Source organism: Castor canadensis, chromosome 13 (assembly GCF_047511655.1).
Source record: "Castor canadensis chromosome 13, mCasCan1.hap1v2, whole genome shotgun sequence".
Lineage (NCBI taxonomy): Eukaryota > Metazoa > Chordata > Mammalia > Rodentia > Castoridae > Castor > Castor canadensis.
The window spans coordinates 123,673,187-123,745,275 of record NC_133398.1 but is presented as its reverse complement, the minus strand read 5'-3'; the positions used below and the strand labels follow the sequence as shown (position 1 = coordinate 123,745,275).

Sequence of the window (72,089 nt, the reverse complement as noted above, 5' to 3'; positions counted from 1 at the left end):
TGAACTATAGAGCAATAGCAAGATACACAGCATGGTACTGGCACAAACAACAAACACAAAGATCAATGGAGAATAAGACCCAAACATAAATCCACACACCTACTGCAAACTGAGATTTGCAGTAGCCAGAAAGATCTGATGGAGAAAAGACATCTTCAAAAAATACTGCTGCATGTAGAAGACTGAAACTTGATCTCTGTCTTTCACCCTGCACTAATGTCAATTTGAAGTGATCAAAGATGTTGATGTAAGGAACATATAAGAACAGGCAATAATTTTCTAAATAGAATTCCAATGAAACAATTAAGAGAAAAGATTGTCAAATGGGAATACATGAAATTAAAAGGCTTCTGCACAGCAAAGGAAACAGTTACCAGACTGAAAAGACAGCAGATCAGAGAATGGGTAGAAATCTTTGCCAGGGAAATAATAATAGAATTTATCTGGATCTCAAAAAACTAAACTTCCAAAGAATACATGACCCAATGAAGAAATGGGAAAATGAACAGAACAGAAAATTTTCAAATAAGTACAAATGGCAAAAAATTACATGAACCAATAGGCAACATCCATGTAAGAAAATTGAAGCTACAGTTAGATTCTACCTCATTCCCATTTTAATGGCTCATAGAAGTCCCATGGAATGAGGTACAGTGTGGTCTGTATCAGAACAAAGAAGTTACCTGGATCACATAGTGGCAGTGGAGGCTGGCATTTGTGGTGGCTATGGCAGCCACAGCTATGGCCACAGAAATCCGTATTTGTAAACCCACTGCAGAGCATCCTGCTAGTGAAGACGTCTGACAAAAGTCTGTGTCCATTGCATAACTGCAGACTGTAAGTACTGCGGAGCTTGTGAAATGGGCAGGCTACGAAAAGGGCTGATGTGAGACAATGAATGGTTTGAAATCCAGAAGCCTTCACCAGAAATCAAATTGAGATTTCCAAATACTCCCTCCTTCCCACACTCACTAGAGAATTGACATAGGCTGTCAAAAGACACCATTCTAGAGACAGGTGTGCAATTACACTGCTGTCTACTGGACTGAAAGGCTTGAACACTGGGGGAAAAACAGCTGCTGAGAAGATCAATTCTCAATGTTTAAGTTATTTTTTTGCTGTTAAGTTTGGGATATAGTGATTTTCTAATTTTCTATAATTTCTTTTTCTGTATATTCTGACGGAAAAGTTTTCATTATCTCTCCCCAATTTTCTCTATTTCTGCATATACCCTTCCTCTTACCTCTAGTCATCCTATGAGAGCTGTCTAAACTGCCTTTCAGTAAGTGACCTTAAACCATTTCTTGGGCTGGGAAGTAACTCAGTGGTACAGTGTGTGCCTAGCTTGCACGAGGCCCTGGGTTCGATACCAGAACCGAAAAAAAAAAGACAAAAAAAGACCTCTCTCCCTGAAACTATTTCTTCTTCTTTGTTTCCTTTCCTATTGCTTATCTTCATTTACACTTTCTTCCTGACAATAACCAGAACTGATTTCTAGCTCATACTTTTCCATTTCTCTATTTTTAAACCCATAATCCTCTTTTGCAACGAATACTTTTAGAGGGTAAATACATTCCCAGATTATTTTTTGCAGTTTTGTTGTTTATATTTGTTTGTCTGTCTGTTCAATTTTCTCCATTTTGCTTCCCCTTTCCTCCCACATAATAATATCTGCTAGATCTCTTCTACTTATCCAAGCCTGCTTTCTCATCAAGACCTTCTGTTAGTTCAGCTGCCACACAGGACTTTACACTTCATATTATCTATTAGGGTTTCCCCCCATCTCCCTCCCATCACTAACCTTAATACATTTAGTCCACCAGGATCACAAATATTCATCTTTGCTCCAATTAAAGATTCCATAAAAAGTGCAGGAATTGATCTTCTTCAGGGACTGCTGCACTTTTAAGGTTGCAGCTTAGGAACTGTGACAGTTTGGCAGCTAATCTTCCTCTCCCTATGTGGAATGGGGAGCGGTGCCAAGCATCTTGAGAACAAGAAGCTTGACAGTTGACTCTTACACCATACACCCCTGTTTAGGGACAAGAAAACACCAGAGTTCAACTATTATCCTGTCCTACATAATCTTTCAGAAATCCACACAAAGGATTGGAACCTATAACCACAAACAACCTCAGATGAATACTCTCAATGTAGAAACAAGAAGCAACAAGACAACAGCTGTCACTCAAAAGCCAACTCTACCAATAAAAACTTAAACAACGGTGAAAAGGAGGAAATGCCAAACATTGAATTAAAAAAATAATAAGAATCATAAGTGAGCTCAAAGAGAAGACACATAAGCTAGTGACTGAAATTGAAGAGCATATGAATAAATACCTAAGAGATCAAGAGAATTCAAACACACAGGTGACCAAAATAAGGAAGAAAATGCAGAATATATAAGAGGAAATCAATAAAAGATACAAAAATTAGAGGAATTAAATCAATCAGTTAAAATGATGAAAAATACTAAAAAAATGAATAGAACATGCAAGACATCTGGAGCTCCATCAAAAGAACAAATCTAGAAATGATGGGTATAGAAAAAAAAGTGTTACAAACTAAAGGTAGAGATAACTTATTCAGTAACATAACAGCTATAAACATCCCTAACCTAAAGACAGAGCATCTTGCAGGTGCAGGAGGCTTTCAATTCATCACGCTGGCAGAACCAGAAAAGAAAACCCCTAGACATGTTATAACAATCAACAAATACAAAAATGTAATATCAAAAACTGGAAAAGAGAAATGACACTGACATATAAAGCAAACCATTAGAATAACAGCAGATTTCTCAACACAAACTCAAAATGCTAGGAGGTCATGAAAAGATGCATTTCAGGCACCACAAGAAAACAACTGTCAACCTGGACTAGTCCATTTGGCAAAACTAACCTCCTTAATTGACAGAAAAATGAAAACCTTCTACAACAAGCAAAAAATACAGGAATTTATGATGACCACACTAGCACTACAATAAATACTTAGAGGAATCCTATGCACAGATGAAGTTGGACTTCTCCACAAAATGCCAGAAAGAATAAACACCTTTGACCAAACAGACAAGCAAAAGGTATAGGGGAAAAGTAAACATCAGAAAACACATTGTATTTTTTCTGGAGTTTTACTCAGCCATAAGGAATGATGACATGTGGCTTGAAGGTAATCGGATGAAATTGGCAGACATTATGTTAAGTGAAATAAACCAGGCTCAGAGACACAAAGGCTTGATGTTTTCTGTCATATGTGGAAGATAGATCCAAAAGGTAAGCATAAACACAAAAACAAGCATGATCATATACAAAGTCATATGTAAAACATGTTGTAATTCCAGAACTACTCTATGGAACTCAGTGAGAGAGGGAAAGGAGAAGGGAATGATAAAGCATCAGTAATATCAAAAAACATAGCATCTTTGAGGGAAGACGATATAAGGATGTGAATTGAAAGCTGTTTAAAAATGGAGGTAGGAAGTAAAGGGGTAAGAGAGAATAATGGAAGAGGTTTAACACACCAATGTAAAATATACCCACAGAGGGGACACATGGAGAAATCTCTTCGTACATCAACAAAAATATTTATAATTAAAGCTAGGACTGCAAAATAGTTATGGTGTGGGGAGGGTACTAGTGGGATGGGGAAGGTGAATGAAGGAAATTAAGGTGAGGGTATAGGGTTGATGGACTTCATATACCTATATGAAATAGAACAAAGAAACCTCTTGCAGTTGCTTTAAGTGAGGCAGGGAGGGGCTGAGAGGGAGACACAATGGAGGCAATGTAACAAATGTACAGTATAAAGCTAATCAGAACTGTCACTATGAATCCCACGCATATGACAAATATATCCTAATAAAAAAGTTATAAAATAAATAAATATCCTAGTAGTTTGCAAATAAAAAAGAAAAAGCCAAAGGAAAATTACTGAAAATGTTATATACCTCTGAATAAAACATTGTTAAGGGCATCGATTTCCAATTCAAAAGAAATAGAAATGGTACCTGGAACAAAAAGGAAGAATTGTCCATTTGTTGCTCATGAGAATGTATCTCTCAGCAAAAATAAAGAAATAAATAAAATAAAAAGTGTGGAAAAAGATCTTCCAAACAAACAGACCCTGAAGATAGGGAGAAGTGGCTATACTCATATCTGAAAAAGTAGATGTTAGATTAAAATTCAAAGAGACAATGAAGTTCATTTTATATTACTATTCCTTCATCAATAGGAAATAACAGTACTTACTAAATATACTACAAATATCGGCACAACCAAGTACCTTAAAAAGAACACTACTGGGCTTCAAAGCACTGATAGAATCCAACACAGTGATCATGGGAGAATTCCACATCTCACTATGACAAATATAAAGGCCATCTAGACAAAAAATCAATAAGGAAACATCAGAATTACTAGACAGGATAGAACAAATTGACTTAATAGACATCTATAGAGTCTTTCATCCAACTACACACAATACATTCTTCTCAGCAACTCATGGAACTTTCCCCAAAACAGATCATACTGTAGGACACAAAGGAAACATAAACAAATTTTTTTAAAACATGAAATTTCCCCTGTATCATATCTGATCACAATGAAATAAGGCTAAACTCAACAACAAAAGAAACTCCAGAAAAATGCTTAAATATATGGGGACTGAACAACACATTGTTGAATGACAAGTAGGTCATCAAAGAAATAAGGAAAGAAATCAAAAAGTATGTACAATCTAATGTAAATGAAAACAAAATCTACTAGAACTTATAGGATGCAGCAACTGCATTATTATGGGTTAAGTTTATAGCTATGAAAGCCTATATAAAAAAGACAGTGATCACATATCAATAACCTAGTTATGTGCATGAAGCTTCTACAAAAACAAGAACAAGATAAACCAAAAACTAGCAGAGAAAAATAATAAGGATCAGAGCCAAGATCAAAGGAATTGACATCAAAATATCTATACAAAGAATCCAACAACTAAAAAGTTGTTTGTTTGAAAAGATTAATAAGATCAATAACTCTTAGCCAATCTGAATCAATGGATGATGCAAAAGACACATTAATAAAATTAAAGATGAAAAAGTGGACATCACCAAAAATACCAATGAAAATCAGAGGATAAGGGAATCTTGGGAACCTTATATTCAAGAGAGAACTCAATGGGAAAACTTGGAAGAATTGGTAAGTTTCCATGTGTATTTAACCAACCAGAATTGAACAAACAAGATATAAAATATCAAAACAGATGTATAACAAGCAATGAGATTGAAGCAGTAATAAAAAGTCTCCCAACAAAGAAGAGCACAGGGCCCAACAGACTCACAGCTGCATTCTATCAGAACTGTAAATAATTAATACCAACATCTTCAAACTTTGCTTGGAAATAGAAAGGGAAGGAACACTGCCAAACTCATTCTGTGAGGCCAGTATTACACTCAACCAAACCAGGAATGGACACAACAGTAAAAAAATTACAGACCAATCTCTTGAAATCATAAATAGTTTTGGCAATGTGGCAGGATACAGCATCAATATACAAAAATCAGTACCTTTCTAAATAGCAACAATGAACAGAATGAGAAACAGGGAAAAATCCATTTACAATAGCCTCAAATAAATAAAATATGTAAGAATAAATTTAACTTGGAAATGAAAGACCTTTATAATGAAAACTATAAATTGTTGAAGAAAAATATGAAGCACACTTCAGAACATGGAAGTACCTCCCATGTTTATGGATCAGCAGAATCAGCATTTTGAAAATGATGATACAAACAAAAGCAATCTAAAAGTTCAATGCAATCCCCCTATCAAATTCTAATGACATTCTTCAGAGACATGGAAAAATCAATCCTAAAATTCATATGGAAACACAAAAGACCTTGAATAGACAAAGCAAATCTGAACAAAAGATCAGTATGGAAGAAACCACACACAGTACCTGACTTCAAACTATATTACATAGCAGTATCAACAAAAACAGCATGGTATTGACACAAAAGCAGACACAAAGACCAATAGAAGAAAATAGAAGACCCAGGAATAAATCCATGCAGCTCAGGCAACTGATGTTTTCAGGCACAAAGGAGCCCAAAATATAAAATGGAGTAAAATCAGCCTCTTCAACAAATGGTGCTGAGAAAAGTAGAGATTCATATACAGACATCTAAAAGGAGATCCCTTTCATTTTATATCAATATCTATTCAAAGTGGATCATTGACTTTAAAATAAGGCCTGAAACTTTGAAGCTAGTGCAAGAAACAGTAGGGAATATAATGAACACATAGGCATAGGCAATAACTTCCAAAATAGAACTCCAATGGCTCAGCAACTAAGACAAAGGATGGGTATGTAGGACCGAATCAAGCTAAAAAGCTTTGGCACAGCAAAGGAAACAGTCAGCAGACTTAAGAGATAGCCTACAGAATGGTAGAAAATCTTTTCCAGCTATTCATCTGATAAAGGACTAACTACCAGAATGTACAGGGAGCTCACAAAACTGAACTCTTCAAAGAGTCAATAACCTAATGAAGAAATGGATGCATGAATTGAAAAGGCAATTTTCAATGGAAGAGATAAAAATAGCCAATAAATACATGAAGAAGTACTCCACATCCCCAGCCTAAAAAGAAAAGCAAATCAAAACTATACCTAGATTTCATCTCATCCCAGTTAGGATGGCTGTCTCTTAGAACACAGCAACAAATGTTGGTAGTGATGTGATGAAACCAGAACTCTTATAATGTTTGTTGGGAATGTAAATTAGTATTATCATTATGGAAAGCAGTGTGGAGATTCTTTAAAAAGCAAAAGATAGTACTACCTTATGATACATTTATATCAATCCTGGGACACATACGTGAAGGAGAGTAAGTCAGGTTATAACAGACACTTGCATGCCCATGTTGACTATTCACAACAGAAAATAATTAATTCACAACATTAATTAATTCACAACATGCTTAATATTTTCTGAAGAAGTATTTCTAGTTATTAAGCAAATCTCATTCAATGTGTATCAGGAATTTCAAGTATGGCTTTCTAAAATAATTGTGGTGGTGTGTTTTTCTTAAAATTTTACCTCATCAAATAGTAGGACAGTGTTACTTCTTTACTCATAACAGAAATTCAGTGGGATTTTTTTTGCAAGGCTAAAATGGATTTAATTGTTTCATCAATTTAGATTTTATTAGATATTATTCAAATGACAGAATCATTTGCTATTCCTTAGCATTTTTTGATATCCAGACAGGCATTAGTGGTTTTAATAAGATTTTGCAGTTAAATAGCCACCCTCTCAGGATCTCTGCTGTTTTGTGTGTGTGTGTGTGTGTGTGTGTGTGTGTGTGTGTGTGATTGTTTTTGTTTTTTTTAATGTGGAAAAGATATTTAATTGTAAAATAGAAAAGTAGGCCAGAGTACAGTTTTAAGGGCAATTGCTATACAGTATAGATAATCTAGAGGGTTTTGGGGTTAAACATTTTCATAAAATAATAAAACATTAAAAAATAAAGCAAGAAAAAAGGGCCTGAAGGTATGTTTAAAAAAAAAAGAATGAAGAATCTGTCAGAGTTTAATGTCCGTACAATGTGGAATTCAACAATATTGTGATGAGAACAAGTCACACATAGACACTGAGCTTTTCACAGGAAGAGGAAGTTATGGTAGACATATCTCTAGCATCACTGTAGTACAAAAAGTTCTTGTTCTACATACAAAAGCAATTCTTTCCATAAGAATAATTCCCTGGGGGGCAAAAATAAGTCCATGAAATATTTTGGAAACCCATATGCATTGAGTTTTCCAAAGGCATTATCTTAAAATCCAGTGCCTTAAAATGCTTTCTTGTGGAAATCATGATGGAAGGCACAGAATACAGGTTCACGTCCCCACAATGAAATTCTCAAAAAAGCATAGATTCTGAAGAGTTTCAAATTCAAGTTATCTTGTCAGCTGCTCCTTCCAAGAACATTGTCATGCCAATAAAACCAGCTACTAGCTTACTTAAGTTTCTATGACCTTTAGAATAAAAGGGTATTTTTTTTTCTGGTAACTGTCATCATCTTTGTGGGAAAAATACTTATGTTATGTGATGCATTTTGAAATTATAAAACATGCAGAATATGTACAAACAAAGTTTAAAAAATATTTGCTTCATATGCAAGTACATCTACTTGGGCAAAGCTGAAATTGAACAAATATAAAAATTTCACTTTCTAAAAAAACTGTTTTCAGAGAATCTGAGACAACTTAAAGCTGTGCAGGGATTTCCTGGGAGAAGTCTTCTCTTCATACAGAAGTTTAGACCTGCAAGAGTAATTCCAGCATCAGTCCACCATAATTACACAACATTTGGTCTAATCAATGGTGATCACCCTTAAAACTGTTCTGTTTCTGAGACATTAAGTTCTGTACTAAAATCAAAAGGAATTCACAATAACAGCGCCTTATCGTGTTTTGGATCTCTTAAACAATCTTTATCAACTCATTTGGAACTGTAAAAAAACCAAAAACTATTTACAGAATTCAGTTTTAAATACATTTCATAACTTCTGAAGTTTTATGTTACAAGAATTCAGAGCTCATGGCTTAAGTCCAATTCACAATCTTTCTTCTCTTCTGTTATCCTGTACTTCCATGACCATACCCTATTGTGCACAGTTCAAGACTGCATTCTTTCTTCACCAAAAGTAAAATCAAATAACACGTTTGTTTCTATTAAACTGCTTCTTTATTGATCTGAAGACAAGTCATGGCTTCTAATTTCTGTCTGTAGGCCTCTGCTTCCTGTTCTTTCTTAAGAAGCTGCTGCTGGTATTTCTGGGCTTCTCGATTTGCTTCATCCAGCTGCTTCTGAAGAGCTTCTCTCTCTTCTATTTCTGCAGATTCCACCCGATTTTCAATTATTTCAATACACTGTCTCTTAGCTGGTGGCTCTTCACTTACAACAGTTTCTTCAGCAATGTCTGTTGCTGGTACTGTCAATACTTGCTGTCCACCTGGCACGGTCTCGATGATGGGCTGACGTATTCCACTGGTTGGAATGGAATGCAATTTTCCAAGCTGAATTGCATCTGTAACTATTGTGATGACCTGCTGGCCCCCTGAACTAACTACTTGCTGAATTGCACCATCCACAGATTCTGCAGTAACCACTTCCTCTGTGGCCACTACTGGAGTTTCTAAAAAATTGGACAATGGAGCAGAGGCTTCAGCTAAGGCAGCTAAAGTAGCTAATACTGATGTAGAGGAGTTTCCAAACTGAACAGCAGATACCCCCGTTTCATCTGTTGCCTTGGATCAATTTTCTGAAGATATCAGACCTGTTAGGTTCACCACTCCTCCAGGTCCAATGATAAACTGTGGTGTTGCAGCGTGTATCCTTACAGTGTCAGGACTCTCTGGGTTTGTGTTGATTTGGTTCTGCATAGCAATCTGTAGTATTTCTGCTAAATCCTCATTTCCGTTGTCTATTGAAATGTCAAATGCAGTTTTACAAAATTTACTTTGCGTGTGTACATCAGCACCATATTAGATTAAAAGTTCCACCACCTCTTGATGATTGTGCTCTGTTGCCCAGTGTAGAGCTGTCATCTTTAACATGTCCTTTGCATTGACGTCAGCACCATGCTTAAGCAAAACCTCTACGATGCTGGCATGGCCTTCAGAAGCTGCCATATGTAATGGCGTTCGGTCCCCTTTGGTTCTGGCATCCCCACTTACGCCCGCTCGGAGCTCCATTTGCCATCAAAATATGAACTTCATCATCTTGACCTGCTCCTGCCGCTTCTAGAAGCTTCTTTCCCAAATCTACCAGGGACATCTGGAAAACCTTCGGGAGCTGCGACGGGGGAGCAGCACGAGGAGGTGCAGGGACCTGAGGCGCCTCGCAACTGGCAGGGCTGACACGGCGCCGCTGCACACGAAGCGCTTCAGCTGCAGGGGGCGCTGTTTCCCGAAAATGCCGCGTCTGGTCGGCGCCCAAAATCCCCACCGAAAAGTCCCCGGGACACATGGTGTGCGCGAGTGAGTCAAGCCCCCAGCATCCCCTCTTTTTGTTTTTCATTTGGGGCTGAGAAAAGTTTTTGAGCCTCTAGTCACAACTGCTTGTGAGACTGAGGCAGAAGAATCAGCAGTTCCAGGCCAACCTGGACAATATATGCAACATATTGAGGACTTGCTATAAAAATTATATATATATATTACATATATATGTAATATATATATATATATATATATATATATATTACATATATATGTAATATATATATATATATATATATATATATATATATATATATATAAAGAGAGAGAGAGAAAGAGAGAACTTGCTATAAAAATTATGTATGTATATATATATAGAGAGAGAGAAAGAGAGAACTTGCTATAAAAATTATGTATGTATATATAGAGAGAGAGAGAGAAAGAGAGAACTTGCTATAAAAATTAGAGAGAGAGAGAGAGAGAGAGAGAAGTAGAAATAAAGGAAAAAAGAAACAGAAAGGAGGGGAGGAAAGAAGGAAAAGAAAGAAAGAAATGGAGAGAAAGATAAAGGATACAGGTGAGGGGAAGAAAGGAAGAAAAAGGAAAAGAAACAGCTCAGGAAAGGAGAAAGAGAGACAAAGGAAGAAAAAAGACAACAGAAAGGAAATATAACTTCTGACAATTTTAGCATTTTAAATGCATACCATCCTTACCAAGGAAATGGCAACTTCTATTATTGGCTGGCTGGGTGCTGCTCTGTCCCTGCCTCCCTCTACCCCTCTCTTTCTCCTTCTTCCCTCTCCAACCCTCTTGTCCTCCTCCAGTCCCTTTCCTTCCCCCTCACCAATCTAGTCCCCCCCTTTGCTTCTTTTTCTCTCCTTCCTCTCTCCCTCTCTTCTGCTTCCTTCTACCGCTCCCCATCTTTCTGTCTCCCCTCCCTCCATCCCTCCCTCTCGGATTCCTCCCATTCTCCCCCCTGGTTCCCTCCCCTCTGCTCTCCCTCTTCCCTTGCTCCCCTTCCCCTCTGTCCCTCGCAGCCCTGTGGCTCCCAGCTGGCAGTCAGCCCCCACCTGCTCCCCCGGGTCCAGCACCCCGTGGCTCGCAGGGACACCCACCCCCAGCCCGGCCCCCGCCCAGCGCCTACCGCGCGGAGGATGTGAGTCCCATTCGCCGCTGCCTGGGCAGTGGCCGCTTTGCGTGGAGCCCGAGCAGCACAGCTGCGGGCGCTCACTGGGTCGCTGGCGCGGGCTGCACGCTCCTGCCCTAGCGGTGTCCCCTCCCAGGCCCGCGCCCCCGGCCCCAGCGCTGCTCACCCTGTCCGCCGCGGGCGGGGATGAGGGCGGAGGAGGTGCCGCCTTGGAGCCCTGGACGTGCCCATGTCAGAGCGGCTGCCCTAAGGCGAGGAGAAGCTGAGCCCCTAAGGCGAAGGCGGGGATGGGGCCACATCTCATGTCACCTGCAGGACACCAACAACGTCTTCAGTGCCTGGAAGAACAAGCAGCCGCCCAAGCTGGGCCCGATCGGCCAGAGCAAGGGGTCCTTATTTAAGACGATGGGATTGATGACCTGAAGAATGTGAGGGACAAGGCACCTCCTGGTGTCTAAGCCCACGAAGACAATGGGTTAAGAGAAAGAAGGAGAACAGTGATGGGTGATAACTGTTCACAAAAACAAAACAAACAAAAGACATGAAAAAGAGACAGGGCTTTGAAACTTAGCTCGCTACCCAGGATGAAGTCAACAAGCCGCATCTCATGTCAGGCCAACAGACAGGTGAGCCTGGAGGAGGAGAAGGGGAAGGTTCTGGGCTCCTCAGCAAAAATAAAAATTAAAAAATACATAGAACTAGAAAATTTAAAAATCCTTATGTGCATACATATAAAGAAATAAAAACTCTCATTTGCAGCTTTTTGTCAAAATTAACATCTATTTCTTTTTCTATCTGGTGAATATTGCGCAATTATAGATCCGGATTTTGAACCACTTTAATGAAGGCAGCACCGTGTTTTGAGGTGTCTGGCATTCTTTGCTGATTTGGCTGTTCCCAATGTTCATATTAATCTTGCAAAAATGATTATGTGCACTTGGATGTGAAATGCTGTCCAGTTTTATTTTTTTTGTTATCCTTGGATGTACAAAAAAATCAGAAAATGCTGTCTGTAGATACTTTTTTATTTTGATCATCTTTTGAAATTATCAGGAATGAGTTTAAAACAAGAAGATAACTTTTCTAAAGAATGATGCATAGAAAGGATCCTTGTTTTATTTTAGGATGATTGGTAAAGCTTGTGTTTCTTTGTTGCTGCAAGTTATTTGCCCAAGTTAATGCAAATGGACACATTTTATATGTCAAGAAAAAAAAGCCCAAAAAACAAAACAAAAAAACTCTTGAGCTTTTTCTACCCTTGCCCCTGCAGTCTGTTGTGTGGGCTGCCTGTTTTTTCTCTAATATTGTGTCAGTTTACTCTCTTCAATGGACTGTAAAAAAAAAAAGTAATCACAAGAGTGCCAAATATCTTGAAATGTCAAAAGACATTTTGTTTTCTTTTTCCCCCTGTTCTCTGAGTCCATGTAAAGGAATGGTTGGAGTGTCTTTTCTGTTATTTATAGGGATTCCCTTAAGGCACACCAGTTGCCTGTTTTGCATGGAACTTGCAAAAATGCCTCTTGCATAAGGGAGCTTGTACCATTTTTTGTTTGCAACTTTGGACCTAAAGAGGTTTCCCTTCACTACCCCTCCCATTTTCCTCTTTTCTGAGTTTGATATTCTGTATGTTGCACCATGAACCAGTAATAAACACAGTAATGTTTTTTCCCTGGTGTTTGTGGAGACTGGAAGTCCAAGATCAATGCAAGATGCCTCATTTTGTCTGGTGGAATGCATTTCCTGACTTTGAAAGGATATCTACCAATTGTGTCCTTGCACAGCAGGATGGGCAAGAGATTTCTGTAGTTTCTGTTATAAAAACACTAATGCTCCACTCTTATCACCTAATCAATCACTTCCCAAAAGGGCCCAGTGTTAACACAATCACAGTGGAGTTAAATTTCACCATAAAAAATTTGGAGTGGGCACAAACAGCCTTTAGTGCTCATAAAAAGAAAGGGACAATCTGATTAGCTCTATGTGAAGGATAGAAATGTTTAAAAACTCAAAAATCTTCCAACAAAGAAGGCAGAAGACCTAGATTATTTCATTTTTTAACTCTATCCTCTGCTAAAAGAGAAATGATCCAATAATTTACAGTTTGTCTTATGAAATAGAAGAATGAGGAACATATTCCAAATTATTTTACAGGATCTTAATAGCAAGACCAGAGAAAGAAATGAAAATATGTACAGACAGACCCCTTTCATGATCATAAACTTAAAAAAACTCAAAATTTTCAGCAATGGAATCCAGGAGTGTAGAAAATCAATTCTATACCAAGATGAACACAGATTTATTCCAGGTATTCCAACTCCATTTCTTCCAATTTCAAAATACATTTAAAGTAATCCAGGAACAAGCTAATGAAGGAAACAATTTGATTATATTTGTAGAATCAGAATAAGCATTGGACAGGTCCAATGCACACTCATGATGAAATGCTCAGAAATAAAAGGGAAACTCCCCAGCTTTATTAAAAGTACTGCAAATGAAAAATCCCAAGCCTAAAGGAAATACCTTACAATATGTGAAAATTTGGACACTTGCTCCTAAGGAAAGGAAACAGGTAAGGATGTCCTCCTCAGTACTCCTATTCAACATCATACTAGAGTTCTAGCTAATGAAATACTAAATGAAAAAGAAATAAAAAGCATAAAGAATGGGAAAGCAAAAAAACATAATGGTGTTTGCTCACAGATAACTTGATTTCCTATGTAAAAAACTTCAAAGATTTAGCAAATAAATTGAATTAACAAATGATGATGGCAAGATTGCATGATATAAGGTTAATATGCAAAAGCAATTACTTTCATGTATGCCTACAATAAACAACTAGAATTTGATACTTAAAAACACAATACAATTTTCATCAGCATCAAGAAAGTGAAATTATTCTCCAGGCACACCGTCTTAGGTCTGCAATCTCTGAAGGCAGAGATTAGGATCATCATAGTTCAAGGCCAACCTGGGCAAAGAGTTAGTGAGATCACATTTCAGCAAACAAGCTAGGTGAGTGGTACTTGTCTATCATCCCGCTAAATGGGAAGCCATCTGTAGGAGGACTGAAGTCTGAAGGTGGCTCCAGACTAGAACCAAGACCCTATCTGCAAAATAACATAAATTTTAAAAAGGACTGGGCATGTGGCTGAAGTGGTAAGGCACTTGGCCAGCCAGTGTGAGGCCCAGAATCTGAAAACCTATACTACCAAAAAAAAAAAAAAAAAAAAGAAGAAGAAGAAGAAGAAAGAGAAGGTGATAAAGAAAACAAAATATTTAGACATACTATAGAAAAACATATTCAGGATTTCAGGATTCAAGGGAAAACTAAAAATACTTGTTGAAACAAAAAAGGATTCAATAAATGAACAGCTGTTCCATGATCACTTATAAGAAACCATGTGCTAAGAGATCAGTTTTTTGTTCAAAGTTCATTGTACACATCTATGGAATTATCATAATGAAACATCCTTGTGCTATTAATGTAGGATAATAGTGGGATAATTATATCCAATTTAATCTATAAGTTCAATATAATTCCTGTCAAAGCACAGGTTATTTTATTGACAAAGACAAAATAACTCTAAAGCTTATATAGAAAGCAAAAGACCTGTAAGAGACAACCATATTGGAGAATAAATTTTAGGACATACAAGCTGAAATGCCACATAACATAAAAGCCCACAGCCAAATAAACATCATTTTAAACAAAATCAAAGGCCATTCATAGGAGGAAGGACAGCCTTTTCAAAAATTATATGGATTTTATGATGACAGCTCTAGAGGTGTATATAGTATCATAAGGAAACACCTATGTAAAGTTTAATATATGCCAATAAAAATCAGATGGAAATATTGTTATCTCTATGCAAAGATAAACAAAAAAAAAGAAGAAAGAAAAGAGGAAGGACAGGAGGGAGGGAGGAAGGAAATACCAAAAGAAGGCAGGAAGGAATGAAAGAAGGAAAAGACAGTGAAGCACTTCTCGATCTTTTCTTTCTTTTTTTTCCCTCTTTTTTATTATTGTCATACTGGGATACATTGTAACACTTGTCAAAGTTTTTACAACATATCACAGTTCAATTCACTATTATTTTCCTTTACCTCCTCACACCCAGATTTCCAATAAAAACTGAGTCAAAAATAAACAGGAGAATTTTAGCGTGCTGAGACAATTCTAAACAAAACAGTCATGGTGTAGACTGGTCATTGTGTATTTGTCCAATATCACAGATCTGTACAATGCTAAGATTAAACTTTAATAAAATCTATTGATTACAGTTAATAATGTACTACAATGTTTGGTCAGTAGTTGTAGAAAGTGTGGCACACTACAGCAACATGTAAATAACATGAGAAATCATGAGCAAGAGGAGAGAGCATAATTCCATACTCATAGATAATGCTGTGTATAATCTGCCCAATTATTTTTATATCTATGGCAGTAATGAAATTTTCCTATTATTTTAAAATTGGTGACAGAGATATCTACAAAATGTACAAATATTTGGAAGTAAGCAATATAAATCTAACAGTCCATAAGTCAAAATAAAAATTAATAAGGAGTGTATTAGCATTTTAAATTGCATGAAAACAAAACACATTATATCAAACATTGTGAAATGCCATTAATTCTGTACATAGTGTGAAACTATGGCACTGTGTGCACATTAGAAAAGAAGCACTGTCATCAGTGTTCTAGTTTTCCCCTTTAAGACATTAGAAAGATGAAAACAAAACACAGATTAACCTAGAGAAAAATTATAACCATAATAATAGACAGCAAGTAAAAAAAGCAAAGAAATTGAGGGAAATCTACAATAGCTGGTTTTGAAATAAAATAACCTTGAAAGTCTGTAATATGAATGATGAGGAAAGCTTGCTAAAAGAAAGTACCATTATCAGGAATGAGAAAAATTTTATCATCCAATATTCTATAGATATTAAATGAAAAATCAGAAAATATTATGAATAACTTTATGACAACAAATTTGACAAATAAGAGCAAATTCACAGAAAGATACAAATAAAGCTGCACAAGAAGAAATAGATTGGGTATATACCCCAATACCTATAGATGAAATTGAAATTATAGTTAAAAAGTCAATAAAATCCAATCACACATGGCTATAACATTGAACTCAACCCATCAGTAAAGAAGAAATGATCTAATTTTACATAAACTCTTGTAGAATACTGGAGGGCAGTGGTTACTTATAAATTCACTTAATGATTCCATTGTAGTTTTCATAACAAGATCAGAAAAAGTCTTTAAAGTAGAAGAATGCAACAAACTAAGATCCCTAATGATTTTTGATGCAAACATTCTTAATCAAATTGGCATATTAAATTTACATTCCAAAACCAATGAATGTAGTTCTCCATATTAACAACCTATAATGGAGAAAAAGAGAATTTACACAGATATAAAGAGGCTTATATATGCCATATATATATATATATGTGTGTATGTATGCATATGCATATATATATATGTATATATATGAAATCATGTAGTCCTCTGTTTGCAGATATGATTTTATATGCAAGAGATCCTAAAAAGACTACCAAAAATTCTCGGACATCAAAAACACAGCAAAGCAACAGGATATTGAATCAATATATAAAAATGAGTACCTTTTTCATATACCAACAATGTACAGATTGAAAAAGAATTCAGGAAAACAATCCCATTTGCAATAATCTCAAAAAATACCTAGGAATAAATTTAACAAAAGAGGTGAAAGTCAACTAAAATAAAAACTATAAATCATTGAGGAAAGAAATTGAAGAAGACATTAGAAGTTGGAAAAATCTCCCATGATGCTCATGGATTGACAGAATTAATATCATGAAAATGGCTACACTAAAAAAAGCAATCTATATGTTCAATGCAATACCCATCAAATATCCAAAACATTCTTCACAGACATTGAAAAATCAACCCTAAAGTTTTTAAGAAAGCACAAAAGCCAAATATGCAAATAGCCAAGGTAATACTGAGCAAAAAGTGCAATGCTAAGTGCAATGCTATAGGTATCACAATACCTAACTTTAAACTATACTATAGAGCCATAGCAAGATAAGCAGCATGGTACTGGCACAAACAACAAACACAAAGATCAACGGAGAATAAGACCCAAACATATATCCACACACCTACTGCAATCTGAGTTTTGACCAAGGAGCCAGAAAGAGCTCATGGAGAAAAGACATCTTCCACAAATACTGCTGAGAAAAGAGGATATCTGCAAGTAGAAGACTGAAACTTGATCCCTGTTTTTCACCCTGCACTAAAGTCAATTTGAAGTGATCAAAGATATTGATGTAAGGAACATATAGGAATAGTCAATAATTTTCTAAATAGAATTCCAATAGGTCAACAATTAATCCAACTGTTGGCAAATGGGACTGCACTAAATCAAAAGCTTCTGCACAGCAAAGGAAACAGTCACTAGACTGAAAATACAGCATAACAGAGAATGGATGGAAATTTTTGCCAAAAGAATAATACATGGATCTCAAAAAACTAAACTTCCAAGGAATTCATAACCCAATGAAGAAATGGGAAAACAAAATGAACAAAAAAATTTCAAATAAGTACAAATGGTGAAAAATTACATGAGCAAATACTCAACATCCTTGCCCATCAAAGAAAATAAAACTGAAGCCACAATTAGATTCTACCTTACTCCACTTTTAATGGCTCATAGAGGTCCCATGGAATGAGGTACAGTGTGGTCTGTCTCAGAACACAGAAGTTACATGGACCACATAGTGGCAGTGGTGACTGGCAATTGTGGTGGCAATGGCAGCCACAGCCACAGCAAGCCATGTTTGTAAACCCACTACAGAGCATCACACCAGTGAAGACATGTGACAAAAGTCAGTGTCCATTACATAACTGCAGACTCTATGAAAACACCCGACACTTGCTACTCCAATTATGTCTATTAAAACTTAGCTGATATGATGTATGCTATAAATAAGTAATATAATTTATGTATGGAATATATTTATTATTAACCTACTGCTTTCTTGAAGCCACATTTTGTATAACATAGGTATCAGAATCAATACTGTCAATACCTTGTTGTCTATTCCATGGACTAATATAAATGGACACATTTATATTTTATGAACTGTGATAAAACTGAGTCATTACCTTTAGTTAAGAAAAGGACTAGAATAGCAAACTAAAAGAGACCCCATATGGGCATTCATTATTTAAAGTACAGCAAGTGGGAACCCTGCCTCTGAGACATCCCAGTGTTCCCCTGGCTCGAGGATATCTAACAATCAAGGGAAATAAAGACTTGAGTTGTCATTTCATCCACAGCAAACAGGAAAAAGATGTGGAATAGCAAGGCAGGTGTGACTCACCCAGGTGCAATCAATACAGAATAATTTTCTTATATCTGTATTTCCTCTCCATAATACCACCATCAGTAAAATTTCGGTCACTCTGACCCCGTTCTGTCCTGGTCACAGACAAGTTGCATGTTGCTGGTTGATAATAAAGTTCCACCACCGGCCCTACTTTATTCTACTTATTCCCACAGGTGATTAGAATATATTTGAGTCTGGATGTAAGTACTGATCCAGGATGTCCCATGAAAACATATGGGAGGTAGGGTACCTGTGGGTCCCTGACTAAGGCACAAACTTCATCTTTGGATCTTGGTTGACACACACCTGAAGAACTGGTAATGGCAAAATGCTGCAAACAAAAGAGAATGCATCTAATTCACATCTTGTTGGGAACTGTCATAGGGTTCTTAACCGCTGCCACTTTCTATTTTTGATGAAAGTGCAGTGGGTTAGCAAACCTTCCCACCATGTGCCTATAAACTCAGAAGAAGTGGAGGGAGACATGAATTCAACCCTTGATGACTGAGCAAACTCCATTGTTAGGGCAGTACCCCTAGCAGGTATCTTCAACACTACTGAAAATACTTTCCTTTAAAATGTCAAAAAAAATATCCAAGCAAACAAGGATCCTCTATTTGTAAGACTAATCTGAAACTGATACAGGGAGATGAAGCACTGTGGCTCTTGGGACGCCTGCAGTAGCTAGACCTGTACGGGAAGGAGTGCCTGCCTGGTATGGGTTCCCATAAACAAGGTGAAGATGTAATATGAGGGCAGGAGTATCAGCATGGTGATCCCACCAGGTGACATCTGGGGTATAAAGAAGCCTGGGGGTAGGAGGAACCCATCTCAGGGGGCACCAATGAGTAGTTTGCTGTTGTAGGATATAGTTCTGTCCTATGAGGTTACTGTAAGAGGAGTCCATGCCTCAGTTGCCCAATCTGAGGGCTAAGCTTACAGGTTGGTATACGTACCACCAGAAGCAACACAGGCACATTTATCCCCTGGCACTAGTGATGCTAGTTGGCCAGAGAAAGCATCAAGAGAATCCTGTGCAGATTGGGGCCCTGTGGATGCCAGCATTGTCTCCCACCCAGGATGAACAAGAACTTAACCTTAAAACCCGGGTAGTTCACAACACCCTTGGTTGGGAAACATTACAAGTGACGTCAGAATCTAGCACTCATCAATTGCCGTACAATGTGTTGAATTTGCTGTACAACATAGATGTAATAAATGGATATCTACATTTTCATTTGTTTAGTTGTACACATTTCTCATCCAATGCCCGGGGCCTGGAATCTATACCTTTCTTGAGTCATCACTTAGTGAGTCTAGCAGGCTAGACTCACTTTGATAATTGCAGTGGTGTTTGGTCTCTTTCTTACCAGACAAAACACAGACAATAATAGAAATCTGAGGTGTCTGACAAACACAGTTCAAAAGAGGTATGAGAGGTGTGAGAGGCTTAGCTCTAATAGTGGGGCATCTATTCAGGGCATGAGTCCCCGAGTTCAAACCCCAGTCAATCAAAAAATAAACCAACAAAAGAGATAAGAGAAAACTTTACCGAATATTTTATACACTTATCTTACATGTTTTAAATTTCTACAACATATAAGATGAATTAATATAGAATACATGATTTCTCTTATTCATTTGCATTTTTGGCCAAAGATCACTTTTCCATTTTCAGGAAATCAGAAGGCCATGAAAGAAATGATCAAGATTGAACTTTCTGATATAAGCAAACAAATGGGGTTTCAAATTCCTTTGTTCCAAATATCCAAGTTGCATTTAAATGATATTCTCATTTATTTACATAGTTATTTATTCATTTATTTATATTGGCAGTACTGTTGTTTGAACTTGGGGACTCATGCTTGCTAGACAGATGCCCTGCCACTTGAGTTTCACCTCCAGTCCTCAAAAAGTTTTTTTTTTTTCTAACACAAAAGATACTACTTAATACTGGCTATGCCACTAGTAAAACACTTTTTTTAAGGGATAATATCTTTCCATGTGTGACTGTAGCAACCATTGTTTTAGTAATGAAGTGGTCCTTTTGGCAACTTAATTACAAGCATATTCATACATAACACATCAACACTAAAAGATTCTCTTCTTTTTGTAGAACCGTAGAATTTCCCAAAAGAGATGTGAGATTGTGAATAGAAGACTTTTTGCAGTCTTATAATGCTGTAATTATTAACTATGTGCACAGGGTCCCAGATGAATTATATCCTAAATAATATACCTTTAAAATACCCTTGATCAGAAGATGATTTATAACAAAAGAAATTTCATGACATGTATGAAGAAAACATATTTTCTTTTGAAAATTTCACTTGAATCAGAAATCTTCCATAGTTTTAGAAACCAGCCTCTTCATCATATCTACCAAAATTCTAAATTAAAGTACACATTTAATATGATCCTGATTAAAGCACCAATAGCCTTGTCTTCATTTTTGTTTTGGATGATAAACAAAGTAGATTGGGAAAACTCATCTAAGGTTTACTTGGATAAAATAAACAACATTTATGAAAAGTTTGAAAAAGAGTCATAAAGTGTGAACACTTCTTACCAGTCAGAAACCTATAGAAGTCAAGTTATAAAGGAATACATTTTTTAAAAAAAGGACAGGAATGATTATACATAATTTAGGAGTGATGTGAAACCCAAGTGTTAGTACTCCCAAAACATCTAATTTTCTGGTAATTCTACCTTTCCTGTGAACAGTGAGTAATTCAACCACTTTCCACTATGGTGTGAGCAACATAGGTAAGCCACTCAGATCTAGAAGTTTCTATTGTAATAGTTTGCCTAACTTAAAAAACAGAATGTATGATTACCTAATTCTTTTTTTTCTTGTTAATATTTCTTTTTATTTTATGGTTTTTACATTTACTTACACGTGCATACATTACTTGGACCACCTCCCCCACCCCCATAGTGAAGGTTTTTGTTGTTCTTTTCTGGAAGGACCATTACCCAACACAGCCCCAGAGAGCAGCAGGAAGAGGCCTCAGGCTTTATTCCCACAGCACTCCTGGCACTTGGTGGAACACCCCCAGGTCTCCAGAGGCTAGAAAACATGTTTGCTGTGAATTCTTTCTGGACATCAGCTAGGCAGAAGTCATACATGTGACCATACCCTTTGACCCTGGAAAGCCACTGTGCGGAATATGATCCAAGAAATATTTTAAAAGGAAAAATAAAATCAAACAATGTAATTTGAGGTGATCTACAGAAAAAAGCTGCAACAGCCAGCAGGCAGCCCTCAGAGAAAAGAGACCCTGGAATGTCAGGACAATGGAGTCTGAGGCCTGGGTGGGTTCAGGAACGAAAACCATGAGGACCAAGTAGAAAAAAATGTAAGGTTCCAGACAACATCTAGAATGAGATGAACAAGCTCTGAGCACTGACATGAAGCCATCCTGGACAGCAGCTGCTGCCTGTATAAACAGTTGGTAAATTAGGCAGTCCTGGATCTTCTAGTGCTGTGGTTTCTTTTTTGCTTTTTAAAGAGATTCTGTGTCCTGTTTGGGTACTCCTGGTTTACTTTAAGTTTCTTTGTTCAGTTAATTAAATAAATACACAGTTTTAAAACAAAGAAGAATGGATCCAAGTCGAGCTTAGCCAGGCCTTGAGAGTCATTCCCCAAAGGCAAGGCTGGTTTCTGAAAAGGAAAGAATTTCAGGAGAATACTGAGGTTCTTTCTCCCCAGTACAGGGGATGGGCCCCCCAAACAAGAAAATAGCCTGGCAGGCAGCTTCCCTCTGCAGAGAAGCCACCCATGGGAGGGGAAGACCGCTGGGTGGCCAAGCTGGGTAGTGGCAGCTACCAGGGCCCAGGAAGTAGGAAGCAGCTCTACCTGCCTGGACAGGTGTGGGGGAAGGCCAGGGCAAGGCTAAAGGAGGCTCAGCCTAGAGGGGACCCCTTTTCCACTGGAGAAAGTCCCAGTAGCCACACCCACATCCCTTTCAGTCACTGAAGTCACTCTAATGGACTGGTTTCCTCAGGAAGAGACCCCAGCTGTAGGCCACTGCCCCTCTGGCAACACCCACACATACATACACAATGTAGGTGCAAATGTCCTGTCTGCATACGTAACACTGCACACTCACACGTGTACTCTTCACATAAGCTCACACCACATGTGCACACACTACAAACCCCTTGTCCCTATTGTCACAACCCACAGCAGCAGCAGCCCTGTGACCTTCTAGGAAGCCCCCAATTACTGCAGGCCATAAAGGAGACTTCATCCTCGTTCTTTCACCCCAGTCCATCAGGAGGAGCCCGGACACCAGCTCTCTCTTCTTTCTCAGGAAGGCCCGATGGACACGAGCTTGATGCTCTCATGGTCCAGGAACTCGAGCGCCACAGACAGTTCTCCAGCTGCGTCTGGCGGAAGGTGGGCCGCTGGTGGTGCTTGCGGTACCTAGGCTTCTGGCTGAGGTTCCCGATGCGTTTGTTCACGCACTTGAGGTGCTCTTTGCACCAGCGGGTGAACGGGTTCTGCTGAATCTTCTTCCAAGGTGCGTCCTCCGCCAGGCATCCTGGCGGCTGGAACAGCGCAAAGTGCAACGAGCTTAGGGAACTGGCGTCGGAAGGCCCAAGAGCCGAGGAAGCAAGAACCGAAGGGCAGTGGGAGTGGGGTTCGAACTCGCTGCTACCGAAGCCGTGGCCGGAGCTGCTCTGAGGTCCCCCGCCCCTGGACGCGCGAGGCGTCTGGCCCCGCGCCTGCGTGGTGAGCCCTGATTGCCTAATTCAAATGATTTCTTCTAACTGCAGTCCCAAAATTGGACAGGAAGTTAAAACTGGAAAATACTGAAGTGAAGTTCTACCACAGAACTCAGATGAGCACAGATCTCCCTTCTTTTTTTTTTTTTTTTTCATTTTTCTTTTATTATTCATCAGATCTCCCTTCGATTGCTGTTCAGTGCAATCATGGCTGATACTGCCTGAGGTCCTCTACTGCAAAGATGTATGAAATTCTAAAGAGAGATTTAAAAAAGTCACAAGGGTTTCCACGTGACCATTACTTGGTAGTTTTAAATGGTTCCTATTCGCTGAACTGTTTTGTCTGTCACTAACTAAAGCATATGAAAACAACAAGTTTGCTTCATTCTCAGTTCTCGAAGATATCTCAAATGAACCTTTGGAAAGAAAATAACTGGAGACGATGTATTCTACTAAAGGACTATCAGATGGGATGAAGGGAAAGTCATAGCAATGGGGAAGGGTAAGCTCCACGAACCATGAATGAAAGTGGAATGGCTGCTTCCAACTTCCAATAGGGAGGAAAATGTGCAGGTAACTCAAGGGTCATCACCATGGAGCATGCTACAAGCAGAGGAAGAATTCAGCATTTGTCATTATTGAAATTATCCATGTCATCAAGCTTCTGAAGCTTTTTAATAATATTGTATATATCCATATATATCTATATACATATGTATACGCTGATATTTACTTGAGTTGGTACATGGTTCTACTGATTTTAACACATACATAGATTTCACAGCCACTTCACAGGTTACAAAACACTCCCAACACCTCCAATGACTTCTTCCTTTTGAGCCTTTCTGGTCTTTCTCTTCCCTCTCATTAATAATGTTTACTGGGAATTGTATGGTTAATGTTACAAGAAGATTCCAGAATGTTTTCCAGAAGGGCTGTGTCATTTTGCATTTTCCACATCAATGCTACATAGCTATAATTGCTCCCCACCATGGCCAGAATTGTGCGTTGTTAATATTTTTGAATTTTAATCATTGTAACAAGTGTGTGAGAGCAGCACCATGTAGTTAAAATTTGCACTTTCCTATTGCTAATAATACTGATCATTTTTTCATGTGTTTTGGCATCGGTGTTCACTTGGCAAAATATATGTTTGAATCTTTTGCGCTTGGCTTTTGCTTATTTGTTTTATCGTGGTGGAATGTCAGAAATTCTTGCATATTCTAGAAATAAGTGCTTTGTCAGATACGTGATTTGTAAATATATTTCTCCCATTTTCTGGTTGTAGGTTTCTTATTCTTCTGGTAGTGTCCATGTAGAAAAAAGTTAAATTTTGATGATGTTACTAATTTTTCTTTTATAAATTATAGTTTGTTATCAAATCTAAGAGTTCTGCCAACACAAAGCCAAGAAGATGTTCTTCAATGTTTCTTCTTTATTTCTTCTTTACAGCTTTAGATTATGTATTTATGTCTGATCCATTTTGGATTCCCTTTCTGTAAGATATGTAATTTTGACTAAGATTCAGTTTTTAGAAAACCAGTCCATTTCCAACAACATTTGCTGAAAAAAAGTATTCAACTGTCTTTGCACATTTGTTGTTTTAAAAAATCTTAGAAGCATATTTTAAGGGCCTATTTCTGAATTCCTGATCTCTCTGTTTCTCTACCACCACCACATTGTTTTGTTAATGCAGTCTTAAATCAGGAAGTGCTAGTCCTCTAACTGTGTTCTTATTTTGCTATGGTATAAAACAGGAGTCTAGAACTTTTTCCTATAATGTGCTAGGTATTATTTTTCTATAACCTGCTAAAACATTCTATACCTTGCAGATCATAAGGTCTGTATTTTTACAACTCAGATCCACTCTTGCAGTCACCAACAATAAATGAGCATAACTGTACTCCAACAAACATTTATTTATGAGGATCAAAATCTTAGTGTCATATGATTTTACTGGCCACAATTATTTTTTGAAAAATTTTAAAATGTGAAATCAGTTCTTGGCTTAGCTGCTGGACCATACAAAAACAGATAGAAGGCCTAATTTCGTTGGTGGGCTATATTCTTTATCTTTTGCTTTACATTTCCATACATATGTTAGGATCAGCTTGTCAATATTGTAAATGAATCTCATTGATTCTTACTTTGATTGAAATTTCATTAAATCTATTGATCAACTTGGCAATAAATGAAATCATATCCTGAAATGAATCATATTTTTGCCTACTGTATTTGTCAATACTAGTACACCTATAATTTCAGAATGAAGTCAGTGGCCAATTTTGTAACAAGAATTTCACATTTCTACACTTTTCTGTATTTAGCCTCACAATATCCAGGCAAAATAATGTTATTTAAATGAAGCTAATGAATCACTTTCTTTGTGGCTTTTCAGTGTGGATATGTGGTTCATCTGTAATAACAATAACAGATGTTATTACAAATGTAAAAGTAACATTTAATAAAGTTTGTATGCCTTTATGGTCAGCCCTGAATCAGAGTAAATATTTTCATAAAACCATCACAGATCACTGAAGATTTAACATTAACTAGCTGTGAGTACATGGTATACTGGCTGGACTTGGACAGAAGGATATGGTTATGTATCTATTATCAAACAAAGTATGATTTCACCACCATGAATTTCCATACTATCCTTCTGTCCTCAGTCCCTCCCAAAATCTCAACTACTGGTAATGACCGACTTGTTTCCTATCCCTTTAGGTTTTGCTTTTTCTGAAATGTGAATATGTGGAATCATAACATAGATTTACATTTTGGATCTGGATTTTGCTCACATAGTACATTTAAGTATCATCCATGTTGTTGTATGAATAAATGGCTTATTGTTTTTGATAATAAGTATTTCATTTTGTGGATGTTCATAGTTTGTTAACTCATTCAGTAATGAAATAAATCTGGACTATTTCCATCTTAGGGCAATTATAGAAACAACTGGATATACCAACCTGGAGAATGTCAAATTTTGCTAATTCACAAAATAAAACTGATGGGGAGTTTATTTAACCCTGCTTCCCTGAGACAGCCTTGTGGCCACCACAAATTTCTGCAGGAAAGAAGAGGAAGAGAAAAGCGACTCCACCATATGTGTTTTCCCTGCCCAAGAAAAATAGTTCTAGAAGCCAGGGAGAGAGAAAAACAAGGGGGTGTCATGAAATTCACTCACACTCACATAATAACTGTCCTGGCAAAATGTGGAAGTGGAATTATCTTTCATAAAGGGTAGAAAAGGCACCTGGGGATAGACACACAGTCAGTAAGTGACTGTGAGTGTGGGCTGGAGCCATGTCATCATCTCACTTGGCTTTATTTATACCTTTTGGAGAAACTGTCTTTCAAAATGTTCCCCACCACATCTAACTATCATATGCTCTTCCAGATGTGGATCTAGTGAGACTGTCTGCATTGAAGTGTGGGTACAGGGTAGTCATAAATAAAATGTTAATGTTAAGAAATACCAAGAGTAAGAAACAACAGAAGTCATCTGAGGATCATTGCAGAGGGGACCTTAAAACAAAAGTAATTTATTCACTTGGTTTATTCTGATTAAATTTAATGAAGGACTGAGAAAGAGTTACGGTGAAATTAGATGCTGCACATTTATTCAATATGTATTTATTCAATATGTATCCAAAGGCTGTGCTGCATTAAATTAGTAAGAATGGAAATATTGGCTGAGGGCCTATAATCCTAGCTGCTTGGGAGGCTGAGATCTGGAGGATTGTGGTTTGAGGTCAACCTCAGCAGACAGTTCCAGAGACACCATCACCAAAATAATCAAGAGTAAAATAACTGGAGGTGTGGCTCAAGTGTCAGGGCATGTGCTTTGCAAGTGTGAAGCCTCACTTCAAACCCCAACCCCAACAACAACAACAACAAAAGAAATGGAAATATTTCTCACTGAAATTTTAAAAGAAGAATTTTGATTTTGCCAATTAAAAACTGCTTCCCAATTAAACTGGACACTTGGCCTTCAAGACTTAGAAATGTTTCATGACCTCACCCTGAACATGGCATCAGTTTACTGAGGTCTAGGTGACCCAAACCTCATTTTCCCCAAAGCACTTCTCCCTGTTCTGTACCTTGCTGCAGCTGCTGACCCATCCTCCACTTTCCTTGGTTAAGCTCCAGAGCCACCACTGACCTGCATGTCTGTCACCTATTGACCATGTCTGTGTCTCACATCTATTCCTCGCTCATCATATGCCATCAGATTTGGATGTTTCCATGTGTGGTCCTTAGCCATAGTCCTAATTTTTTAAAAGTTAATTTAACCAGTGCATATTAATTATGCAAATGAGGCACTTCATTGTGACATTTCCACACATGCTTATAATGTACTCTGGTCATATTTACCACCTCCTTCCGGCCGGCGGAGGGTGCGGGGGGCCAGCGCGATGGGCCGCAGCGGGTGGGTGCACGTTCCGCGGGGACTCAGGCCAGCGCGCAATTAGCAGCCGCCTCCGCAGCCAGCCGCCACCGCCTCGCCTCCCCACTCTCCCGGGCTGCCGCGGCCAGGAGCTCCCGCCGTCGCCTCGCTCGGGCCGGCATTGTCCTCAGGGTCCGCCGCCAAGGCTGTTGCTTCTGCCGCCACCGCTGCCACCGCCGCGGACTGCTGCGGGGCCCCGGACCCGCGTGCCACGCACCCGCTGCCGGCCTGGCAGCATGGTGACTTGGGCGCCGTGCGCTCTCGGGGGCCACTCGCTCCAGGGTTTTCCTGCGTGGCTGAGGAAGGGGTGAAGCCCACCCGCCGAGCCCAGTCCTCCCAGGCACGCAGCCCCGACGGGGCCGCGGCAGGCGTGGTGCGAGCGCCGACGGAGCCATGAGCGAGTACAAAGTGGTGGTGCTGGGCTCGGGCGGCCTGGGCAAGTCCGCGCTCACCGTGCAGTTCGTGACCGGCTCCTTCATCGAGAAGTACGAGCCGACCATCGAGGACTTCTACCGCAAGGAGATCGAGGTGGACTCGCCGCCGTCGGTGCTGGAGAACCTGGACACTGCGGGCACCGAGCAGTTCGCGTCCATGCGGGACCTGTACATCAAGAACGGCCAGGGCTTCATCCTCGTCTACAGCCTGGTCAACCAGCAGAGCTTCCAGGACATCAAGCCGATGCGGGATCAGATCATCCGTGTGAAGCGGTACGAGCGCGTCCCCATGATCCTGGTGGGCAACAAGGTGGACCTGGAGGGCGAGCGCGACGTGTCCTACGGCGAGAGCAAGGCTCTAGCCGAGGAGTGGAGCTGCCCCTTCATGGAGACCTCGGCCAAAAACACAGCCTCGGTGGACGAGCTGTTCGCCGAGATCTTGCAGCAGATGAACTCCGCGGCGCAGTCCAACGGCGATGAGGGCTGCTGCTCGGCCTGCGTGATCCTCTGAGGCGCTGGCAGCCGCCGCTTGCCATGCTCTGCGCACAAAAGCCAAACGCACCCGACTCTCTTCATGTGCTTTCTTTTCTTGCTTTGAGATTGGAGACGACTTTGCATTGGCCGGGATGCCCCAGGAACCGGGTTGGCTTCCGTGGCCAGGATCCCTTGGCTTCACCCTGTGTCCGAGGGGCTGTCCCGTCCTGACCATCCGAAACCCTGGTGGAAAAGTGGGTCTTTGCAGCATGTACGTTTCTCGTTGATTTCGGTCAACGCATATTTCCCCGTGCAAGTAGCCGTGAAGGCGCTGTATTGGCAGCTTGACACCCGGCGATCAAAAAGTTTCAAGCCTGGAAAAAATGATGGGGAAGGGGAGAAGTGGAGAGGAGGAAGGTTGGGTGTTCTCTCTCTCTTTCTTTCTCTCTCTGTCTCAGTCTCGCTCTCACTCACTCATTTTCTAGTTCGAAGTTTTAAATACATGGAAGGAAGGTCAGGAAAACCATATGAAGGAGCAGGAGGAGGAGAAGAAACTTTTGCTTTTTCCCTTGTTTTCCAGGAGTAGCTGGAAATTAAGATCGGGTTCCTTTTCTGCCAGCTTAGAAGGGCAACCCTGTGTGTGACTGATTGGGATTTGAGGATGTCTATGCAAAGTTGGATTCTTGTTACAGTATATCCAACATGAAGTATTGCACATCTGAACTGGGACTGTTAACACTGATGCCAGTACAGAGTGGGTTGCCAGAAAGTGTCTGCTGATATTTGTGGGAAAAAAATCTATTTTGTTTACCTACTGTGTCAAAGGGGAGTCTGGGGGAGAACGGTAGTATTTTTTTTTAATCAGCTGTGAAAAAAATGTTACAGACCTGCACATTGTTGTGTGTACTGTTGTGTGTTTTTTTTAAGTTTAGCTTTTTTTTTTTTTTGGTTAGCAGTAACATTTTACTGACTAGCTTTTAAAAATACAGTACAAAGACTTCTCAAATGTGATTCAGGGCCCCCAGCACCCCTGTGTCTGCAGCGTGCCTTCAAAACTCAGCTGTTCCAGCTGGTGCCAACCTGTGAACTTCCCACCAAATCCCATAATCTGCTGTTCCCCCAACCCAACCACTTCCCAGTTTTCTTCCTGAAGGAGTCAGGACAATAGGGCCTGCTGTTTAATGAAATTCTTTATTATTTTTAGCCTTTAAAACTCAATGTCCTTGTCTTGCAATGGTTTTTTTTTTTTTTTTTTGCTTCATTTTGTTCCACCTTCAGGTATTTTAGCTCCCTTTTCATATTATTTTAAAAAAATGTTTTGATTATCTGTTATAGGGTGTTCCTCCAGAAGTAAAGAGCAAAGTTTTGCTGTTGTGATGTACCAAGAATATTCTAACAAATTGTAATTTTTAATTCCACTTGCTTAATCATTGTCTCTTCATTTTAAGATTTTTAATACAAATGTCATTTTTAAAGAAACAAAAAAAATTTTTACCACCTCCATGATTCTTTCTTATCCCCCTAGACCCAATCCCTTTTGAAACTTTCTTGCAAGTTTTTAACATAATTTTCATTAAGAGCTTTTGATATTTTCACATAATGTACATCCATCATATTCTCTCTCTGTATTTTCCCCGCCCACCTTCTGATGGTCCCCTCCACAGCATCCCTTTTGGGTTCATCCTTCTTTATTTCATGTTTAGATTCAAAATATGAAAGAAATCATGATATTTATCTTTCTGAGTCTTCATTGTTTAGCTTCTATATCCAGTTCTACTCATTTTTCTACAAATGACAATTTCATCCTTCTTTATGGCTAAATAACATTACATAGTATGTTTATACCACGTTTTCTACATCCATTCATCAAATCATGGGCACCTAGGCTGTTTCTATAGTTTGGATATTGTGAATAGTGCCGCAGTAAACTTGAGTGTGCAGGCATCTCTCTTTTATGTTGACTTATATTCCTTTGTATGTATACCCAAGAGTGTTGTCTCAGGATCAAAAGGTGGTTCTATTTTCAGATTTGGGAGAAACTCCATACTGATTTCCATACTTGTAAGCAGTAATTGACATTCCCTTCTAGAGTGCATATGGTTTTCTCTCCACCACACCCTGCCATTTTTGCCAAAATTTGCTGTTTCTTCATGATAGCCATTCTGACTAGGGTTAGAATCCCTCAATGTCAATTTGATTTGCTAGCTTAGGACGGTGAACATTTCTTTATGAATTTGTTTGCTATTTTGATTTCTTCTGAGAACTATGTTAAATTCCTTTGCCAATGTATTATATGTATTATATTATTTTTGATTTTTGGGTTTATATTTCTGAATATTAATCTCTTGTCCATTGAATACATGGCAAAGATTTACTTCCATTTCATAGGTAGCCTCTTTGTTCTAATAATTTTTTCCTTTGATGTGAAGATGTTTTTTGACCTAATATGAATGCATTTGCCATTCTTACTCTTAGTTCCTGACCAACTGGAGTCTTATTCTGAAATTTAGTACATATGCCTATATCTTCAGGAATTTTCCTGGAGCAATTTCAGTTTTAGGTATTACATAAAGATCATTGATCCATTTTGAATAGATTTTCATACAGGATGTGAAATAGGAACTTAGTTTGGGTCTTCCATGTCTGGATATGGAGTTTTCCGAACAGCATTTGTTGAAGAGGCTGTCTTGGATCCTAGCGCCCTGAGGTGCCAGCTCAGTTTTGATCCAGTCAGTGGGACAGCACAAGAGTGAGAGTAATGCTTCCTATCCTGAGGCTCAGTGGAGACTTAGAAATGATCAACCACACTAAAAAGACCCACATCAACCATCACTTAGGGAGTAAAATCACACCTTTCCTGATTTTATTAAAATAATACTTCAAACTTCTAATTTTCTAATTGTGTTTTATTTGCTCTATTATATTTAGGTTAAATTAAGGCTGGGGTAGAAATTTTTTCAATGTTAAATTGGTCATTTGTATTTGCTTTTCTTTCTCTCATAGGCATTTGTTTTGAAGTACAATCTCTAAGACATCACCCTTTTGCTCAGCTGGAGTATATTTCTTTGTGTGTGTATGTGATATTATGTCATAGACAAAAGTGTCTTTGACAAATTTTTCAAGCCAGAAACTAATTTATTTAAATAACTATTCTAATTATACAAGTGTATGGAGTGCCTTATAATATTTTGTTACTTGTATATAGTCTGTAATTATCAAATTAGGACTGTTAACATTTCCAAGCATTTAAAAAAAGTTTAACACAGAATAATTACACATATTGTGTGTACTCTGTGACAAGTCAATGCATGTATACAGTGTGCACTGAAAATACATAAGGGTAATAACCATTTACCTTCCAATTGTTACCTTATGCTTTGAACATTGGGGCTCCTGTCTTATGCTGACTCTTGAAGTATATATCATTGTAAACAAGTAGTACCTGGTCTGTGCAGAAGTCCAGAAATTATCCTTTCTTATATAACCATGCTTGTGTGCCCATTGAAAAAATAATTTTTAGGAAAACCCTTTCTGAGTGCAGTCAGACAGAAGATTGAGTATGAAGAGATAATTATTTTTACGCTTACTTATGCAAGTATGCCAACTTATTTTGAGCTTTGAGCCACTGCTTGATATTTGACAAAGAAGTGGATAGACCCACGTGAGTGCAGGCTGCTGTGTCAGAGCAGGATTCCTAAACATGTGAACTTTGCATGGAATTTGAAAGGACTTGGTATAAGACCTGTTCTTGACTTTAAAAGTTAGTTTGATGAGAAAAAAATGTGTGCTTGACTTGTTGGAGGATAGGATAGAGTTGAGCTGTGACTTTTCTAGATATATCATAAAATAGATTGAAAAATATACCATTGGATCCAAGATGACAACTAGGGCACAGAAGCAGACAGTGTGAGGTCCATAAATCAAAAATATTGCTGAGATGCTGGAGCCACACTTGGCAGAAATAAAGCACCAAGAATCAAAACTTTGACACCCTGAACCCTAGCCTGTGGAAAGCTTCTCCGGCCATGTTACACTGAGACAACATTAGGGTTGCTGCCACTGCCAGATGCCAGCTGAAAACCTGCTTGGGAGACATTTGGCAGGCCAACATGTGAGCACCAAGCATCACACAGTATTCCCACAGCCATCCTGGGATAAGCCAGCATAGCCCCCCGGGCAGACTGACCCTCCACCTTGCAAAATAAAACAAAATGAACAATAAACAAGGAACTGAGAACTACCACACAGCAGACAGGGTGGGGTGCTGTAAGCACACTGGAGAAGGGGGAAGGGAGAAGGAGCTGATCTTCATATGAACTTTCAGTAAACAAAGGCTGGAAAGGCATAGGGCTGACAGTGGGCCGATGATAAGCCACTGCCTGAAATAGGGCAGGTATTTGTCCACAAAGCTCATCTTCTGAGCCAGTGAGCAACATCCAAACTAAAGCAACCGTGAAAAATTGAAAAATAATCAGCAAACCATCACAACACACTGACAGCAGTGGGCAAGCTGACAGATCACTGACCTTGCCCCAGAGAAAGTGAGTGAGACAAAGAAACCAACCCCCTGTAAACCAACACAGTGAAAACCCAACTCCAAAGGACGGCAGGTGGGCTACAGAGCTGATCTCTGGAACCTGAGGACAATATACAAATGCAAACTGCCACACCTCACTGAGGGAGGCTCTGATTAAGCTGCTGCTGAAGACAGAAGAAAAACTGTTGAGACTCCCAACCACCTGAGAAGACTAAGACAGAATCTCTGCTTAAATACCAACACCAGGGCTGGATGCTGAAGGAGTAACACCAGAACTGCTAAGATTGAAATTTTATTGTTCCTGAACCTGGAGTTGTTTTTGTTGTTGTGTTTGTTTGTTTTGTTTCTTGTTTGTTTGTTTCTGTGTGTTTGTTCATCTCTCCCATTTATTTCTTTGAGTTTTTGTTGTTATTGTTTTGTTTTGTTTTCTTACTTTTACTATTGTGAGTTACTCAATACTAAATTACACTGAGACCAGGGACAGAAATAGCATACATACACTAAGCTAAAAGTCCAATACACCCACAAAACAAAATTAAACCAATGGAAAGAAAACAGGTGACTGAAACTACCAATAGCCTATTAAGAACATAGTTACACAGTACCAAGGGTAGTAATGGGAAGGCAAAAAACAGATGGAAACCATTCTCCCCCCAAAAATGACTTAATACAGGATCCAGAGGAAAATGAAGTAAACAGATACCCTGTTCCAGACTCCAACAAAACAGAGATAAAAGATGCCAAGGACCCCAACGATGTCCACAAGAACAACCTCAAAGAGGAAGTCCTACAAGTAATCAAAGAGAATTTCATAGAGATGATACTAGACATTTAAAGTGTATAAATGGTCACCATGGGTTGCTATAATTGTCAGAACATCTAAGGGGTTGGAACATGTGTAAAATTCTATTAATATATCCATCTCTTAATAAGGAAACCTTTTAAAAAAATCAAAGCATATGATATTTAGCTTCAATTCATATCCTTCCTATAGATGTAACTTTTAATGCCCATCTGTGAGTCTGTAGATGGTAAAATTGTGAACTAGCCATGTCCCTTTTTGTATCTCTTCTGAAGAGCTTACCTCCTGGTTCCTCAGGAAACTGGTAATTCTTTTCACAATCCTATTAACTACAGCTTTCACCACCAGCTCCCTTTTGGGGACACCATATGTCAGGCATCATGCTAAGCATTTTTTAGTTAGGATGTATCACTTTCTAAAATACATATTTGTAAAAAATACATTCTGACATTCTTTTAATTGGCATATTTGATGCATTTGTATTTGATGCAATTACTGATCTATTGGGTTTGTATCTACCACATTACTATTCATTTTTTATTTGTCTCACCTGTTTTATGTGCCCTATTCTCTCATTTCTTGCTTTCCTTTGGATTGCTCAAATATTTTTATTATAGTATATTTTCTTGCATTTTTAGTTATGCATCTTCTCATTTTTAGTGGTTTCTACAGAAATTATAACATGTATTTGTAACTTGTTCAATCAAATAAAATATTAATTTTTATCACTTCTATAACAAACTAGAATATTAAAACACTGTAACACCATTTGTGTCTTACTACTTTGTATTGTTGTTGTCATGATGCACTTTAATTCTGAACACATTTTTAACATGCATAAGACATTACAGCCAATATTCAATGATAGCCACCTACTGTTCCTAATCTACTTAGATTACCACAACAAAATACCACAGACTGATTGTTTTGGAGACTACAAAAATCAAGATCAGGGTGCCAGCAGGGTTGGTGTCTGATGAGGGCCCTCTTAAATTACAGATGGAGGACTATTCATTGTGTGCTTACATGGCCTTTCCTTCCCACACAAGTGGCCTGGTGTCTCTTCTTACAAAGGACACTAATACCATCAGACCAGGGCCCTCTCCTTACGACCTCATTTAACATTAGTTACTTCCTTAGAGGCCCCATTCTGAATACAGCCACACTGGGGGTAAAGATTTTACCATATGAATTTTGGGGGGATAAAAACATTCAGTTCATGGCACCCACCTATTCACTATTTTTGGTGCTCATCATGTTTGTTTGTTTTACATTTCTGTTTCATCTGAGATAATTTTCTTTGTGCCTAAGTAATGTCTTTAGTATTTCTCTTATACTGAGTTTTCTAGTGACAAATTCACTCTCTCTTTCCCTGAAATGACCTGGATTTGCTGCTTTATTTCAAATAGATATTTGTACTGGTATAGAATTGTACAGTCACAGTTATTTTCTTTAAGCACTTTACATCATTCCATTATCTTCTGACTTCCATTGTTTCTGTGAGTGTAAAGGTAATTTGTCTTTTTTCTTTCTGTTTTTGGTTTTTTAGCAATTTTATTCCACTGTGCCTCAATGTGGTTTTCTTTATATTTGTCCATCTGGGGGTTTGCTGAATTCATTTGTCTTAGAATTTTCAGCCATTGTCTTTTCAGATATCATTCTGCCCCCTTTGTTCTCTTTTCTCTGTCTGGAACTCCAATTATTTATAAATACTGTCTTTTGTTTTGCCAACTAGTTCTTTTCTGCATTTTCTGTATATTTTTCTCTATTCTTTAGCTTGGATATTTTCCATTGATCTGTATTCCTGTTCAACTCTCTTCATTTTGCTGCCACATCTACTTATTGAGTTCTTATTTTCAATTACTGCATAGGTTGTCTAGGGCTGCTGTAACAAATACCACAGAGTTGGCCATTTAGGCAACAGAAATTTATTTTCTCATATTTCTGGATGCTGGAAGTTCAAGATCACAGAGCTGGCAGGGCTGGTGTCCTTTCTCTGACTTGCAGATCAGCCTTCTCATGGTTGTCCCTCTGTGCACGTGCCCAGCCTGTCTTTCCATTTTTAAACTCTTTCAAGAACATCAATTAGGGCCAAGACTAATTATCTCATTTTGACATAAGTAGCTGTTTCTCCCCATTTTTATTAGGATGTATTTGTTGTACAGGGGGAATTCATTGTGGTAATTCCAAATAGCCTTACATTGGTTAGATGTTCACCACTATCTCCAAGCTCCTCCACCCTGCAAGTCCCTCCCTGACCCACTTAACATAATTAGCTCTTTACAAGTACATCTCCAAAATCTAATCACTCACGAAGGTACAAGGGATTAGGCATCAATATATGAATTTTGGGGAGACACAATTCAATCCACAGTGGTGGCTATATATTTTCTTCTAGAATTTCCATTTGATCCTTTTATATAGATTGCAAGTTTTTGGTAAAATAGTCTTTTAAAAATCTATTTAAAATATATTATTGAACATGCTAAGCGTAGTCATTTTAAGTATTTGTTTGCTAACTCAATATGTGGATCATCCACATATCTGTTTCTACTGTCTGTTTTGTCTTTTTTTAAGAACAGTTTGGTCTTAAGGTTTATCTTAGCATTAGCACATTCATTTTATTGAATTTTAGGCACTATGTGTGAAAATAGTGTACAGGTTTCAGATAATACCTATCTTCCAATAGAAGTGATTAATGCATTCCTCTGCCAGGCAGACAGACTGAAGGCTAATTACTTAATCCAAATGGGTCATAGGCTAAAGACTTTGACTGTGATTCTGTTGGTTCCCAACACTTTTTTATTATATAGACCACTGGGACTTTCAACTGGGAACCTGGCATACTTACTGGAGTGGTAGTTTTTGAACTTTATATTTGCTTCTTAATATAGCGAGGCTGTCTAATCCTCTCTTCTGCTTCTCAGAGGCCTTTTTCTGAGTTCTGTGCTTCATGCAGTTTCAGATGTCAGCATGTGTCCTGGTGGAGTTGGCTGTGTGCCAGGCTCTGTTCTCTACCCCATCCTTCTCATGTTTAGCCTCTCATGTTTCCAAATTCATCTCTCTGGACACTCAGACTTCAAAATCTACAGGTTTCCCTGTCCCCCAGGCTCCATCCAGTCAGATCTCATAGTCTACTATTACCCCTTGACCATCATCATAAGCAGCAACTAGCATTTACCGTTCTCTCCTCCCTACGTTTAATCCTCACAGCAACCCTGTGGGACAGGTATTATTACCGTCAGTTGCCATTTGCATAAGTGCTTCACAAACTCATGAAAATTATGTAACTTGTTAGTTGCAGAGTTGAGATTCAAATTCATCCTGTTATGGTTCCAGAGCCCCAGTTCATAGCTACAATTTTACACAGCTTTTTTAGTTACCTCATATTTTCCTGTTATTTTCTAGTTCTCAGTTCACACTATTATCCAGGCCTTTTATTTCTAGGAAGATTCCTCATTTAGAGAAGGCAATAGATCTCAGGCAGTTATAAAAAGGAAAATATTGGACTGGAGGTGTGACCCAAGTGGCAGAACACCTGTTTTGCAAACATGAAGCCATGAGTTCAAACCCCAATCCCACCAAAAAGAAAAAAACCCTGAGTTTACTAGTTTATTCTAAACTGTGACTGACTATATAGCCATTTATTTTACCATTTACAGAAGTATTTAGGTGTTTAGTGTACTAACTCAAAGATAGTTGCCTTAAAAATAAAACTGATGTACTAAATCAATTGTTCCTTTCTGTTACTAACTCTGCTACTTATACCTTATTTTGGTGTGTGTGTGTATGTGTGTGTGTAGTGGCTTATATTACTATAACCTATATAAATTCATATGGTTATATAGCCATATAACTATAGATAAATTTCACATGACTAGCTGTAATTTCATGTATTTCCTATTAGGTGGTGAGTTTTTAAGAGAGGTCCTTTGACTATATCCTTTTGTCTAAGTTTTTTCCTAAACCTTGTACAGTGCATGATTAATATGTGCTAAATTAATATTTGTTAAATTAGAAATAATGTAGTTTTAAATTTTTATTTTACTTTTTGATTAACCTACATTGATTAACCTACTACAAGGGGGGTTCATTATGATAATTCCATAAATATATACAGTGTACTATGAACAAATTCACTCCTCTCTTATATTTTCTTGTTCCCTCACTCCCCTAACTTTTCAAATAGTATTTTGTAGGTTTCATTTCGTTATCTGTATACAGAGCCTTTTTTTCCTTTCTGGTGGTACTGGGGATTGAACACAGAGCCTTGTGCTTCTTAGACAGATACTCTACCACTTGACCCGTGGCCCCCCAGCCCTTCCCATGTAGTCATAATGAGGTAGGATGACATCTTAAAACTTTTAAAATAATATATCAGAGGTAGTTTATCTGAAATATGCTTAAGCAATGAACATTATAAGACAGAAAATGATATATGATCTGTATTATTGCTTATAGCCTGATCGAGGAGGGAGCAGAGGAAAGAATCCATTATCCTATGTCTGTTCCATTTTGCATACTATTGAAAGAGGGATGCTCTTTCTTATAACAGGAGAAATGCACATAGGAAATGGAGGAAAACCACTTCCCACCTCTGAACTTGTCAAAAATCCAGAAGTTTGCTAATGTTCTCTGTTGTCAAATCTGTGGCAAAGTTGGCATTCTCATGTGTGGTTGATGTGACTGCAAAGCAGAAAACCTTTTGGAGGAAAATTAGGCAATATTTAACAATTGTATTTGTTAGTTATATGTGTCTTCACCTTCTAATCCAGTAATCTCATTCCTAGAAACTTACCATAAAATGGCAAAAATACATGAAGAGCATTCTGAAGGATATTGATACAAGTTCAGATCATAGCAAACCCCTATTTTGATCAATAAAGAACACGTTGATTAAATGATGGTGTATGCACAAGCTGGAGTGTCATATAGGTGAAAAAAGGCCTGTAGAATGTCTTTGTGTACCGTAGAGTAATGAGTTCATCATGGCATAATCTTCTGAATATATATTTTAGGTGAAAAAGCAAGGAGAAGAAAATCAGTTCATATGGTACCATTCCTCTAAGGGCACAAAGGCTGGGGTGGGGATAAGGAGGGTAGGTATGTATTTCCTAGGGCTACATTATTCTGGCACAGAAATTTATTCTCTCAGTTCTGAAGACTAGAAGTCCACAATCAAGTGTTGACTGGGACATGCTCCCTCTGGAGGCTATAGGGAAGAATTCCAACTTGTCTCTTCTTAGTGTTTGGTGGTTACTGTCCATCCGCCTCCATGTTTGCATGACTGGTTGTGTGTGTGTTTGTGTGTGTAAGTGGATTTAATTTCCTTCTCCTTTCTCTTTTTATAAAGACAACAACCACTAGACAAGAGTCCACCCTCTTCCAGTATTACATGTTGATAGTCCACCCTCTTCCAGTATTACATGTTGATTACATCTGCAAAGATATTACTTCCAAAGGTATTTTAGCTTAGCTCTTAAATGTATCTTTTTTGGGGTTCACAATTCAACCTACAACAAAGGGTGTACAATTGTATGTATCTGATTATTTGGATATGTGGTAGACGGCTTATATTTCTCTGAATAGTTACTATTTTGATTTTGAAACCATGTAAATATTCTTACAATTATAAAATAAAACTGAATGTAAAATTCCATAAAGTAAAATTAAGGTGAAATAAATCATGAGAATATTAAGTTTGTGACATACCATGAAGAAAGAAACTATTTCAAGTGATCTTAAAGTAAATTTCTTTCGTCATATTTCTCTAGTGGGATATAGCGTAAAGAAAATAGAATTGAAAAAAATTTATCCATTTTCAGTGATCAGGTAGGCGGCAGTGTTGGTATTATTATTTTAAGGTGGTTGAATGTGTATAATGGGAGAAAGTAAAGCAGTTACATTGTACCATTGAACAAAAGATATAACATAAATGAGGCTAAGTTAAAAATCTTGGGTTTCTAACTTTGGGCCAGAATATAAATTTGAGTTCATGATATGAAGGAAATATGAAAATAGCATATTTCTAGCTGTGTTCACCAAACAGTTCTAGAAACAGGGGTCAACCTAGTAGCAATCAGCAAACCTGATGTCAAGGTCCTCATCTGTCAGCAGCATTTCTTTCCTGAAGGAACCAGAATTTCTCAGAAGATGGCAGATATGAGGCAGGAAATATTCATGGTGAACCTGCTGCATCCCATCATACCACTGATCATGGCTGTCAAAGACACTGAAGATGCTCCCAAGGAACTCAAGGGTCAGCTTGAAGATGCTCCCTACTGGCAAGCAAAGTGAAAATTTGGTCATCAATAAGGGTATGAACTGCAATGGACAAAGGCTTTTCAAATACGCTTAAATTTACAACTTAATGATGACTCAAGAGCAAAAGACTGTCAATTACCACTCATAGAGAATGATAGGAAACCAACCCATTATTTGAAAGATCAAACATTAATCCTGTCTTTCTTAAATAAACCAGACCCTTGGGCAATTAAGTAATTGATGAGAGGAAGTTTCTTTTACTAAACTATTCAAGCTAATAAAATGCATAAGAATGAAGAAGAAAATTTAAGATAACTATTTGGAACTAATAAAATAATCAAGATAATGATAATAAATGATTACTAATGTAAGAAAACCAATAGGACAGTAGTGTCCACTGAGAGAAGTATATGCTCCACCTATGAAAATTTGTGCAAAACATTGAGAATCTGATAAGGCCTCTAGCCCTAATTATCAACCCATAGGAAATTTAGGGCACAGTGGAACACACTAAATCCCATAATAGGAATGTAAACAGCAAAACCCAAGTGAGGGAATTCTCTATAGGACAAACTATTTACATATTCAGTATGGACATTTCAAAGAATTTCCCTTCTCTCTCTTCCCCAAAGGGAAAGAGAAGATGGAACCTATTGATTAAAAAAGACTTAAGAAACACCTGAACTAATTGCAATGTAAGGATTTATTTGGAACCTGCCTAAAATAAATTAAAAATTATTTTTAAACCAGATGTTGTGGCTCATGGAAGTAATCCCAGCTATTGGGGAGGCAGATATAGACAGTGTTGTGGTTTGAAGTCATGAGACCCCATCTCAACCAATTAACTGGGCATGGTGGGACATGTATGTCTTCTCAGAGGCACAAATAGGAAGATCAAGGCCCAGGCTGGCCCAGGCATAAACTTTAGGCCTTATTCAGAAAAGAACCAAAGCCAAAAAGAGCTCAGGGTACAGTTCCAGTGGCAGTGTGCTTGCTTAGCAAGTGCAAGGCCCTTGCGCCTTTGAAAGGTGATATCATTACTTACTATTAGGATTGTTCTCACCTTACTAGTAGATAGAAAATAAAATCTTGTGGATCAAATCCAATTTATTGGCTGTTTTGCCTTAGCAGTCTCTTTTCCTAGGTGTCACAGATAAAAGGAACAACTCAACTATCTTATCTCAAACCAAACTGAGAAAGACATTTGCTAACTTTTAATGAGAAGGAAACTGTATTAGAAGATGCAGTACTGTTGTATTACAAAAACTGTATCAATCACGTCTGGGACATGCTTTTCTAAGCTCCTGGATCCCCAGGGATGGGCTACACAGAAAGACACTTTGTGTCTCATTCTAAAATCATTCTGATTACAATGACACTGATGTCACCACCCTATTGTCATACAGTAGAGAGTAGACTATGCCAGGACTCAAAGCTCCCTGTGTCTGACTTCCATGCTGGTGTGATCATTATCTGTGCTATAGGAGCTAATGACTGAGGAGGGAGCAGAGATTTGCAGGGCTGCGCAAACAGTATAAGCAGCAGGGAAGAACAGAACATTCTGAATTACTTTTGATTGGGAGCAACTATGTGCAGGCACTTTAGATGATAAACATTTTCTGCCTCTGTTCAGTTAATTAATCTAGGCACTTTTGCATAGCATCCCTTCTCTTAAAATCTACTTAAAGTATTATACCCATTTTCCAGTGCAAGAAACAGAAGGTCCAAAAAAATTCAATGGTATTCTAAGGGTAACACAAAGAATAGCTTCTGAAGTTGGGCATTGCACAATTGCAAGCAGTAGGTAGAGATAATTGCAGTCATTTTGAATTATTGGAACAGGAGTACCTTGTTAGTGAACATGAGAGATAAAATTGGAAGTGTGTGGGCAATTGATGGAGCATTCTAAAGTAAACCTGATGAGATGGTCTATCTACTACAGTGACATTACCAAGCAACTGCAGCTTTGAGCAGCTGGGTGAAGTGATGAAAACAATATTAAATAAGAGGAATCAATATTTGTGAAAGGAGAAAATAGAGGAAGAGTGACCAACCAGAAGGTTTTTACAGTAATCGAGGTATACATTGAATTGAGCCTTATATGTGTTTGTGGGGGGAGTGCTATAGTAAGGAAAAGGAAAAAGGAATTTGTTTGTTTATACTTTGTTTTTTACCAAAGAAGTTTTTAAGGTAATTTGTAAGGATTTAAGAAACACAGAATAACCCAAAGAGTGGTGTGAGAAAAAAATTATAAACCAAACATGAGTTAATATAATAGAAACAAAGCTGATGCAATTTTAATGTGGAAGGTGTTCCACTCTTAAACAAAGTAATTCAGTAGGGGAATGAATATATCCATTCCAGGGCCAAAATTCTGCTCACTTGGCTTAATGCAGGGTGACTATTAATGAATGTTCACTCTTTAGGTGATCCAAATTTTGACAGCTATTTCTTAGCAGTATGTTCATAGAAGTTACATGCTACTCTAACTAGTTAGCTGTAGATGCAAACCAGAAACACATTTCCTATTCAGTGAAGCTGGCTAGGAATGCTATTAAATGAAAAACCCAACAAGGACATAGTCCTAAATAGACCACCCTAACTCCACTCACAGGGAAGTTGAGAGCACTCTTGGGAAGAATAAAGATCCTTATTAGAGAAGAAAACTAATACGCACACAATTGGTGATCACAGACTCCAATTTCAGCTTTATGTAACTTGATGATTTTAGAAAAGCTTAGATATAACATTGCTGTGACATAAATATCTATATAAATTATAGAATTTTAGTATGTAAAACTGCTCTTTGGTAGCCCTATGGCATGTAGGCTGGGAATGAGTTAACACTCTAGAGCCAGGAGATAGGGATTAACTGAACGACACTAGACAATGAATCAGCAGGATTTGAAGAATGATGGAAAGAGATCAGGGTGAAACTGTATCCAGTGGTCACCTCTTACTAGAAACAGGATCCATGGGTTCTTAGTTGCAAACAATAGAATCCCGCTAGCAAAATAAAGTAAAAAGGGGATTTGTTAAGGGAATTTTTGACTAGTATTCTCAGCAAGAAATATATTTGGCATTGTGGCTTTCACATACACCTATACATTTTCGTACATAAGTGAAACAAAATTTCCTTATTCTACAAGATTTAGACATTCATTTCTATCCTATTTCATTTTTTAAAATGGCCAGTTGTAACTCTCTAAGTTGCTTTTCCATCCTATCAATGGGTTGTGAAGAGTATTAAAAGAAGGACTATAATAAAAGGTATCATAGCCATAGCCCTGTAATTTCTAGGATGGCAAGAGTTGGAATTGGGATTTATGCAGCCAGTCACAAGAGCAGAAACCCACCATGGCTCATCCTGAGCAACATCAATTTCTCTACCACTGTGGCTTGTATGTCTGACATAGGTCCCCAAATACCAGAAACTCCATTTTTATTATTATTTTTTTTAACAAAAGTTGCTACCCTACTCAGAGAATAGATTCTGCCATTATCTTGTGTTCTCAGGTTGCTCAATTTCAAATTAAAACTCCACTGGTGTGTTGGGGTGGAGCCTCTGTGATGTGTTGGTTATGTGAAAAAATGTATCAACTACCTTCTACCTTGAGAAGGAAAAAAATTACATAGTGCCTATTCTCCCAATATAAAGAATGTGTTTTAGAGATGCTAGGCAGTTGGCCAAACAAGTGACAAATCCTCACTACATCCCAGGAAAATGGTGGTTTCTACTGAACCGAGTAGAGAAAATAACAGGGATTGAGATGTCGAATGCTTGGTATTCTTTTTGAAAAATTGTGGTAAAATATGTAAACTTAGTGTCATAACCGTATTTTGTTGGCATTAAGTACATTCACATTGTTGTGTACCCATCAGTACCATCAATCCCTAGACTTTTTTCATCTGAGTTCAAAGCTATGAACCTATTAAACTCTATCTAATTCCTCATTCCCAGTGCTGCCAGCCCTACTTTTTGTCTCTATGAATTTGGCTTCTCCGGGTACTACAAAGAAGTAGCATCATACAGTATTCTTCTTCTTGAGCACCTGGTGTTCCTAGTGGGTGTTATAAAGTTGCGTGTGCAGAAGAGTAGAAGTGCAGAGCGCTTTCTTTGGATGAGGTTATCGGGAGTGGTGCTCTTTCTAATTTTGAAAAGAGAGGTTCTTCTCAGAAACAGTATCAGAAAGTCATCCACTAGCATTTAACAGAGACAAGGTCACATTTTCGACAAGGTCAATGTCTAGAGATTGTATTGACTTTCTGTGACAAGAGACCTTCAGGTTGTGTTTGTGTTTCAAGCTGACAAAGGTCCTGATTACTTCTAGCATGATGACATGAAGATTTTTATTAGGCTTAGATTCCAGGTGATAATGGGAAACTAACAGCTAATCATAGTTGACAACAGGAGAAGAGGAAAGACTGTATTTTCTTTCTCTGAGACATGGGCATTACAGCGTTCAGATTGCTCTTAACACGTGTGCTTCTGGCAAAAGCTGTCAATTATGGTAATAAACTGGATGGCTGGAAGCTGAGAGAATATAGATATGACCTTTGTGGTTCTAATTACCATCACTGCAGAGCACAGCACCCAGAAGTCAGAACAAGAGACTTAACTAGGGCATAATTGTCTGTGATTTAGGATTCGTGTTTGTGTGTTTTGGTGTTTATGCTCATTTGAGTTGGTGGTGGTGGTATGTGTGGGGGTGTCCTAGTTAAATAGGGAAATTAACATTTTTCCCTTACTCAGAATTCCTTGAGCACCTGTAAATAGTACTTAGGTTCTATTTCTTATCAAGTCAATTGTTCCAGAGGAAGGACCTAGTTTTACTGCTTAAATGACCAAATTCAAATGCAGTCATCCATTTTCTGGAGCCAGATGTTGGTTGCTTAAAAAAATAAAAAGAAAGGTGAAGAATCATAAAATATGTGCCATAGTGGGTAAAAAATCCAACCATCAGGATTTCACGATATGTGGTCATCATTGATTTTTGCTAGTTACATTCATGCCCATCAATCCCTTAGCCTTACCCTGGGATCCTACTGCCTTTTCCTAGTTAGTTTACTCTCCTGCTCTCTTATGTGACTGCTTCATACCTTCTCCTTTCCACTTGAATGTCCACCATCACCTCTCCACTTTCAGCCAACAAGCATCCACTTTATACTTACTGAGAAAATAGAAACAATTTGAAGAGATCTTCCACAGATTTCTGATTCCATGTCTACTAATCTTGCATTCATACCCACTTCTTTTTAGCCTGTAATAAAATACTATCCATACTTTTTAAATGCACTGGATCCCATCTCCTCTACCTTCCTGAACAACATGGCTTCTATGACAAACATTTTCTGTTGCATTATTAAATTCCCCCACCACTTCTGGATAATTCCATCAGCATATACATGTATTATTACAGCTCTCATCTAGAAAAACACCACCACTCTCTTGCTGTTGAATCCATTCAAGATACCACCTTTTATTTCTACTTCCTTTTAAAACTAAATGCATTAAATATTTGTTGTACTTCCCTCTCCATTTCCTATCCTCCCATTATCTCTTGAATTCTCTCTAGTCAAGCTTTTGTCTTTCCACTCCGAAAAATTACTATATCAAGATCATATTGACCTTGTCAAATTCAAGAGTCAGTTTTCATTTTATTTAGTCTCTCTGCAGAATGTGATGCACCTGATTCCCTGTCCTCTTTTTCGGTGGTACTGGGATTTTGAACTCAGGGCCTAGCACTTGCTACGCAAGCACTCTACCACTTGAATCTGCCTCCAGCCCTTTTTAAATTTTAGTTATTTTTCAGATAAGGTCTCAAGCTTTCTGTCTGGGACAACTTGTAGGTGATCCTCTTACCTATTCCTCCCTGTAGCTGGAATTTTAGGATTAAGCCTATGAGCCGACCTTTTTCCAGCTTTAGCAAAGGTTTATTTAGTAAAGCTGGATAAAGTACAAAGAAATAGAAAGGGAGAAAGACATACTCCCCACCATGCAGAGGTGAAAAGAGAGAGGCTCAAAATGGTAGACCTCGTCCTACACGTCCAAATACAAATTCTAGTCTATGCTCAGGAACCTGGTTTAAATTTTCCCTAGATAAGTGATCAAGCCCCTTGGCAACCTTTCATCCAAACATGGAGACAATGGATTTAGGGTGACTTTGTTACTCCCCACATGTGGAGACAATGGGTTCAGGGACATGGACATCTGCTTTCTGTGATCAAAGAATGAATTCAGCAGGCACATCTATTCTGGAGTCTATTACTCATCTAAGGAGACTGTAACTTATTTAACATCTAAAAGGAAGTTATGTGGTGGGTACATGTACTTTATTAAAATGATTAATTTAACTTTCACTGCTCCAAAGGAAAGATTACTTAATAGTTAACATCTTAATCATTTAGGTATGGCTTATTTCTAGTATTTAGAATACCAATGGCTCCTTTCTGGAAAGACTTTTCTCTGTTGACTTCTGGTATATTCTGTTTGTTATTTCCTAACTCACAGAGGGCTCCCCCAACTCTCTGCTGGTTTCTCTTTATCCACCTTCATTTCTTAGGCTTTCTTTCTTTCCCATCTATTTTTACTCCCTATATCAGACATTCTCAAATTCTTTGATCTTAAACCTTTGTATATGCATAGGCATTAGTGAGAATCTTTTTTTTTTTTTTTTTTACTTTTTGAAATATTTTGTTATCACTGTTCCACACTGGAGAGACAACAGCGGACAAGCAGAGAAGTTCAAGATGCCTGAAGCCTCCACTCTTAACTGTGCAGAGACCCAGGGCCATGCCTGGACACCACAGCCAGCTTACTTAGGACAGGTGCAAGCTGCACCAGGCTAAGGGTTCCCATGCCAGCTACTGTTCACAGGACTGGGGCTCCCCCAGAAGGTCTTTACTGTCCCCTCCTTCTTCCCTCCCAGAGATGCAGTCCTAGGGAAAGTAGTCAGAGACAAGTCAGCACGAACCAAAGCGGGGAGCTGTGACAGGAGCCAGCAGTCGGAGGACAGGGGATGGGGGTCTAGGGCCAGGGCCCACCCCCTGCTCACACAAGAAGGGACACTACAGGGCAGTAAGGGGAGAGGGAGGTGGGAGGGGAAAGCTAGTTAGACACAGAGGCGGCTTCCAAAGAATCGTAGTGTTACTCTGGACAGTGAGCTTTGCACCCTGGATCAGTCAAATGAGATGAGCTGGGCTTCACTGCCCTGTGCTGGTGGTCCTGCCACTGGTGGTTGCTGGGCCACTGGCTGCTGCTGCTGGGGAGGGCCGCCGGAGGGCGCCATCTGCTGGTACATGGGCTGCTGCCCTGTGATGTAGGGCTGCTGGGGTGGCAAAGATGCATCCTGGCCAGGGAGGGTGGTCATGAGAGTCTGCATGTTATAAGGCTGGTAGCCCATGGACACTGACTGACTCCCCATATAGCCCATGGTACCAGACAGTGGTGGCTGGGAGGTGGCTGGGAGACTCTGTGGGGACTGGGAGGTCACATTCTGTGAAGGGAAGAAGTGCAATGGGGGAAAAGGCAGGGCAGGGCACAGGTGTGACGGATGCAGCGCTGCTTTCATACCTGGTAGCCTGGGGTAGGAGTGGGCTCATACGATGAGTAGGCAGGGCTAGCGGTGGGTGCAGCCTGGGCCCTGGGGGGCTGTCTGTGCCCCAGGAGGCGCTCACCATGCTAGGATCTGCTGAGTTGCTGGGTATACTGGAGTAGGGGCCAGCGGCTGGGGCTGGCTGGCTCATGTAGACACCATGCATGGGGGAGCCCTCCACTGAGCCTGCTGGGCTGAAGGTGCCAGGAAAATTCATTGGGCCTGAGGGCTGGTAGAGCACACCAGCCGAGGGCATGGCCTGGAGCTGGGCATAGGGCAGGGGGAAGGCAGGCATCTGAGCGCGCATCTGGACGGTCTGTTTCTGTTGCTCCAGACGCATCTGCCGTTCCTTCTGCTCCTGCAGGCGTTGGATGGCCAGTTGCCTCTGAAACTCCAGGTACTCCTGCTTCTTCTGCCGCATGAGCTCCAGCTTCTGGGCCAGCTGTAGCTGACGCTGGCGCTCAGCCTCCTCTGCTGCCCCGCGCAGCTTTTCCCGGTGCTCCTCGCGCAGGGCGCTCAGTGCCCGCCCTGGCGTCATGGATCTGTGCCAGCTTGTCCTGCAGTGCCTCGCAGTACAGCCTGCGCTCGTCCAGCTGGTTGAGGAGCTCGAGCAGCTGCGGGTGCAGGCTGTCAATGGACTGGCAGAGGGAGAGCACGGCCGGCCGAGTCATTGGTGATGCTGCGGCCCCGCACGTGGTCACTCTTCACGCGGTTGACGAAGGTGGTGACAGCTTTCTGCAAGGCTTTCAGAACTGCTCCTGGCTCTCCTCTGACTCCCCATTCTGGTACTGCTCGCTATATGGGCCACCAGAGGGAGTTATAGACTGAGAGTCTGTCTCCGGGAGGGGACCTCCACCAGGTTGGCAGGGGCTGTGTGCCCCTCCCCAGGCTGGGCAGCTGGCTCTGTGAGGGGCACAGGTGCGGATGGTGTGGGGCTCTTCCGAGCCTCTTCCTGCTTTTTCTCCCAGTGGTTTCGATTGAGATCCCGTGCAAGCTCAGGGTCGATGTCCTCAGCCAGAGGCGCTGATGAATTCACAGGAGAAGAGTACAGGCTGCTGGCTGGGGGCGCTGATGATGCCAGGGGTGTGGGCTGTACCTTGGGGTGCGCTGTGCATGGGGTGCTCTGTCTCAGCCTCTCCTTCTCCTCGGCCTCTGACTGCGATAGAGCCAAGGCCAACTGCAGCTCCTCTTTCTCCTGCAGCGCTGTCTCATCTCGCTCCGGCGGCAACTGGGACTGCTGTGAGAGGGGCTGCTCAGATACTCCGGGGGCAGCTCGGTGGCGGAGGTGGCCTTTCCTTCTGCTTTCTTGTTCAGCTGCCATAGCAGGGCTCGCACACGCGCACCTCCTTCTCGACGCCAAACTTGGGGATGGTGGAGCGCTTAGAGGAGCACTTGCCGCAGATCTGCCCGCACGCCCGGCAGTGGTGCTTTTGGGTTACCACCCCAAACTGCACTCTGCACCGGGGACATTCCTCAGCATCCACCCGGTCAGGAGCCCTCTCAGCAGCAAACATGGCATCACTTTCCTTGAACTCTGGGAAAACATGTCCTTCCACTTTCATGAGCTGGTAGGTGTCCTGGACCACCTTGAACTTGGGCTCGTTCCGGAAGCCATGTGCCCAGGCCTGGATCAGGTACAGGCTCTTGTTCCGGACATTTACTTCTACTTGCCTCTTCAACAACTCCTTCAGCTCCTCCATGGTCTGTTGTTGGCTACCTCATCGTGGACCGTCTGGCCACAGTTCTTCACCACAGACTCCATGACCTCCGGGGCATACAAGGCCACGTGGATTCTTATCGTTGACTTTCTTCTTGATGGAATTTACAGCATATTTTGCTTGTGTGTCCCCCTGACGGATCAGGTCACAGATCTGCAGGATGGACTCCCAGTCAGTCGCCAGCAGAAGCTGGCTGGTGGCTTTGTCTAGGAGATGCTCGAAGGTGCCACTGCGTCGCCCCATGGCTACCCCGGACCGGACCATCGCGGTATGCGCTCTGGTTGCTCACAGCTGGTGCACTGCCCCCCCGACTCCGCCCCCGCCCCCCACTTCCACTTCCATTAGTGAGGATCTTGAAGAACAATTGCTTCCGTGGCTGATATCTGTTTCTAATACTTTATGAGAAATTGTAACTAAGAAATTAAAATTTATTAACTTGTTTTAAAACATAACAAACCCATTGCACATATGGACCCTCTGAAAGATTCCTGGGGATCCACAGAAGTCCAGGACCCCATTTTGTGCATGGTTTCCTAAATCATCTCATTTGTGCTCTTAAATGTTATCTGTGTGATGGTGACTCCCAAAGTTTATATTTCATCCTAGACAACTTCACTGAATGCCAAACTCATATATATGTAAATTTCTATTTATTACCTTTTCTTGGTCTGAGAGATAGTTCAAACTTAACACATCCCAACCTGAACTCTTTCTGCCTGCACACACTTGATCATCCTAAAATTTCCTATGTCAATAAATGGCTTCCAGTTATTTGAGAAACAAAAGAAAAGGAAACTAAACAACACAACACAAAAAAACCCCAAGTAGTCAACTAACTAACCAAATTCAGCAAAATATTGTGTTCGTAACTTCTCCCTTCCATGTTTCACATCAAATCCATTAGCAAATCCTGTCAGCTCTGTCATAAAATAGTTTCCCAATCTAATTTTCATGATGCTTGTCACCACCCATCCTACTCTAAGAGAAGTAGAGTAAGCAACTCCCTTGCCAAGATTATTTGAGCCAACTCTTGGCCATCACCTGCTTTTACATTTCATCATATGCCTTTCCTTACCCTGTCTCTTGTCCATAGAAAGTACATGGGATCTTGCTGGAATTTGAGTCAGCTCCTTCTAACAGTTTGCCATCTAATTCAAAGTAGAATCCAAAGTCTTTGTCGTGGCCTAGAGGACTTCATCTCCTGTAACTTTTCCCTGGTCTTGATCTCTCATTACAGGAAGAGCCTCTTTGCTCATCCTCAACCACACCAAGTACCCTCCTGCCCAGGGCCTGTGAACTCAGCTCTCTTTGCCAGGAATCATCACCCCCCCATCCCCACATACCTGTGCATCTTCTTTCACTGCTTTATTATTCTTTATTACTGATCACCACTTGGTACATTATCCACTTATCTGTTTATTGGCTGTCTCTCTTCCCAGGAGAATATAAGCTTGCGGGCAGGGACTTTCTGTTCTGTTTACTTCTGTGTCTCCAGTGCCTGATTTATTCTTGGTACTTGTGCATAAAGGGCAAATGGCCAAGCAGCACATGCACCAGGCCTGCTGGAGCAGTGTTTGTGGGGAAAACTCATGGAGACAGAAGCAATAACCTGTCCCCTGCCACTCATTGCATTACTGGGCTTTGCACAGAGATCTCACAAGTACAGATGTTAGACTCCAGGAGAGGGTCCCTGACCCTTAGGCTACGGGCCTTTTAAGCTGCATGATTAGATGAACACCATCCCGTTCCCTGGATACAAAAGCATATCAGAGTGGCAGAACCTTGGCTCCAGTCCTGTACTGAGAGCTTGGTTTGGGGTGTGGGGTAACATCAGCTCTTTCCCTGCTCAGATGAGAGGCTACGATTCTCTGCTATGCCAAGGTGCGATTCATCGTACAAAATTTTAAGATTGGAAATGCATGCCTACCAATGGCATCACAGGATGTCACAGCCCAAACCTGCCTTCCACTCGGAGCATTGTCTTAAGCACTGGGCCATGGCCAGTAGCCGTTAAGCTTTGTAGAAGGTCAGATCCTTTTCTGGTCTGCTGGCCTTCAGGACAAGGTTACTTGTAACTGTCAGCAGTCAGCACTGAAGAAATGCTTATTGAATGAATGGTGTGTGTGTGTGTGTGTGTGTGTACACACATGAGCACTGGAAGCATTCTCTAACTTACGACCATGATTTATAACTGGCTACATAAAATAAGGAGCAGCAATGTTAGGCTGGAGAGCTCTGTGAGGCTTGCAACAATGGTCTATTGTGGCTCTCTTTAATATGTGGGGAAGGTATAAGCTCTATAGCCCAGTACAAAATATTTTCTTATGTCAGCGTAGATACTCACCTTTCTCCACCTCAGACACTGTTAGCCATGTTCTTTTTTGTTGCTGTTTGTTTTGCTCAATTGGATGTGATGTCTTATATTTTGAAGCCCAAAACACGTTACATGTACTCTTTTCCCACACCCTTTCATTTCCATATTCTTTTTAGATCATGTGCATATCTACTTTATTTCACTATATGCATTAATGTAAAAGATATTTATTGAGTTCCTGTTATGTGCCAGGTAATGAACTTGACCTGGGAATCTCACTGTAGTAAGGCAAAACCCCTCAAGAACTTACCATTCAAGATAGGGTAGTAATTTCCAAGTCATCCCTCATAGAGGGTTGTTCAACCTTGGCACTGTTGGCATTTGGGTCAGGGAATTCCTTGTAGGGCTGAAGGGACGTCCTATACATTGTAGAATGCTTTGTAGCTTCACTGACTTCTACTCTTTTGATGCTGGTAGCACCTTCTTCTCAATTGTGGCAACCCCAACGATCTCCAGACATTGACTATGTTCTGGGTGGGGAATAATCACCCTTGGCTAAGACCCTCTGTTCTGCAGTGTCTACCACTGTCAAAGATTATTCATTGAGTTAAGATTGAAATGATACTTTTGTCTTCCCACAAGACACAGCTGCTGTTAGCACTGAAATGATGACAGAGAGAACATTAAAATGAGGGATGGGCTTGAGAGAGACATTGTTGGCTGTCTCTTTTCCTTACTAAAGTTTTGAACTGTAGCTGGTACAGCGCCTCCTTTAGTGGTAGGAGGAACAAGTGAATTAATACACTAAATAATAATATTTATATGGTATAAAGTCAAAATACTTTTTCAACAAATGTTCACTGTACGTAAGCCATTGTTGACTTACAATGAGAACATTTGCAGGCTGAGAGATACATGCACCCAGCACCAAGTCAATATTATATGCTAATAAAGTACAGATTAAACATATGAAATTGAATTGGTTTTGGAAAGAAATGAGCATTGTTAGTTACAGCTTTTCATGAAGAAAGTGATATTTTTAGTCAGCTTTTTTTCTTTTTTTAAAGATATTAAAGGATGTGCATGAATAGAGGAGAGGTGCTGTCCCTTTGCTTAGGTGACTCTCTAAAAAGGTTCATGATGGTAGTGACATTTAGGGAGAAGATCACTGTCTACCCCAAGTTCTGTGTTGACTTCATTATTAATTATCCCAGTTTATCAAAAGCCACAAATACACACTTACCATTTACAAGTAAGGTATTTTGCTCAGCATGCCCATGTGTCTTTAGCTCAGTCAAATTGTACTCATGGAGGTACAGGTTCAGACTTGCTGATAACAAATCATCATAAGGCCTTCTTAGCTTTTGGGAACGCGGTCTTATTTTCAGTGTGCAGTTGCTATTTCATGGGATCCTCTGCATCTGAGCCTGCTACGTTTGTATGGGAGAGTTAATTTCCTTCATGTTGTTTTGGGTTAAGGACATTTTCATGTGAATGAAGCTAGATGAAAATTTTCAGGAGACCAGGAAAAGAAACGATAAAGTCTAGAATATTTTTTATTCAATAGATTGCCAATAGAATTAACAACTAACATAACATAGAAGAGAGCAATGTACAGGAGACTACTGCAATGAGATTTAATGATGATATAATTTGGGGAAAATTTTACAACTTTGGTGCTAGTTGAAATTTTTCTGCATTATTTTCCTTAGAACTTGTGTATACTAGGATAATTGCCAAAATCGAAGTTCTTATGTCACGACTTTCTTTCAATATGCATATGCCACCATATATCACTTATTCATATATTCTGCTTTGCTCCCATTTTGGGATGAATTAATACTTCTGTTACCTTTTCCCCCCTTTTGTAACTCTCTTTGCTCTTAATGAGGGATACAATTGTTTTTGCCCATGCAGGCAGACATTTAACTGACACTAGGGGAGCAAATCTTCCTTCCTCCTTCCTTCTTCCTTACCAGTTTTCCAATGACTTCCTCTCTCTGTGATGGACCTGGGCTCCAGCAATCAACCCTTCTTAAGAAGACAACTCTTCGGAACTTTCATCTCCTCCTTCATGAGTTCTGCCCTCCAAGCACTTCACTGTCTGGTACCACTGCTGGCAACAGAGGCTCCAATGCAAGCAGTCAACTTTCCATCCTTGGCTCTCCTGCTCACCAGCATTCTTCCCATTCTTCCTGTGGGCTCATCTTTTATACTCTGCTTCACTCTGAGTTGCTGTGAAGATCAGATAAGTTACACATGTGGAGCACTTAACAGGTTCAGCCAAAGGACTAATATTTGTTTTTGTTCCATGGTGTTTCAAACTCTTAAAAATACAAATGTTGTAGCAGTATGGTCATGAGTCACAATATGGAAAGGGCAAGAGGGATGGGGGCAATGGGCAAGGGAACTTTGCAGGTCTCACACTGATGGAAAATAAGCTTGTAGGCAAAAAGGAAAGTAGCAAGAAAAAGCTCTTTTCTTCCTATCTTCCACAGCAATGTAAGACTTTCTAGATGCATAGATTCATGCTTCAGGTGTAAAGCGAGTTAAGCAGAATCTGACATGACCAGTGTTCAGTTCATGGGATGGAGCAAAGATGGGCTCAGGGCATAGATAAGAGGGCCTCTCCTGCTTCCAAGACCCAGAAGCTTGAGCTGGGCTTTGTAGCCCACGATCCCAGTTGCTGGGGAACAAGGGGAGGTAGCGGTTAGGAGAATGTGGATCAAGGCCAGCTAGGGCAAAAAGTAAGTGTGAGAGCCTATCTGAAAAACAAGCTAAAAGTAGAAGGAGGGGGTGTGTCTCAAGTGGTAGGGTGCTTACCTATCTAGTCTGAATCCTGAGCTCCATCCCTAGTAGTGCCAACTTCCCCCCAAAAACCAGAAAAACAAAACAAAACAAAGCAAAAACCCACTAGCAGCTGTGAGAGAATGAAGGACAGCAGAAAAGCTGAGTGAAGGCACCCCAAAATCATACCTTCTTATTCAGGTAATAGAACAAAATATCGCTGCAGTTAAGTAAAATGGGTTTTCTAGTTGAGTCCTATGTTAAAGCCCTTTATATACTCATAACTGAATAGCAAAAAATGTGGACATTTCCTTGAGAACCCTGATTTTGTTTTCAACCTCAGAATTAAAAGGTTTTGGTGAAAAATATTATAAGCCAGTGGTTCTCCACTGGGCCCAATTTTGGCAAATCCTAAAGCATACAATTGAGAAATTACTGTTTGTTATGATCTGCACACTGATTTGCATATTTCCTATTTTTAACCTCACAATATAATATCCTCATATACAAACAGAGGCCAGAAGGTGATGGTTGGTATACATTACTGGTAATATTTCATTAAGTTAACACATGGCGAAATTGGTAGAAGATTCAGGTAGAAATAGTGCATTTTATATAGTACAACAAGGTTTGCATTTTTACTTCCGTAATTTCGTTTCATTTACAACAAAAGTTAATTTAAATTTCCATTTAGAATGGACATTTATATAGATGTTTATTTATTTGATGAACTTTGGTCTTCATGTATTGCTAGTTTTATAAACAGAGTTTCCATTAGTTGGCTAATGAAAATAATTTTTACTTTAGTGCCAAGTTTTAGAATGGGATTAGGACAAAAGGATGAAGGTTCATAGTTTAATAAACTTTTGTACAAATTAATTATGTTTAAATTTTTTATTAAGTCACAGTTCTTTATCTTATTTAATTATATATTCTTATGGATTTCTGGAATTGACTATACACATATAAGATTTTTGTAAATTGAAAAGCATATTGTTTTTTGCTTTCATTGAGTTGAGAATCTAATAAAACTTATTTTTTAAGGGAGGGCCCAGATGAGAGCTTTGTGGCTTTTAATCTTTCTTTTGGTGGGGGAAGTGGGGGTGGTCCTGGCTATTGAACTCAGGGCCTCATGTTTGCTAGGCAAGAACTCTACCACTTGAACCATGACCCCAGTACTTTTGCTTTTTGCTGGCCTCAAATCATGATCCTCCTATCTCTGCGTCCTGAGTAGCTGCAATTATAGACATGGGCCACTGTGCCTGTCTCCCAATCTTTCAAATATGTACTTTAGAATAAATGGCTCAGAAAGATTGCCCATAAATAGAAATGTACAATATTCTTAATATGGAAAAATTTCATTATTAGGATAATTTTGATGTCATGTTTGAGGTTATCATTTTAGCTACACTTGAATAAATTCAAAAAACACAGGGATATCATGGAACTTATAGGAGTTATTTATAGGAGTATCGATTTGTAGAAGGATATTTTATTTGGTGAAATTTCTAAGAGAATATGCACCCACAGTGTTTGCAATCTTGTTTATCATGTTTGTGTTATACTGTACGCATGGTATATAATAACAAGAATTGATGGTTGAGGAAAGTACTTAAAAATCTTCTATGTTCTGTTGGGGACTAGTCATATTTCTTACCTCTATAGTTTTAACTAAATAATAACTATAATCCATAACTTTAGAATGTTTAGGAGAATTCGTATCAAAATTGTGGGCCAAATAGCATAAACAATAGTTCTATTTGTGTATGAAGGAGAAAAGTAGGATGTTGAATGAGTTGGCATGTTACTGCTTGGATTTTCTGCCCCTGAAATGGAGGCCTGAAATCTCAGATAATACAAATAATCATAGAATTTGCTTTGGATGTTTGATTATGAGAATATTGTTCCTACATTGAGAGTGTAACACTTTCAATCATGTCTTGCATTTGTAAATGTAGAAATGATGTTCTTAACATCATGTGCTTGTCGTATAGAAGCAGAGCCAATTACATAGGTTTTCTTCTTAGTCTGGAGATGATATGCTAATCAGGGCTAGACTAACAAAGAACTTGAAAAAGGCCTATTTAGAATGAAGAGGGCCCCAATGGCTCAAGAGCAAGGTCTCTTCCTGTTTTATTGGGTGGATAGTATTCTTAGGAGTCAGGGAAGAAACAGTGGAAGGGAGGGAAGAAAGGTAGGGGAGAGGAAGCTGGGAGAACTGATTTTAAACCCTTTTCCTAGACCCAGAACTGAATTCTAGAGAATCTGCACATTCTCCTAAGAACCCTTGCCCTGACATGTTATGTTCAACTTCACAATTCAAAGTATTTTTTTCACAATGTCATAATTTAGTGGGTCTCAGCTCTGACTAATGAAGACATTTTTGATTGTCACAAATGAGGGGAGGTGCTCTTGGCAGCTTTTGCCTAAAGGCCAAGAATGCCGCTGTCCATCCAAGGATGCACAGGGCAATTCCCACTGCAAAGAATTGTGCAGCTCAAAATGTTAATAGTGCTAAGGGGAAGAAATCCTTCTTAAATGAGTCATAGGCCACAGTGTTAGCATGCACTTACAGGTGTGGCTATTGGGTTCTGTTCAAGCATTTTGATATAGGAAGTGATCTTTTTTTTTCTGGTCTTATTTTTCTCCTTTTTCTTTTTTTCTTCCAGCAGAGGGAAATTGGAAAGTTAACCTCACTTTTCAGTGGAGTAAAATGGAGACATGAGAGCTTGGAGAGTGACAATTACCTGGCACAAGTAGGCACTCATCACATAATAGTTGTGATGGCTACTTATCATGACTGTTCACTTCCAGAAATTCATTTATGACTGTAGTTAAAGGTAAATATCACTGGAGGTGGCATAAGAGTAAGAAAATAGATAAATTGAAGTCAGAAGAAGTTGTATTTGTAGTCCTGGCCAAGACCAACTTGTGTAGTTTTGAATAACTTGGTCCCCAGCTTCCCAATTGAACACAGTTATTGTTCTTGAGAGCACACTAAGTGAACTAGCAAATACAGAACACTTGGCCAGGAAACAGTTTTCCTTTTTTTGTGTAGCCTAAGGGCCTTCATATGTAGTTTCTGAACTAGAATAACATCTTAGCCTAAGGTTCCTTCAAAGAAGAGTCTGAGATAAATGACTTGAGTGCAGATTTTTTTTTCTTTTGAGACGTAGTTGAACTTTGTATCCCAGGTTGGCTTTGAATTCATGATCTTCTTGCCTACTTTGATGGCCAAGCACAATTATAGGTTATATATCATAAGCTGATTTTTGTTGATTGATTGCTTAACAGATATTCTAGGAATTACAGTAGTTTGTCAGTCTATTTAGAATTAGTAGCGAATCACTTTACATAAAATATGAGAACCTTTAACATTATAAATTGATTTATCCCTCTATCATTTTTGTGCTGTTGTTGCTATATATTTTGTTTTACATATGTTTTAAGCCCCAATGTTATTATGTTATTATTGTGTTTTAAACAGTATGCTGTCCTTTAAGGAATTTCTCTACAAAAAATATAGGTCTTTATATTTACCTACACATTTACAATATGTGGTACATTTTATGCCTTCATATAGATCCAAGTTTCCATCTGGTATCATTTTCCTTGAACCTGATGATTTCTTTCTTTATGCTTATTTATTTGCTTATTTAGAGTTTCCTGTAATTCAAGTTTATTGTTGATTTTTCCCTGCATTTGCTTATCTGAAAATATGTTTATTTTATTCTAATTTTTGAAGGATTTTCATTGGACACAGAATTCTAAATTGACCATTGCTTCCTTCAGCATTTTAAAGGTATTCTTCCTACCTGAAAAGTTAAACATTATTATCATTGTTGCTACCTTATGTGCAATGGGTCATTTTTCTCTTTGTCTTTAGTTTGAAGTAATTTGATTTTGATATGACAAGGTTTGATTTTCTTTGCATTTACCTTGTTTGAGATTCACTGAAATTTTTGGATCGTAGGTTAATTTTTTTAAATCAAACTGCATCAAAGTGAAATGGCTTAAAATAACAACATATGTTAGCTAAGAGTGTGTGTATGTCAGAGGTCTGGGGTGGCTTAGCTGTGGTTTTCCCACTCTGGTCTATTACAAGACTGCTGTCATCTCAAGGTTTGGCTGGAATGGATCTGCTTCCAAGCTCACACATGTGTTTCTTCGTAGGATTTAGTCCTCTGTGGACTTTTGAACCAAAACTTTGATTTCTCATGAAGTGCTGGTCAAAGGACCAAGAGACTTGCTTGGTCCTTTGCTCTTTGAATCTTGCCAAAGAGCAACTCACAGCATGACAGCTTGCTGCACCAGAGTGAGCAAACAAGAGGATAAATGAGAGTGCTAGCATGAGACATTGCAAACTAGGTAAAAGTCACATTCTTTTGTAATGTAATCATAAAAATGACCTCTCATATAATAACTCCTTTCTTCCATCACCCAAGATGGCCACAGCCTAATCAGACCTGTGAATATACCTTGTTACATGACAAGGGGAGTAAGGTTTGCAGTTGCAATTAAGGTTGTTAATCAGCCAATCTTTTTTTTTTTTATTGTGTTATTGTTGTCTTGGGGGGTACATTGTGACATTTACAAAAGTGCTTCCAATGTACCTTAGTTAAATTCACCCTCTCCATCATTTCCCTTTATCTCCCTCCCCCCATTCTTAGAATAGTTTCAACAGGTCTCATTTTTTCCATTTTCATACATGAATAAATATTTCCACCATATTCACCCTCTACACCCTTTCTTTATATCCTCCCCGCTACTCACTGGGACCATTCCCCCAATTAGCTAACTTAAAATAAAAAAGATTATTCTGGATTGCTGGAGCCATCCAAAATAATCACAAGAGTCCTATCATTGTGGGAAACACATGGCTCAGGGGCAATGTGATTACATAGAAAGTCTTAGCTGGCAAATTGCTGCCTTTGGAATGGAAGAATGCAGGAACTTACAGATTGTCCCATACAGTATCCATAAGGAACATAGCCCTACCAATACCTTGACCTTAATCTAGTGGGGACTATTTTGGACTTCTGACCTCTAGAACTGTAATAGATTTGTGTTGTTTTAAGCCACTATTGTAATATGCTATAGCAGCAATAGGAAACCAATACTACTTTTGTCTTACTCAGTGTGCTAGATGTAGTCCATACTCAAGGGGAAAGAATTGCACAAGATTACACAAGGGAGTGAATACCAGGAAGTGAGCCATTGAAGAAGGTTGCCTGCCACCGTTAGCAAGTTAGGGGATGTAATTATTGAATATAGGAGAAACCTAAGATACTATTCTGCTATCTATAACAATGAATGGTGCTTTATTACTGAATTGATTATATGCCTTTCTTTTTCACTAGAAAAAGAACAAGTCTTCCTGGGACATCTGGATAAAGATGTTTAACAGACTGATATTATCTAAGTATCCTGAAAGTTTGAATCACATTTAAGATATACTTACTATTATTTACATTCCTTTACTTATCATTCAGCAAATTAAATACTCTGTTATTGGCTGAATATATTTCCTCAAAAATCTCATGTTGAATCCTTACTCCCAATGTGACTATATTTGGAGGTAGAACCTGTGATAAATGAGGCTACTAGAGTGGGACTCTAATCCAATAAGGCTGGTGCCCTTATAAGAAGTGGAAGAGAAACCAGAGGTCACTCTTTGTGGGTGCTCAGAGGAAAAGGTCATGTGAAGTTAAAGCAGTTATCTGCAAGTCAGGAAGTTAGACACTGAATTGGGTGGCACTTTGATCTTGGAACTTCCCAGACTCTAGAACCCTGACAAATAAATTAGGTTGCATAAACTACCCAGTCTATGACATTTTGGTGTAGCAATCCCTTAACCAGAACCAAAGAAGATATGCTGAAGGGAAAAAATTAGACTAAGATATCAGAGATTGAGCATCAGGTAGAAAAGTTCATTGCCAGTAGGAAAGTTCTTCCAGCACAAAGTCTAGGCTGTACATGATGAGGTTCCAAAGAAGCGATGCAGGGTAAGCCCTTAAAATGTAAGGGCATGAACAGTCTTTATTCCATTGTAGTGGGAGCGTTTTAATTGCAGGCAATATTTGGGCTGGTAGGATAGATAAAGCCTAGGCTGACTGGAGATGGTCTGCTGTGAATGTGAAAAGTGCGTTGAGATTCTAGTGTCTAGTGGCCTCTACTGCAGACATAGACTGCATGAGTTGGGATTATGATGCCTTACAGAGCTGCATCAATGTCATCTGGCTGGGGGTCAGGTCAGGGTCCATTAGATAAAGGGTAAGTCTGCAGTTGGTGTGTCGTCATATGTTTTCTTGCAGCAGTGCATTATCTTGACTGAGAAATGATAGTATTGAAAGAAGGAAATGCTGAAGCATGCTGGCTAATACTTCCTAAGTTACAGAGATGTTATCGGAACAATTGTAAGGCAAGGGTAAGTTTATACTAGAGTAGAAGTTAATATTTAGCTAAACTTCTTAGCTTGAAAATCTAGCCACCGAGGAGAACACTTTTTTTTTAGCTAAGTTTCTTATCGAAATAGAAGTACGATCACATATCACTTACTGTTGAGGACACTTTCACAGAAGTGTATCATTAGGTGATTGCATCATTATACAGTCATCACAGAGTGTACGTCCACAAGCCCAGATGATTCGACCTACTACATACCTAGGCTATGTGACACACCCTACTGCTCCTAGACGTCACACCTGCACAGGATGGCACCACACTGACTACTTATGCAATTGTAACACAATGATAAGTGTTTGTGCATCTAAACATAGAAAGGGTACAGTAAAAATGGTGTAAAAGATACAAGTGGTACACCTATGTAGGGCACTTAGCATGAATGGAGCTGACAGGTCTGGAAGTGGCTCTGGGTGAGCCAGGGAGTGAGTGGGGAGGGAGGGAGTGGGGAGGGAGTGAGTGGGGAGGGAGTGAGTGGGGAGGGAGGGAGTGGGGAGGGAGGGAGTGGGGAGGGAGGGAGTGGGGAGGGAAGGAGGGAGTGTGAAGGCATAGGACATCACTATGCACTGCTGTAGACTTTGGGAACATTTCATACTTAGGCTGCGTTACCTTTATTAAATATTTTTATTTCTTCAGTAATAAATTAACCTTAGCTTACTGTAACCTTTTTACTTTAATTTTTAAACTTGAGGGGTCTTTTTTAAATAACAGTGTGTAATACAAACACATTGTACAGTTATACAAAAATATTTTCTTTATATCTTTTAAGCTTTTTTCTATTTTTAAGCTTTTTAACTTTTAAAAACTTTTTTTAAACCCTTAACTAACACACAGCCACACACATTAGCCTAGACCTACACAAGGTCAGGCTCATTAATATTACTGAATTCCACCTCTACCTTTCGTCCCAGTGGAAGATGTTTAGGGGAAATAGCACACAGGAGTGTCACCCATGGTAACAGTGCCTTCTCTTGGCACTCCATCAATGTCCCTCTTGAAGGACCTGCCTGAGGGTGTTTTACAGTTAATCTTTTTTTTATAAGTAAGAGTATACTCTAATATAATGGTAAAAGTATAGTAAATATATAAATCAGTGACATAGTCATTTTTATCATTACCCACTATATCCTGTGCATAACAAGTGGTTTGGGCTAAACTTTTATATGACTGATAGTGAGTAGCTTTGTTAACACTGGCATCACCACAAACACGTGAATTACATGCTGTGCTGTGCTCCTAAGCGATAGGAAGTTTTCAGACTATTGCATCTTGTGGGACACACATGTGGTCACACATGTGGCTGTTATTTAGGTCATGACTGTATTGTAGTCAGTCATGTGTGACTAGTTGGCAGGAGAGTAGCAGGTGGGGGATGATGACGTGCTTTAAGCAGTCTCAGGCTTCTAGGTGATCTGAGCCATCTACCTAGTACAGAAGGGATGACTCTCACCAAGTTAAGAGAGGCAATCAGTGAATAAAGGAGCAAGTCTGCTCCTTTTTTTTTTTTTGAGACTGAGTATATAGCCCAGGCTGGCCTTGAACTTGAACTCACAATCCTCCAGTCTCAGCTTCCTGAGTGCTGGGATTACAAACGTGCACCTCTGTGATGGAAAGAAGTGGAAGAAGTAAAAGTAACAGTGGGAGGTTTATTCCTTATCTCCCAGATGAAGAAGAAAAAAAGTACAAAATGGAAGAAGACAGGTTTACTGCTTGTGGAAGGGGGTACTGTCTGCACCTGCACTTTTAGATGAGTGAGTGACCAAAGTCTTTTGATATCAACATCCCTGGAAGACATTTGGCCACTCATCAGTGACAGGGTAATGGCCTGACTAAAGACAAAAGCAGGAGAAAGAAATAACATTCCACAAGGTGTTAATTGAACCTGTGCTATGGTTTGAATGTATATCCCCAAGTTCATGTGTTGAAAACTTAATTCCTAATGCAGCAGTGTTGAGAGGTGGGACTTGTAAGAGGTGGTTAGGACTTAGGTGAATGGATTAATGGGTTAGTTATCTTAGGAATGGGTTCCTGATAAAAGAATGAGTTGAATCACCTCTCTATCTCTTCCTCCTCTACCTTCTACAATAGATAAGGCAGCAAAAAGGCCCCCCTGACCTTGTACTTTTCAGCTTCCGGAGTGTAAAAAATACCTGTATTCTTTCCAAATTACCTGCTCTCAGTATTCTGCTATAACAATACAAAACAGACTACAACAACTTGCGAATTGGAAATCTCTAGTAACTCTAGCATTTACAGTGATAGTTAATCTGAAGCAACTATGATTTGTATTTGCTTATGATTTGTATGTATTGGAAGCTGTGTGGGTTTTTTTTTAACAAATAATTATTGAGTACAAATGATGTGTCACACATTGAGAATTCACAGTGGACAAACCAGAAAAAAATCCATGCCATCATTTTAGTGTTCCCTACATTTTAGTGTCTTACTAGAGAAGTGCCTTGAAAAAGTACTGACCTTGGTGCCTCTGATTTTTAAATAAGCATTTAGCTTGCTTGAAGCCACTCATGCTTTTAGCTTTTATTGGACCAGTCTGCCAAATTCCTCCAAAAGCAGATACTGTCTTTCATTTCTCTGGTGATAGTGTTGTTGCCTTGGATTTGGCTCTGAGATTTATTCCTGTAAGACTTGAGGATTGTAATTACTAGTCTTCAAAGTAGAGGTTGGACCATTGCATACTTCCACCCATTAGAGTTCAGGGCTCTGCTATTTAAGATAATACACTGGGCAGTGTCTGGTCCTCTGGAATTTCTAGTGTACTCAAATGACAGCTTCTCTTAAAAATTTCCTAGACACTCCAAAAGACTCAACACCTATTGGATCTTTTTGGGCCATGTTGCCAGTACATATTGTATCTCTCATTGTTATGCCCAATTTATGAAGTCACTTGTAAACCCATCACCTGCACATAAGAGCTTTTCTCAGAACAGACTCTGAAGCTGGTGCAATTGACCACACAACAGACCCTTCCTCTGGTGCTTGTAAGTATCACCTTCTAAGTCAACACTAAGGCCACTGAGGAGCGTTTTGGAGGTTATGGACCACACATCATGTTCATTGGTTGCCCATGGCATTCTTGTGCAAATGTCTATCTATTGTGGCCTCTGCTATGTGCCTTTGGAATGTCAACTTCCTGTGGCTTATCAGGCATTATTAAAGTCTTAGACCTTTAAAGGCTCCATACTTGTGGGGCTCAGAGCCCAAATACCCATTAAGCCTCACCCATCTCACTGATAGCTTGGCACAGCCACTGAATCTGCTCTGCCAAAATGGAAACCATGGCTAGAAGAAAGGGCTACACTCAATAAAGTAGGCCTTCCTATTGCTGTAGGAAGAAGTGCTCCTCCCCCTGCCCTCATCCTGTATGGGAGACCTTGCTCAGGAAGATGGGACACCAGTGGTTATCTCCACTGCTGTTTCCCTTGCTTGGTGGGGAGTCTCTTGGGTCCAACTGTCTGAGACAGAAAGGGACCTGGTGTTCTGTGTAGATAACACTGGACAAATAACACTAGCCTTGCTAGGTGGAGCTTTCTGCTCCTGCTATCTTAGCTAGTCTGAGAGCCATGCCCTCAGCTGCCCCACACTCTGACTATGTAATTCCTTGTATTTCTTTTTCCTGGAATTTGCAATAAGTCTAACCTCAAATCCATCTTCTTTTCACACACACAGGCCGCCTACCAAGCTGTAGGAAAAAACAAACAAACAAATAAATGCAAGAATAACATTACCCTGAACCTAGAGGAACACTGGGTCCACAAGCACTGATAAATAATTTTTGTCCCTTCCCTCAGGCTCCGCCCCTTCCCAAAGGACCACTTAGAGGATATCTCAGTTTTTTGCACCCCCTTAAACATATAGTGGAACTGCTATTTGTTGGTCCAGTGACCCCCATTCCAATGCTAAGCTAGGTCTCCACCAACCCACTGACATCCACCTGGCTCCCTGCAGCTACAAAAGGGTTTCTGGAGCCTGCTGTAACATCATCTGGCCAGGCCCCCTCACTCAGACTCACTGGCCTTTAACTACCTCTTGTATGCATGTCATTCTCATGGAAATTTCAACCCAGGCCTTCCTACAGGCCCAAAACTGCTGGGCCTACCCCATAAGCCTCTTCTAGATACCCCTAGTATATATGCCTAGGCCACACTTGCCTTACCAGGCCTACAACCACCTGGACCTTTGTCAGAGGGACCAAAAATCTCACCCTATGCCTCTCTCCCTTTCTCAGTCCAATTCAACCCATCCTGGATCAAACTATATCATGTAGCTACACAAGACAGAAAAGCAAGATCACACCTTCGCTCTGCCCTAACAAGTGAGTTGTTTGGCTTATGCCCACCTCATTCTGACATATAAACGGTCTCTGCTAAGAAACTGCCTGTTCTTAACCCCTTTGCTATGATGGTGGTGGTCTATTGCAGTCCAGTGAAGGGAGGCATTTATACTATGCTCTGCCTCTTTGCACTACTTCACCTATTTACCAGTCGCTTTGAGATTGCCTACAAGTTTCTGTAAACCCTTCTCAAATGCAAACACCTCCTGAGTAAGCTTTGCTCCTGATTCTTTAGTTCATGTGGATCAAGGGACCTTGAGTACAGCACTAGGCACCACTTGCTAAGTCCAGCAACACAAGACCATTACCACCAACCAGGAAATGACCATGGGCTTTTCCTGGTACAGACACAAGGCCTTCCAAGCCCTGTAGCTTTTAACTCAGAGCCCAGACTCTAGCTCAACTGATAATTAGAAAATTGTTAGCCTTATATTACTCCTTAACTGCCCACAGAGGAGTATGTTCATTGAAGGGAACTATCTGCATGTACATCAACAATGCTGAGCAAATGAAATAGCGTCTCGAGGAAATAAAACTAACCTTAAAGCAATGCAGAAGCCAGGTGCTGTGGCTCCTGCAGCAATCCCAGTTACTTGAAGGAGTAGGTAGGAGGATGATGGTCCCAGGCTAGCCCAGGCAAAATTGTGGGACCCTATCTGAAAATTAACTAAAGGAAAAAGGGCTGCAGGCATGGCTCAAGTGGGAGAGTGCTTGCCTCAAACGTGAAAGCCCCTGAATTCAAGCCCTGGTACTGCCAATAAACAAAACAAAACAAAGAAAGAACAATGCAAATATTCAAACATATTCATATCGATAGTTCTGGACACTGCAGATTTGTTCTCTGTGGAATCAATGTCTCTTCACAGGCTTACAAACCCTGATAGTTGTCTTTATAAACATTGGGTCTAACTGCTTTCTAGGGAGATACTTCTACTCCCTAGGAGTTTCAGGCATCACCAAAGTTGATGTCAAGGTCTGAAGGGGTCAATTGAATTGTGTAAAGCTGGACATTATGAACTGTATCGATGCGTGCTGAAAATGGGAGGGCAAGTTTCACTCCCACTCAGGTCTAAAGGGGAAGGTCCCCTACCTAGCAAGCGTACCAGGCTCAGTTCTGCATGTCTCCAAGTGCAGGTTTCAGGTCTCTGCCATGCCTTGGAATTTCTCAAACCAACAAACCCCATCCTGGTGCAGGCACCCGCACCTCCCAGCACCTTGTTCTCTGGCTCCCATAGCCTGTGCCTGTTTAGTCTGCTGCTGAATGAAGAAGTCCCTGTGCGGCCCTGCCTGGCAGGCATTGTCCTCTTGCCCGGCTGTGAGTACATGGCTATCTGTTAGGTGTTGAGTGTCATGTGTTTGGCTGTATCCTAACTCTGGGGCAGGGCTCCTTCCCTCACCAATGGGACAGATAGAAGGTATTAATAAACTACCATCATTTAAAATTCTTCACGTATGGTAATGGGCATGCAGTGATATCTCAATGTGGTCTTAATTTGCGCCTCCCAAAGGGTGAGTGACGCTGAATATCTTTCCAAGTGCTTATTTGTCCTCCCTATGTCCTCTTTGGTGAAACAGCTATGTTTTATGCCTTTTTTTTTTAATTGGAGGTTTTTTAAAACTATTGAGTTTGTTTTTATTTTTAAAAAAAGCACAATCAAATATAAGTCCTTCTTTATCAAGTGTTTGGTTTGGCAGTATTTTTCAACCAGTTTGTGGCTTGTCATTTCATCCTCTTAAAAAGATCTTTCTCAGAGAGAAAGTTTGTAACTTTGATGAAATATAGTGTATGCATTCTTTTCTCTTTTGTGCATCACACATTTTGGCATCATATTTAAGAAAGGTTCATCAAACCCTAGTTTCTAAGACTATCTCCAATGTTTTATTCATCAAGGAATTAATTTTCTAAATTGCCAAATAAAATCACTTAAGCTTATTCTGTATTTCATGTTATTTTGAAATATGTATACACTGTGAAATGGTTAAATCAAGCTAATTAGCATATGCATTACCTCATATACTTACCATTTTTTTGTGGTAAGAATGCTTATAATATTTAACTTTTTGTAGTTCTCAAGACTATAACACTTTGTTGTTAACTCTGGTCATCATGCTATAACTTTCCTATGTTTTTTCAAAAAGTTTTATAGCATTGTATGTTACATCTGAGTCTATGATCCATTTGCAGCTAATTTTTTTAGTTAATTTTTATATACTGTGGATGTTTAGTCAAGTTTTTTTGCCTATGAATAACCATTTATTAAAAACATTCTCCTGCTCTCATGAATTGGCTACTTGTGTGGACCTATTGCCAGTCTCTTTGTCCTCTTCCTTTGATCTATACGTCTGTCCTTCTGCCAGTCAACAGCCTTGATTGCTATAGCTATATCATGTGTCTTCAGATCAGATAAAGTGGTTCCTTCAACTTTCTTCATCTTTATGCAAATTCTGTCAACTGTTTTAGTTCCTTTCTGTTTTCATATGCATTTTAGAAAACTTCTTGTCTTTAACTTCAAAATACATCTGTGGGCCCGCCACCCGCCACAGCCTGCGGGAGGGACGCTGGGCGGCCGCGACGGGGGCGCTGGCGGCGGCTCCCTGGCCTGGGCGCCGGGGGAGCTCCGCGGCCGGGCGGCAGCGGCACGGAGTGGGCACGGCTCCTGCAGCCGGGTCCCGGCCCCGGGGGCGCCGCCTCCGCCCGCGGCTTCTGCATGGCCGGCCGGTCACTCCTCCTGCTACGACGCCTGGGCAGATCCCAGACCCTTCTGTGACTGCGGGCTCTGTGCCAGGGCTGGGCCCCCCACAGGACTCCCCAGCTCAGCGCTGACGCCCGCAGCGCTGGGGCCATGATTGCACCCTTGCATTTCCTGGAGGTGCACCTGGGCAAGAGGCCCCAACCCGTGAAAAGTGAGCTAGACGAGGAAGAGGAGCGAAGGAAAAGGCGCCGGGAGAAGAACAAGGTCGCAGCCGCCCGATGGAGGAACAAGAAGGAGGAGCAAACAGAGCTTCTGCAGCAGCAGTCGGAGCGGCTGGAGCTCATGAACGCCGAGCTGAAGACCCAGATTGAGGAGCTGAAGACCCAGACGGAGGAGCTGAAGACCCAGACCGAGGAGCTGAAGACCCAGACCGAGGAGCTGAAGACCCAGACGGAGGAGCTGAAGACCCAGACGGAGGAGCTGAAGACCCAGACGGAGGAGCTGAAGACCCAGACCGAGGAGCGGAAGACCCAGACCGAGGAGCTGAAGACCCAGACCGAGGAGCTGAAGACCCAGACCGAGGAGCTGAAGACCCAGACCGAGGAGCTGAAGACCCAGAACGCAGAGCTGAAGACCCAGACGGAGGAGCTGAAGACCCAGACGGAGGAGCTGAAGACCCAGACGGAGGAGCTGAAGACCCAGACCGAGGAGCTGAAGACCCAGATCGAGGAGCTGAAGACCCAGACGGAGGAGCTGAAGACCCAGACCGAGGAGCTGAAGACCCAGACGGAGGAGCTGAAGACCCAGACCGAGGAGCTGAAGACCCAGATCGAGGAGCTGAAGACCCAGAACGCGGAGCTGAAGACCCAGATCGAGGAGCTGAAGACCCAGACGGAGGAGCTGAAGACCCAGACGGAGGAGCTGAAGACCCAGACCGAGGAGCTGAAGACCCAGACGGAGGAGCTGAAGACCCAGACCGAGGAGCTGAAGACCCAGACCGAGGAGCTGAAGACCCAGACGGAGGAGCTGAAGACCCAGAACGCGGAGCTGAAGACCCAGACGGAGGAGCTGAAGACCCAGACGGAGGAGCTGAAGACCCAGACAGAGGAGCTGAAGACCCAGACCGAGGAGCTGAAGACCCAGACCGAGGAGCTGAAGACCCATATCGAGGAGCTGAAGACCCAGAACGCGGAGCTGAAGACCCAGACCGAGGAGCTGAAGACCCAGACCGAGGAGCTGAAGCAGGAACCGCAGCAGCTCATCATCAACCGCCACCGCCCCACCTGCATTGTGCGGACTGACAGCGTCAGAACTGACAGCGTCAGGACCCGAGTCCAAAGGCTACCCACTGCCGGAGCAGCTGGACAAGAAGTGACAGCGGGCCAGGAGGAGGATGCGGAGGAGCAGGGAAGAAGGAGGAGAGGCAAAGAGGGAGGAGGAGGGGTCCTGGAGGCCCTTCCTCAGCACATCGGAAACTATGCGATGAGGCTCAGCCAGCCAGCACCAGGCAGGCTTTCTTGTGAAACTCAGAGCGGCCATAGGAGGAGAAGAGCGGCCTGAAGACACCCAGTGGGACCAAGAGCTGAGAGCAAAGTTGACCCGTGGGTGGCAGGGCTGTCCTGCCTAGGGCCCAGCTGGAAGGAGGCAGGATGGGACACCTGTGCCAGAGAGATGCCCAGCCAGGTAGCCTCGGGCACATCTCTGGCCCCTCTACCAAGATACCCACCTGAGGGACCACCGAGCAGCCAGGAAAAGCCATGAATTACAACCAAAATGAAGCTGAGGATGGAACTCAGCGTGAACTGCAGTCCTCCTGGCCTGAGTCTGCCGTGAGGCTGGAGAGGGGCACACGGGGGCCCTGCTTCCAGGCCAGGAGGTGGCAGCCAGGCCACCCTTGCGGCCCTGCCGGGTCGCTGTGGGCACTGAGGCGCGGGCGCCCTTCCAAAGCCCGCTTACAGACTGGCTATCCTGGCAGGGCTGCAACTGCACATGTTTTTTATACTTTCTTTTTTTTTAAATATTTTTTACAAAAAAAAAAGATTTTACAAAAGCTATATATATATATGGATTTCTATAATCACTCGATGTGATACAGTGTAAATATGCTCTGGTTTGTTTGTTACGGACAGATGCCCACCAGTTATGGCTGTTGTGTGTAACTCTTAAGTACTGGAGTCTCCGGGTGTCGGTGGCCGGGCAGGTGGGGTGCAGTTCCATCTTTGTAAACCCTTCCTAGTACTCAGTCCTGTACCGCTCAGTAAACTTTGCTCTTACTTATAAAAAAAAAAAATACACTTGTGGAATTTTGATAGCAATGTATCAAACCAATGATAACTTTACCATGTTGAGTCCTCCAATCCACAAACATGGTGTGTTCATTTATTTAGCTCTTTGATTTCTCTCATCAGTGTTTGTAGTTTTCAGCATGCAAGCTCTGTACATGTTTTGTTGGATTTATATGTTGATATCTCAATTTTTTGAACAATTGTCAATTATATTGTATTTTTAATTTTGGTTTTTATGTATTCATTGTCAGTATGGAGATCTAGCATTCCTTTGTATATTGATATGTAGTGAACTTGCTGAGCTTAACCATTAGTTCTAGGAGCTTTTCATAGTTTCCTTCTGATTTTCTACCTATATAATCACATCAAATACAAATATGGACAGTTTCATTTCTTCCTTTTCAGTCTGTGAGACTTTGCTTTCCTTTTCTTGTCTTATTGCACTGACTAAATCCCCTCTGCTTGTTCCTAATCTTAGAAGTACTTTCAGTCTTTCACAGCTAAGTGTCTTGTTGATTGTGTTTTATAGATTCTCTTTATAAATATGAGGAAGTTGTCTATTTCTATTTTTTCTGCAAGTTTTTAATCATAAATGAGAATTAATGTCAAATGCTTTTATTTTATCAATTGATACAATCATGGGATTTCTTTCTTTAGTTAACCACGTGGTAGATTTCATTGATTGTGCCTCAAACACTGAAACAGCTTGTGTCTTTGGATGAAAGTGCACTTGACCATAGTGGATAGTGCTTTTATATATTGTTGACTTCTACTTGCTAGTATTTATTAAGTTTTTTGTGTTTTGATATACATTGTCACACTGTCTTTATGTGGTTTGTATCTTTGAATAATGTGAACTTCACAAAATGAATTGAGAAGTTGTGATGGGTGATTTTATATATCAACTTGGGTAATCTAACAAACCCAGTTGTTTAGTCAAACACTAGTCTAGATGTTGCTGTAAAGGAATTTTTGAAGATGTGATTTACATTTAAATGAGTAGACTTTGAGTAAAGCACACTATCCTCCATTATATGGGAAGGTGGGTCTTATTCAACCAGTTCAAGGCCTTTTTTTTTTTTTCTGGTTTTGGTTTTGGCCAAACTTTTTATTTAGTATTCTGTAGTTGTTTAACACACACTTAAATGGTCTTATTGGGGGAGGGGAAAGGGGAGGTCCTTGCAGATTCCCAAGGAAATGTCAGAAAAGCAATATGGCCAGCATTATCCATTTGCTTTTTTGGGCTTACTGGGTGAAATAGCACTTTCCTCACATAGGTATCTGATCTCAGGTTTTTCATAGACTGAGAACAATGAGATTTCAGTTGGAAGACAACCTGAAATCATTGAGAGTAGCATACCCTGACCATCCTCTAACAGCTAGCTTGTCTGTACAGGAAGGATGAGCCATCTCTCAATGGAGACCAATGTACATCTAGATGGCTAGATGTTTGTGGAAGATCTCAGAATTGCTTGCCTCATTTACTGGGAAAAATTAAGAAAGGAAGTGGTCTTTAGGGACACTGTTACTTGGAAAATTACAACACTAGTACAAGTCAAGTCTTACACATTTAACATCTGCTTGTTGAAAGCAACTCATATCAAATAAAATTAAACGTTTTACTTTTTTCCCTCACAAGAACATAAAAATTACGCAGGAGAAC

The 72,089-nt window shown here is 40.1% G+C and overlaps 1 protein-coding gene and 4 pseudogenes across 1 annotated transcript; 2 read left to right on the top strand and 3 right to left on the bottom strand.

Moving 5' to 3' along the window:
• Positions 1-8,719: 8,719 nt before the first annotated feature.
• LOC109676192 (GA-binding protein subunit beta-1 pseudogene) lies at positions 8,720-9,757 on the bottom strand (annotated as a pseudogene).
• A 1,609-nt stretch (positions 9,758-11,366) lies between these two features.
• LOC109676191 (calcium/calmodulin-dependent protein kinase II inhibitor 1 pseudogene) lies at positions 11,367-11,929 on the top strand (annotated as a pseudogene).
• A 16,075-nt stretch (positions 11,930-28,004) lies between these two features.
• On the top strand, positions 28,005-29,864 carry LOC109676195 (ras-related protein Rap-2b-like). Its single transcript, XM_074052673.1, has one exon. The coding sequence runs from the start codon at positions 28,104-28,106 to the stop codon at positions 28,653-28,655; it is 552 nt and encodes a 183-aa protein (XP_073908774.1). The 5' UTR covers positions 28,005-28,103; the 3' UTR covers positions 28,656-29,864.
• A 17,370-nt stretch (positions 29,865-47,234) lies between these two features.
• LOC109676194 (hepatocyte growth factor-regulated tyrosine kinase substrate-like) lies at positions 47,235-49,790 on the bottom strand (annotated as a pseudogene).
• Positions 49,791-71,519: 21,729 nt separating this feature from the next.
• LOC109674489 (RNA-binding motif protein, X chromosome-like) overlaps positions 71,520-72,089 on the bottom strand; it is a 1,860-nt pseudogene continuing 1,290 nt past the window's right edge.

Bases quoted from the DNA above. Each gene is read 5' to 3' on its own strand.
- LOC109676195 (XM_074052673.1), top strand. From the start codon at position 28,104: ATGAGCGAGTACAAAGTGGTGGTGCTGGGCTCGGGCGGCCTGGGCAAG.